This window comes from Sorex fumeus, unplaced genomic scaffold (genome assembly GCF_029834395.1).
Source record: "Sorex fumeus unplaced genomic scaffold, SorFum_2.1 ptg000007l, whole genome shotgun sequence".
Lineage (NCBI taxonomy): Eukaryota > Metazoa > Chordata > Mammalia > Eulipotyphla > Soricidae > Sorex > Sorex fumeus.
Genome location: NW_026606064.1, coordinates 48,629,628 through 48,700,978, shown reverse-complemented (window position 1 = coordinate 48,700,978; position 71,351 = coordinate 48,629,628). Strand labels below are relative to the sequence as shown.

The window sequence follows — 71,351 nt, the reverse complement described above, 5'->3', positions numbered from 1 at the left end:
CAAATCTTTTCTGCCTATTGATTTTTTGTTTTGGGGCTACACCTGATGGTGCTCAGGAGCTATTCCTGGCTTTGTGCTCAGGAGTGCCCCTGGTGATGCTCAGGGAACCAAATATGGTGCCAGGGATTCAAATGGGGGTCAGCAGCACAGGGATTCAAATGGGGGGTCAGCAGCACACAAGGCAAGTGTGCTTTCCTTTCTTACATCCTGCACTCTCTCTGTTATCTACTTGGTTGATAATATTTTAGGGGAGTGGGGCCTATGCCTGGCTGTGCTCAGGCACTATTCCTGAATCTGCATTCAGAAATGTCCCCTGGCATTGCTCAGGGGACCATATCTAGTGCTGGGGATTCAAATGGGGATCAGAAGCACACAAGGTTTATTAACCCCTGCATTATCTCCCAGACCCTGATTGACAAGTTTGTTTTTGATGAACCTATTAACTATATCTCTGTTGTTTCTTCTGTGTTATTATTTTTGCAGTGCTTGACTGGGGGACACACCTCCAGTGCTGAGGATTGGGGTGGGCATGGAGTGCTGGGAGTTGAACCTGTGGCCTGCACACATAAGGTATAAGTTCTGCCACTCAACCTACTTCCCCACCCTTAAGGGACAGTTTTTAAACTATTAATACTTACCCAGTTGGGGTCATTCTGGGAGTTCTCTTTTTAAACTTTGCAGCCCTTTCTCCCCGCTCTGTGAAGTAGAATTTTGCATGAAGGAGACGGTGGTCCGATCCCATTTGGAATTTTGAAACAACAGCGACATCGGTCAGGCAAAACCGTCGATTGAATATGATGTGGTCTATTTCGTTGTGGAATCATCCACCGGGAGACTCCCATGTCCAACGTTTAGATTCGGCCTTCTGGAACTGTGAGTTACCATGGATGGTCTTGGTCGACATGATGAACTCAGGCAGTCTCTCACCCTGTTCGTTCCATTCTAGGCTATGGGTTCTGATGTGAAGTTCTTCAACTGATCTTCTCAGTCCTATCTTGGCATTAAAATCACCCACAATGATCTTGTAGAAGGTGTGGTATTTTTTATAGAATTTCTCCAGCTCCATGTAGAACTTCTCAATTTCTCCTTCATCATAATTAGATGTTGGTGCGTAGACAACGAAGATAGAAACTGCAGGCAGTGAGCCACATCTATTCAAATGTAAACGTCCGATTTGGGTTGTTAGGCATTTAAATGAATCAATGCTCATGGCCAAGTTTGTGTTGACAAGGACACCGACGCCTCCGACACTTCTTTTATCGCATGTTCCGAGGAAAAATTCTTCTCCATTGTCGAAAACGGCATGATGAGATTGGTGCCTTCTCGTCTCGGTCAGACCAGTGATGTCGTACTTGATCTTTTGCGCTTGTACCATCAGGTCCACGATGGATGCATCTGATGCTAGCTCTTTGGCACTATTGTGGCAACATGGGAAGATGCCATTGTTGACAACATTGATGAGGAATACGATTGACTGGTTCAGTACCTCCATGATTGTGCGAGGAACGCCAAGAGAGAGATAGCCACAAAAAATCGCCTGTCTTTGAAAACTCTTGAGCTTATTCGCCAATGTGGTTTGGCGCATGCCTCAGGCAACTGCAAGCGAATGTCCGAGCTCGCAAAGCAGTGCAGAGATGCGATCAAGGAAGACCTCAAAGAGAGAAGAGCAGAAGTGCTGGTAGATACGGCAGAAGCTGGGAAAAGTATTCGTAACGCCTGCCTGTCCTTCGCCAACTACAAGACTAAGATGACTGCCCTCCGACGTCCTGATGGATCTATCACATCTTCCAGAATGGCAATGGAGAAGATTATCCATGACTTCTACACAAATCTTCGATAGCCATGTCCACTTGCCGACATACCAAATTCCATAGGATGGATATGTCGTTCCCAATGTTCTCCCTTCCGAAATCTGACACACCATTTTGTCAGTAAAGAAATGAACAGCACCCGGCCCAGACAAGGACAGACCTGAACACCTGAAGAACCTGCCATCAGTACTCATCAATACACTGGCTCGGCTCTTCACACGCTACCTGTCTGAATGCAAGGTTCTGTCCCAATGGAAAACCAGCAGGACTGTACTACTGTACAAGAAGGGAGACATCCATGACATTGGCAACTATCGCCCGATCTGCCTATTGTCTGTCATCTACAAGTTGTTCACTTGAGTCATCCTAAATAGGATTGGCAGAACACTAGATGAAGGACAACCATGCGAGCAAGCCGGGTTCTGCAAAGGATTCAGCACCATCGACCATATCCACACGATAACCAAGATCATTGAGGTTTCTCGGGAGTTCAAGATGCTGCTCTGTCTAATGTTCATTGATTTAAAGAAGGCCTTTGGTTCTGTTGAGACGGAAGCGGTCATTGAAGCCCTAGCCAATCAGGGCATTCAAGCCCAATACATCAGGATCCTCCATGAGCTGTATTACGGATTCACTACGAGGATCTCACCATTCTACAAAGAAGTAATCATTGATGTCAAGAGAGGGGTTCGGCAGGGTGATACCATTTCACCGAAACTCTTCAGTGCCACCCTCGAGAACATCATGCGACGACTGGAATGGGAAGGAATGGGAGTGAAGATAGATGGTCAGCAACTACACCACCTCCGCTTTGCTGATGACATTGTTTTAATAACACCAAACATCAGCCAAGCAGCACAAATGCTGGCTGACTTCGACCAGTGTGGAAAGGTCGGACTACAGCTGAATCTTACAAAGACAATGTTTATGAGAAATAGCCTCATTCCTGATGCCCCATTCGCTCTCAACGGAACCACCATCTCCGAATGCAACAGCTGTGTGTACCTAGGTCGAGAAGTCAACATGACAAGTGACCTGGCACCCGAGCTGTGCAGGAGGAAGAGAGCGGCTTGGAACGCCTTCAAGAACGTCGAAGAAATAGCTAAGAGGATGAAGAACCTCCGGCTCCAGGCACATCTCTTTGATTCCACTGTTCTTCCTGCATTAACATATGCCTCAGAGACCTGGACCCTACGCAAACAGGATGAGCACGCTACTCGGGTCTCCCAAAGAGGAATTGAAAGAGATATGCTTGGAATATCACGTTTCACTCAAATGAGAGAAAGAATCTGGAGTTTCGACCTCCTTCGACGATCAAGAATCAGGGATGCTGTCTCGTTTGCCAAGGTGTCAAAAATCAGATGGGCTGGTCACATGATGAGATTTAAAGATGACCGCTGGACTAGAGCTGTTACTGACTGGATTCCACGGGATGTCAAAAGATCGCGTGGCCGCCCACCTACCAGATGGTCAAACTTCTTCATCAAGATCATGAATGATCGGTTTGAGGCTCTTCGTGTTCCTAGAGTGAACAGACACCATTGGGCTACACTAGCACGTGACAGGGACAAATGGAGACGTTACTGGCGCCCGCTCGAGCAAATCGCCAATTAACGGGAAGTCAAGTGATCAATACTTACCCAGTTATTTATGATTTTGGGAAGTCTTAGATTTGGATTGGGGGAGGGTTGGTATAGAGATAGTACAGTAGATAACTCACCTGCCTTGTATGCAATTGGCTTGAATTCAAAACCCAACACTACAAGCCCTGCCAGGAGTGATCCCTGAGAACAGAGTCAGAAGTAAGTTCTGGGTGTGGCCCTCAAACAAAAAACAAATAAGTTCTGACTTTCAAATTTAATAGCTTCATTTTCTTTCAGCTTAATAAACTAAATTTTTCAGTTTTGGGCCATACCTGGTGGGACTCAAGGATTATTCCTGGCTCTGCTCAGAGATCATTCCTGGCTGTGCCAACTGTGTGAGACAAGTGTCTTAACCCCTGTACTATCACTCCAGCCTTTATTTTTAATGGAGGGTGGGGAGATATTTGGGCCCTACCCAGAGGCTCTGAGGGGTCACACCCAGCTCTGTGCTCAGAGAGACAATGTGTGTCTGGCAGTGCAAAACCTGGCAATGATGGAGGAACCATATACAGCATCAAGGATTAAACCAGGGTCAGCTGCATTTCAGGCAAGCATCTTAATTCCTGTTCTCTCCCTCCTACCCTCCATCAAGTATTCTTGTTTTGTTTTGTTTGTTTGTTTGTTTAATTAATTTTATTGAATGACTGTGGGCTACAGTTACAAAACTTTCATGTTTGAGTTTTAGTCATACAATGATCGAACACCCGTTCCTTCAGCAGTGTACATTTTCTGCCACCAATATCCCCAGTATCCCTCACCCCCATCCCACCCCTATCAAGGTGTTCTGTGTTCTTTTAATTATGATTCAGCGCGGTGAACATTTATTAATTCAAAAATATAAAAATCACAGTGAAGCAAGTGATCCAGGATTACATTAGTCATTCTCAAGCTTTTTGATTTTTCATGTTTTTCTGTTTGAATGAAATACTTTGCATTTATAAAAGTTAAATCAATTAGTCACACACCAAACTCTATTGGATCCATAATGTACTTGTCTCTGGAGCCTAATCACAGGCATCATTTGTCCCTGTAGTTGTTGTACAGAATCTATGATTGAGAACCCCTCCCCCCTTCATCTTGTCGCTAAATCTTTTCATTTTCTATAACCAAATAAATCCTAAGTTTCAAGACACAGGCCTTATGCTCTGAGATCCCTTCCAGAAACCACTATAATCACTTCCTTAATGTTTTTTTTTCCACTTCTCAAGATACAATGATGCTTGGAAAGTATCATGTTAAATGAAACAAAATGAGTCAGAAAGAGAGGGATAGACATAGAAAGATTGCATTCATCTGGGGAATGTAAAGTAACAAAATAGGAGACTAACACCCAAGAATGGCCGATTAGTACCAGGAATTTTGCTTCATGGCTTAGAGGCCATCCACACATACTAGGAGGAAAAGGGAGCTCATATAGAGAAGGGAGCACCAAATAAAGGGTGTTGGGAGGATCCTCCCAGGATGGGAGAAGCATGCTGAAAGTAGACTATAGACCAAACATGATTGCCACTCAATGCCTCTTTTGCAAACCACAGCACCCAAAAGGAGAGAGAGAACAAAAGGGAATGCCCTGACACAGAGGCGGGAAGGGATGGGCAGGTTGTGGGGGTGGGAGGGATACTGGGATCCATGGTGGTGGGAAATGGGCATGGGTGGAGGGATGGGTATTTGATCATTGTATAATTGAAACCCAAGCACAAAAAATTGTAAGTCTACAACTGTACCTCATGGTGTTTCATTAATAAAAATTTTAAAAAAATTTTAAAAAGAGAGAACAAAAGGGAATGCCCTGCCACAGAGGCAGGGTGGGATGGGGGGATGGGGGTGGGAGGGATATTATCCATGGTGGTGGAAAATGGGCACTGGTGGAGGGATGGGTATTTGATCATTGTATAATCGAAACCCAAGCACAAAAATTTGTAAATCTACAACTGTACCTCATGGTGTTTCACTAATAAAAATTCAAAAAAAATTAAAAAATAAGATACAATGATGCTGTTGTTTTGTTTTTGGGTCTCACCCAGCTGTGCTCAGGAGTAACTACTGGCTCTGCACTCAGGAATCATTCCTAGTGGTGTGTGGGGGATCAAATAGGATTCCTGGGACCAAACTCTGGTTGTCTGCATACCAGGTTAAATGCCCACCCATTCCCTGTGCTATCTCTGACCCTGTGGTGCTTACTTGAAATTTCTGTAAACACACACACACACACACACACACACGCACACACACACACACACACATACACACAGGCAGGCCAGGAATTGAACCTAGGACCTCACATATACCACTGAGCTGATCTCCAGCCCTATAATATGCTTCTATTGGGGTAGAGCCTCCAAGTAGTATTTAGCGGACCTGGTGACCACCCCTATGATTCTCAGCCAACTGGACCTTATCAATGCTAGGTCCTGGCAATGTGGTACTGTTTTTAGGCCCAGTCATGCTGGGAGGCATCAGAGCCACATTCAGTAGTGCTGGGAGGTCAGGTGGTGTCAGGGATCGAGTCCGGGTCCTTGCTCATATAAGGCATGTGCTCCTGACCCCTGAACTATCTCCCTGGCCCCCAGCTCTATGGTTTTGGATAGTATATTGTTGGTTCTCCAGAATTTGTTTCCTGGCTCTTGTGTGTTGGCTGATTCTCTCCAGCTATTTCTCTGAGGACAAAATTCTGGGGTGTATTGCAAGTGGTCTTGGAGTGGTTGTGCTGGGTGCATGAACAAACACGAACAGCAGTTTGATGCTGTTGCTAGTTCCCACCCTCCATTCTGGAACTTGGACTCTCCCTGCCACCCAGTCCTTTCCTTCTAATCCTTCCCCAGGGCCTCTATATTCAGCAAGTGATATTTCATTACAACTTCATTAATCATCAGCGTTTTAAACTTACCCCAGTTATTTAGCACCTCCTCTGAATTTCTTCCTGAATCATTCTACCTCCTAAAGCATTAATTTCCACCTAAACTATGTATATGGATTTTTGTCTATATTTAGCTCATGACTTTTTATTCCCCTTTCCTCCTCTGCCCTCATGTTCTGTTTCTTTTCACAGAAGATTGTTCCTTTGGAGAAGAAACACACACACACACACACACACACACAGTTTCTAAACTTTCCATCCAATGAGGAAAACCTTTGAATTTATATATGTATATATTTGGCCAGGGACCAAACCCAGAGCCTCATACATGCAAACCAAATACTCTACCACTGAGCTACATCCCTGATTCAGGAACATTTTTGTTTTGGTTTTGTTTTGGTTTTGTTTTCGGGTCACACCTGGCAGTGCTCAGGACTTGCTCCTGGCTCTGCAGTCAGGGATCACTACTGGAAGTGCTCAAGGGACCAGATGGAGTGCCAGGGATAGATGCTGGGTCAGCCGCATGCAAGGCAAGTGCCTTTGCCACTGTACTATCTCTCTGGATTCCCAGGCAAAAAAATTTCAAAGCCTTTTATGTACTGAGTTCTTGATATTTTCTTAAATGTTTTCTTTTTGCAGTTCTTAAATTTTTCTCTTTGAGATCAGAGGGAGTACAGGAGTTAAAGCACCTGCCTTACATGCAGTAACCCCCCCCCCCCCCACCCTACCCCACTTCCATTCCTGGCACCACATATGGTCTCCTGATCAACCCTAGCAATGACCCTTGAGCACAAAGTCAGGAGTAGCCCCTGAGCACTGCTAGGTGTAGATCAACCTTCCTTCTACCTCCATAAAAGAATTTTTATTTTCAGACTGAAGAGATGGGTCAATGGTCTGGAGCACATACTCTGCCTGCGGGCAGCCTGAGTTCAATTCCTGGCATCTCATGGTGCTCAAAAATATTAAATTTAAAGATTTTTGTTTGGGGGGCCATATCCAGTAGTGCTCAGGGTTTAAAACTTCTGGCAGGCCTCAGGGAACCATATGGAGTGCCAGGGATTGAACCCAGGTCGGCCATGTGCAAGGCAAGTGATACCCACTGTAGTAGCTCTCTAGCCCTTAAATAAAATCTTTTGTCTGATAATTGCAGGGATTGAAGCCAGGTCCTATAAATGTGACACCCCTAGCCCTATACTGAGAATCCTTTAGCTGTATCAGTTAAGGTTATGGGTTTTTTTTCTTTTTGGGTGACACCTGGCGATGCTCAGGGGTACTCCTGTCTCTGCACTCAGGAATTACTCCTGGCAGTGTTCAGGGGACCATATGGGATGCTGGGAATCAAACCCATATGGTCAGCAAAGCAAATGCCCTACCCACTGTACTATTGCTCCAGCCCAGTTATGGTTTTTTCTAAGTAACAGAAACCCTCTGGCTTGAATGAGTTTAAGCAATAAAGAGGTGGCCTGGTCTCTGCAAGTGTGACTCTTGGAGGAGGCTGGCTTCAGGGAGTGACGGTGCAGCATATCAGGAACCTTTTTTTTTTTTTTTTTTTGCTTTTTGGGTCACACCCGGCGATGCTCAGGGGTTACTCCTGGCTCATGCACTCAGGAATTGCTCCTGGCAGTGCTCAGGGACCATATGGGGTACTGGGAATCGAACCTGTGTCGGTCATGTTGGCTGTGTGCAAGGCAAACGCCCCTACTCGCTGTGCTATCGCTCCAGCCCCCATTTCAGGAACCTGAGTGTTTGCTCTCTCCTCACCATCTTCCCTTTGTCCTGGTTTGTCCAGCAAGAGAGAGAAAGCTTCTTCTGGGTTAGGCCTCAGGCAGCAGAACGCTCCTGCTCTCCTGCCTCCTTTTCCTTCCTGAAGTGTTCACCTCTTTTCCTAATCCCCACTTCCCCTGAGGCCTCACTGGCTGGAATTGGGGCCTGGACACGTTCCTAACCCAGGTGCTAGCAAGGGGAAGGGACCTCAGTGACTGGCTTAGCTGGTGGGGTCAGATGTCAGTGTAGGCAAGGACACACTAGAGGTGATACTTGAAACCCACCCGGTCCTAGTGCCCACCTGCTCACTGTACACTCTACATAGTCTGGGGTGTGGCCTGAATAAAGGGTTTAGAACAAAACTCCCCAGGAAAACATATAGCCAGGATGGAGAATGACCAGCTTACATTCCTCAGGCGTTGCCTCTAGTCCAATGGGCGTAGAGGAGTAGAAGGAAAAGCCAAACAAAATTCTGTCAAAAAGGAGGGGAACAATAATTGGGATGGGAAAAAGGAAAAAATAAAAGCATCTACCTCACTGATTCACATTCACCGAAGACCATGCTTGTCCGTTCATTTCCCCACAGATTCATTTCCTCTCTCAGAAAATATCTGGTGGGCTCTGACAATGTTTAAGAGATAAGAGATTATTCCCTTACGAATAAGGGAAAGTGGTAGGTCAGAGGAGAGGAAGCAAACCCTTGCTCTGTTAGCCAGGACCTCAGCATCAAAAAAAGGAAACACACAGATAAACATACAACCACTCCTGAGTTCTTCAAGTTTCGAAGGAGTAACCAGAGACAGGAAGAGGCATTTATAAATTCTTATAGAGTCATTTCAGATGACATTTCAGGAGACAAATAATTTTTTTCCGGGGCAGGGATACAACCAGCTGCACTCAGGGCTTACTCCTGGCTCTGTGCTTAGGGATTACTCCTGGAGGACTGTACTCGGGCTGTATACGTGATGCTGGACATCAGAATCCTGATTGCCCATATGCAAGGCAAGTGCCTTACCTGCTGAACTATCTACCTGGCCCCCACTGACGATTACTCTTCAAGCAGTCTGTGCTACATGCCACCTGCACTGATAAACCAGGTGCTACTGCATAAGTCATGGGTTTAAGGGGTTTGGAGAAAGAACAAGCCATTGGTAATGGCCTATGTGCTGAACAATTCTACCTCTCAAAGGGTTCATTTGCCTGGTGCTTCTCCCTATGCCCAAGTAAACAGGAATTTTATTTAAGGAGAAAAAAACTAGAAGGAAAGAAATTCAGTATTCTCTAAGAGAGTGGAAAGCAATTTTAGTTTTAAAAAATTTTAAGTTTTGGATAAGAAAAAAGAAAAAAAATTTTAAGTTTAACAAGTTTTAAGTTTACTAAATTTTTTTTCAGGGGGTGGGCACACACAGAAGGACTCAGGGTCTACTCAGGGGTCACCTGTGGCTATCCTCAGGGGACTCTGCAGTGCTGGGGACAGAACCCGTGTCTTCTGCATGCAAAGTACCACTTAGTTCTTCAAGTTATTTCTCCAGTTCTCTTAGAGGCTTCTCTGTTTCTGTGGTCAGGAATTGAATTTGGAAGCAGCCTAACTGCCTAGGGGTACATTCAAGTCCAGGAGTTAAAGTGAGGATGATTAGGGACAAAAATAAGTGAATACAACAAAGATGTTGACTAGTATAAGTCATCTCATGTAGTGGCTCTCAGCTGGGGCAGGGGTTGGTGGGGAGTAGTTTCCTGTCTCCTTGAACATTTGAGAATGTCTCAAGACATTCTTTCCATAGAAGTAACATGATTATACAAAGATATTTATGGTTTTTGTTTGTTTGTTTTTTGTTTTGGCAGGATCTCCCAGCAGTTCACTGCAAGGGCCCAAGGATGTGGTGAGACACGGGCCCTGCAGTGTTAGGGGTTACCTGGGTAACCCCCAGGGGCATTCAGGGGTCTCAGTGCTGCACTCTTGGGATACCATGTGATTGTGGGGATCAAACCACAGTTGTCACATGCAAGGGATGTGCTTTATTCGCTGTGCTATCTCTCCAACCCTCATATTTATGTTCCTAGCAACACACTGTTACTATACAGCAAATGAATATAATCACCAAATGGAAAAGTTGAACAGTTTTTTGTGATGGTGGGAATTGAACCCAGGACCTCACACATGCAAAGAGAATTCCTTTCCACTGCACTATAGCCCAGCCCTGAGTCATTTCTGACTGTCACAAGTGAGGCAGGAACATGTGTTACTGGCATCTAGTGAGTGGCGGCCAGAGTGCTGTTAAATCTTGGACAGTGAGCACTGAGTCCGTACAGCAAAAATCACCCATATGTTAATATCCCCATTGAGAACTCCTGATCCAGAGATCTGACTGGGTTGGGAGGATCCGGTCCCATGGGTGGCTATTGGGGCTGCAGATCCCTGCCCAGCATGGCACTGTGTTTCCAGAACAATGACTTGAATCCCAGAATCAAGCTCCTGGCTGGAGGGTGTAGCTCTCTCTCACTTTTTAAAGGGAGAATAACTCAAAACATGGGAGACTGCGGAACCATAATACAGTGTGTAGGGCACTTGCCTTGTGTGCAGAATACCCAGGTACAATCTCCAGCATCTCACATAGTCTCCTGGGCATGATTCCTGAGTGCAGAGCCAGGAGTAAGACCTGAGCACTGCCACTGAGTATGGACCAAAAAACAAAATCCAAAGCACCACCAACAAAGAACACCAACAATGTCATACTCACAGTCAGTAACATTTATATATCAAAGTTAAGGTTTCAGATTTCAGAGTATCTCCATAGACTCCCTAATTAAAACCTAATTAAAACACCCCTGCCAGCTCCAACAGATTTAATCTCCTTCTAGCTCCAACAGATTGAATCTAATCACCTATGATGGGGCAAGGTAAAAACTGATAAAATGGGACAACGCCTGTCTTCCCTGCCACAGTTCAAGCCCCCACGTGTGTTGTGGATCTCTCTAACCTCCTTCAGGGATTTCCACCCAAGGCTCTGGTGCAGCCTATTTCCTCCTTTGGGGCTTGGGGTACTCCCAGCATTGCTCAGGGGTTACTCCCCCTTCAGTGTTCAGGGTTGTTCTCCAAGGTATTTCGGGGAACATACAGTGCTGAAGGATCAAACCCTGCATGCAGAGCAGGTGCTTCAGCCTGCTGAGCTCACTCAGCCCAATTTTCTTCCAAAAGCAGAAAGCAAGTGCTAAATGGAATCACTGACATTCAGACGGGAGAGCAGAAACTCCAATGCTAGAGGAAGATGGAGGTTTCACGACCTCCCTGCCCTGGGGTCAGAGGGATGGCACCAGGGGTAAGACACTTGCCTTGCACGTAGCAGACCAGCTTTGATCCCCAGCACTGCAAATGGTCCCGAGTAGGGAGAGATGGTCTCACCATCCTAGGGTGAGCAAGGAAAGCACAGAGCTGCGCTGAGTCACTCTCTGGTTACCAAATGCCTTATCTAGTTGTACTGCTTAATATATTTGGTTTTCATTACTACAGTTTGTTTGTTTGAGGGGTGGGAGGGCAGGCACACCTGGTGGTGCTCAGGACTTATTCCTGGTTTTGTACTTAAGGACCATCTCTTGGCAACGGCAGAGGAATCAGGTGCCAGGGCAGGAAGATGGTGCCCAGCCCTTTGATTTTGCCTCCCTTCACGTGGTAGGGGCTCTGAAACTGGCTGAAATGAAGCAGAGGGAAAACCAGGAAATAAAGCCTGTTCTTCCCTCATACGCTGTAGGCCCAAGGACAGAAACAGTCCCACTAACACGAGAGCATTGTTATCTTTGACCAGTTGCTGAGCTGAAACCGTTCCTGAACCTTCAAGTGTGACAGACTCTCTGTGTTCACAGAAGAGTCATGGGAAAACATTCCTGCCCCCTCCCCATGCCCCCAGCTCCTCCAAACAGAAGAAGGAAGATTATCTCTGAAGAATTTTATTTTATTTTTTGCTTTTTGAGTCATACCTAGTGATGCACAGGCGTCACTTCTGGCTCATGCACTCAGGAATTATGGTGGTGCTTCGGGGACCATATGGGATGCTGGGAATTGAACCTGGGTAGGTCGTGTGCCGTGTGCAAGGCAAATTCCCTACCCGCTGTACTATCTCTTGAGCCCAAGAATTTTTTTTTTGGTGGGGGGGGGGAGTTTTGGGGCCACACTTGGCAGTGTTCAGAGTTTACTCCTATTTCTGCTCAGGGATCACTCCTGGCAGGACTCCAGGGACTATATTGGGTGCTAGGGGTTAAACCTGGGTTGGTCACATGCAAGGCATGTACACACTGTACTATCTCTCTGGGCTTCCCAAAAGAATTTAGAAGGGCATTGGTAGCACTGTAGCACTGTCCTCCCGTTGTTCATCGATTTGCTCGAGCAGGTACCAGTAACATCTCCATTGTGAGACTTGTTGTTACTGTTTTTGGCATATCGAATATGCCACGGGGAGCTTGCCAGATTCTGCCATGTGGGTGGGATACTCTCGGTAGCTTGCCGGGCTCTCCGAGAGTGACGGAGGAATCGAACCCGGTCGGCTGCGTGCAAGGCAAATGTCCTATCCGCTGTCCTATCGCTCCAGGGCATTGATAGAAAAATAAATGGTTTTGAGTGCAAGCTGTGCTTGTCCCACCTCATGTAGCTGAGACCTATTTCTGTCCAGTGGCAAGTGGCTTGGCAGGAGTGTGATGTGTGCTCTCCCAGCGGGAGCTAAGACCACGGCTTCTAGAGTTGGCATTGCCTGGGGATAATGTGGAATTTCCACTGAGCTTCTAACACAGGGCTCCAAGGCAGCTGCCTGCCACTCAGGGGTGCTCTTGTGAGTCACAGCCTTTCAGAATTATTTCCCCATGTCCTCCGCACCCAAGTGGTTGCCCACCTCAAGAATGACAATCGCTATCAGTACCACTGCTAAGCATTCAGTCACTGCTCAGGCAAAGATTTTTTTTGTTTACTTGTTTTGGGGTCACATCTGGCAGTGCTCGGGGCTCACTTCTGGCTCTGCGCTCAGGTGGGGAGGGGCCTGGGGGATCATATGGAGTATTGGGGATTGAGATGGGGTTTTCTTAACCCCTGTGCTCTCTCCCTTCAATCCCAAACAATGTTTTTGACTTCAGACAAGCAGGACGGGACCATCTTCTGGGCCAGGACACCAAAGTTAACAGCCCTACACCAAGCTAAGGTAGAAGTAAAAAGGTTGGTGTGTCAGGGTGTCTGACAGTGACCTCGGCAGTGTTCTAGAGATGAGCACCAAGTATGGGCACCAGTCTGTGTCCAGGAGATGAGCACCAAGTATGGGCATTTCAAGTATTCTGGGCAAATATATTTCTGGCAGTGTTTACAAACTCTTTCTTCACAAAAATGTCAGAATATTAGAGCAGCTGAGGGAGTCTTACAGGATTCTTTCCTGCTGTGGTTTTGGGTTTTTGGCCACAGCTGGCAGTGCTGGGAGTAGCCTGTGGGCTCCTCTTTGGGGTGCTGCGGCCATACAGTAGTCTGGTATTACCCATTGAGCTCTCTCTGGTCCCAGCTGAGAATTTTGAAAGTCCTGGCACTCATGGACCAATGGATTCCTTTTAGTGTTTTTTTGTTTTGAGGCCACACCCTGCAGTGCTCAGGGCTTACTCCTGTGCTCAAGGATCTTTCCTGATGGTGCTTAGAGAACTATATGTGGTGTCAGGGATTCGAAATTCCAGCTGGGTTTTGCAAGAAGTAAGGAAAGTGCCTCACCCTTGCACTATCTCTCTGATCCTTGTTCCCTATGTTTCTGAGCTTCAGTTTCCACATCTGCCTACTAGACTTTCATCAGGTTCTTGTTGGCATCTGTGGTTGAGGTATTTATTTATTTATTATTATTATTATTATTATTATTATTTAATGTAGGAGTATTGCTATTTATTTAGCCACTAGCTTAGCTGATTGAATTGGGCATGAACTCCACCTTACTATTTTTTTAAAATTTTTTTTATAATTTTATTTATTGAATCACCATGAGAGCAGTTACAAAGCTTTCGTGTTTAAGTCTCGGTCATACACTGAAACACCTGTACCTTCACCAGTGCCCATTCTCCACCACCAAAAACTCCAGTATACCCCCATCCCACACCCTCCCCTGACCTGTGGGGCAGATGATTTCCATATTACTCTCCCTATACTTTGATTACACTCAACATTTTGACACCCGACCCACCATTATTATTTGGGATTTTACCCCAACACTCAGATCTGCCAAAAAGGCAACAGTAGACAATTTGTTTTCTATTGCTGGTTATGAATAACATATGGTGTCGCGTGGCTGCAGTAGTGGCCGTGCGATTTTGGAATTCTGGAGTTTTAACAATTAAATCTGGAGGGATTTCTGCCAAAACCTGCTCGGTTCCGAGATTTGTTCCTGAGTCTCTGGGATCATGGTCATTAAGCAGCTTGATCAGGAGCCAGAAAGGCCATTCATGGGCGGCCACTCGGGGTCTCATTGGGATGGGGAGGAAAGGGCCGCATCCATCCCCATCTTGTGAGGCCCCGCATGTCTCATCACTCAGGGCCCAAACCTGACTCCCCAATGGCTTCTGAAGGATGGCGGCCACCGAGCCACCAAGAGGGAGCAGGTGGAGGGACAACACCCTTTCCCCACTGGGGCGGCCCGGCGACAGTAACCTACTGTGGGGTCCAGATGCATTTCTGCCAAAAGCCACTGGGTTCTGAGATTTGTTTCTGAGTCTCTGGGATCATGGCCGTTAAGCAGCTTGATCAGGAGCCAGAGGGGCCGTTTGTGGGTGGCAACTCGGGGTCTTGTTGGGGTGGGAAGGAAAGGGCCGGCTCCACCCCCATCCCGTGAGGCCCCACATGTCTCGTCACTGCAGGCCCAAACCAGACTATCCAATAGCCTCTGGCGGATGGTGGGCATTGAGCCACCAAGGGGGAGCAGGTGGAGGGACAGCACCCTTTCCCCCCTGGGGTGGCCCGGTGACAGTAACCTACTGCGGGGTCTGGACGCATTTCTGCCAAAAGCCGCTGGGTTTTGAGATTTGTTTCTGAGTCTCTGGGATCATGGCAGCTTGATCATGAGCCATCTAGGCCGTTTGTGGGCGGCGACTCAAGGTCTTGTTGGGACGGGGAGGAAAGGGCCAGATTCCCCCACATCCCGTGAGGCCCCGCATGTCTCGTCACTGTGGGCCCAGACCTGACTGTCGAGTGGCCTCTGGAGGATGGAGGTCACCGGGCTGCCAGGGGGAACAGGCCAAGGCACGAAACCTATTCCCACCTGGGGTGGCCCAGCACTGGTAACCTGCTGCAGGAACAGGACACATTTCTGCCATTAGCCGTTGGGTGCTAAGATTTGTTCCTGAGTCTCTGGGATCATGGCCATTAAGCAGCTTGATCAGGAGCCAGAGAGGCCATTCGTGGGCGGTGACTTGGTGTCTCCTTGGGATGGGATGGAAAGGGCCGGCTCCACCCCCATCCCGTGAGGCCCCACGTGTCACTGTGGGTCCAAACCTGACTGTCCAGTGGCCTCTGGAGGATGACGGCCACAGAGCCGCTAGGGGGAACAGGCCAAGGCACAAAACCTGTTCCCACCTGGGGTGGCCCGGCGCCGGCCAGTAACCTACTGCAGGGACCAGACGCATTTCTGCCAAAAGCCGTTGGGTTTTGAGATTTGTTTCTGAGTCTCTGGGATCATGGCCATTAAGCAGTTCGATCAGGAACCAGAGAGGCCTTGCCTCCAATTATATAGCTGAGCCGGAGGTGGTTTGTGGGTGTGTCTCCCACATACCTAACTTTTGGTCGTTTACTTTCTTGGTAAACTTTGCCCCAAGTTTTTGGGGTCTGGCCAAAGGCACCGCAGCAATTTTAGGGTATATGGAAGTCTGAAGGCACCATCAGGCTGCTGATGCACTTGCCTCACAGTTACAGATTGACCTGCTGGGGGCAGCATACCCCCCCCCGGTTGAGATATTTCTGGTTAGTCCTTCCATATACATCAAAATGCAACTCTCTCCAGAAGGGGCTCAGAGAATGAGCTGGGAAACTGTGAGGCTAGCTTCCTTCTTTCATGCTGACAGATAACTGTGAGGTTCAGGACACTGGGGACCATCAGTGTCCTTCACCTGCCATCCTTAGGAAGAGGAGGGCAGCAGTGGGGTGACCATTTTTCTCACTGTTCTCCATTCGGCCTTCTGTGGGTTCTCAGTACCCTAGACTTAACTGCTTGCTAATGCTATAGTTTAGGTTCTTGGTTCAGAGAAGCCAAGTCCTTTAAAAGTCATGTTTCTGGGCCTGGGAGAAGGCTCAGTAGGTAGAGTGGGGTTTCCTCTCCAGCACTGCATAATCCCTCAAGCACTGCCTCATCTTCCCAGTACTGTCCCCAAACGAACGAAAATATTGTCTTCTGGAATTCCTGGAAGGTGCTAGGCAGTGGACCACAACTCAAAGCTTTGCTACTGGCTCTAAACCAAAGCTGTACATTGGCTTTTTCAAACCTAAAAGTCCAGCCTGGGCCCTGGGTATGTACCACCGGGCTAAAATTAGCTTGGCCATCTGCTGAGACAGCAGCTGGGCTATTCTGAGCCCCAGCAGGCCTGCCTAGAAGTGGGTCTGGTGTGTGTGTGTGTGTGTGTGTGTGTGTGTGTGTGTGTGTGTGTTTGGGGGCGTAGGGGGTGACAGTATGGAAGAGACTCATGGCCTCACAGTCATGGCGGATGACAGGAAGTGGGAGGGATGGAGCCACACTTAGGGGGAAACATGTGTGATGGGGGCTGCAGGCTGAATAGCCTCAGAGCCTTGGGTTATGCTGCACAAGACAGTGCAACAGGTCCCATGAAGTGCAAGACTTTGATTCTTTTCTCTTCTGCTCTTGGCTTAGTTTCTTTTCAACTGACACTATAGGGTGATGGTTTTAGGTGTACAAATTCCTGAACACTTCTGAGTCCTCCATTACTAGGAACCCAGTCACATATAAACTCAGCCATTCTAGCCCTCATCCGGTCAATGGCTCCTGCCTGTTTGCTATGGCTCACTGACTGACTGGACAGTACAATCACTGGTGTGCGAATTACACCTGCTCAGGGCCATGCACTGTGTCCTGGGGCTTTCTTTCTCTGCCAGCCATCGCTGACCAGCACTCTCAGCCAGCCTACCTCCACTCTTCAATTAGGCTCAGGTTTACTGTTGGATGCTCTGAGAGTCTTTGTGATTCTGGTCCTTTTGATCTCCATGGTGCCAGTTTCACCTTGGGTATTCAGCTGCTCCAGCTGGTGAGTTGTGACAGACAAATGAGGGGGAAAGGATCAAGACCTATCATTGGTCTCGTATCTCTCTTAGTACTATCTCATTGGTCATCTTATAAACCCTGATTTATACAGGGCATATTGGATCTGATTTGTTAAGTTTCCACAAACACATTTTTACATAAGGCATAACTGGATTACAAAAACAAGGGAGAAGAAACATTATAAATACACACTTATACATATATATTTACACACACACACGTACATACTCAAGTCACTGTAAAGAAAAACAGCAGTGTGGAGGGTAAAAAAGCCCAGAGCCCAGAGAACCAGTAAGAACAAAAAAGAGGAGGGTGCCCAGAGAAATTGTAGAGCGGGTAAGGTGCTTGCCTTGCATGCAGCCGACCAGCACCCCATCTGGTCCCCCAAGTCCACCAGTAGTAAGCCCTGAGCACAATTGGATGTGGCCAAAAAAACAGAACAAAACAAAAAATGGGACCAGAGCATTGCCCTAAGTAGGGCATTTGCCTTGCACATGGCTGATCCGGGTTTAATCCCTCAGGTCTCCTGAGCATTGCCAGGAGTGATTCTTGAGTGTAGAGCTAGGAGTAACCCGTGAAGTAGCCACTGGGCGTGGCCCACCTCCTCAAAAAGGAGAGAAAAGGTCCCCCAAAAGGAGAGAAAAGGTGTGGCTACAGGGGTTGCTGTCTCTGTCGTGGAGGTTCCTATTTCTGCTGCTAATATCAGAGTTGGATTGCAGAAATGTATATATGAGCTATCTAACACGGAAGACATCTTGTGGTTGGTGTGCGAATTACATAGCATTTACAAGAACTGAAGGTAGGTAGGAGGGCTGACCGTAAGAGTGACCGCTGTCTCTGTACCACGGGTCAGTGGACTGTGCGGAGGTCCCAGGCAGTGGGTGAAGATGCTACCTTTCATCAGAACCTTTGATGGGTCTCTGGGGAAACCTTTAAGCCTTTCTCTCTCAGGGACTAAGATCTCCAACCCTGCAGAACTCAAGAATGGGAAGCACCTGGTGGCTAGGGAATGTGGCGTTGAGTATGAGGAGCTCTTGGTGCACGCCTAGGTTCCCAGACCTGTGCTTTGCTGTAGGAGAGAAAGCCGTGGAGATACAATTCAAGACAGATCAAGGATCTGGAGAGATAGTAAGCCGGGAGAGCACTAGCCTTGCATGCAGCCAACACAGATTCAATCCCTGGCATCCCATATGATCCCATGCCAGTTGTGGTCCCTGAGTGCAGAGTCAGGAGTAGTCCCTGAGCACCGCCAGGTGTGGCCCCAAAACCAAGAAATGAAATAACAGTGTAAACGTTAATTTATTTTCTTATTTTGAGAGAGAGAAAAGAGAGAGTGAGCAAGCGAGCGAGAGCGACAGAGAGAATGTTCAAGAGTGCATGTGAACTTGAAAAAGCACCTCTTTGTTTGCTTGGCTTTTTTTGGTAACATCCAGCGATGCTCAGGGCTTACTCCTGGTTCTGCACTCAGGAATTACTCCTGAGAGTACTCAGGGGACCCTATGGGATGATGGGAATTGAACCCAGGTCAGCATTGTGCAAGGCAAATACCTTACCCACTGTCCTATCACTCTGGCCTCTTATTTACTTATTCTTCATTCTGGGTCTTCCAAACAATTCTCAGGGGCCCAGGGACCCCTTCCAGTGGTACTTGGCTAACTAGTCAATGGTGCAATGCTAAGGACCAAGGTTGTGGTGCTGCTCGGGCCCTGCAGTGCTGTGGGGACCACTTCAGCTGTGCTAGAAGAGTTCAGGGGACCATGTAGTGTTGGGATCAAACCAGGATCCCACTAATGCAAAGTATGAGCTCTTGTTCCTGGTGTTATCTCCCCAGCTCCGCATTATTCCTTAAAAGAAAACAAAAAACAAAAACAAAAACCAGGGAATTGAAATGGGACTTAAGAGAAAGGAATTAACCCACTGTGGTGAATGCAACATTCCTAAGTATCTTGGTAACAAAACCAGCTCAACAGGTCAAAGCATTTCTGACGTTCAGATCTCAGTGGTGAGAAAAAAAAAAACCCAAAGGGTTGTGAGAGAGAACCTCAATACGCATTCTACTGGTTAACACATTAGATTAAATGGATGTTTCTTAAAGTGTGGGTCTGGGGCTGGAGAGATTGCACAGTTGGTAAGGCACTTAGTTGCCTTGCATGCAACCAACCTGGGGTTTGATCCCTGGCAACATGTATGTTTCCCTGAGCACTGTCAAGAATGATATGAGCCCAGAGTCAGGAGTAAGCCCTGAGCTACATTGACTATGGTCTAAAAAATAAAGGAAAAAAAGTCTGGCCCTGAGCCATTTGAACATGATCCAAACAAAACACTAGACCACTGCCCCAACCGGCTACTTCCAAGGATGCTCCAGCAGCCTCAGGAAGGCCCCCAGGGTTACAGCCAGCCTTCTCTCACGTACCGCACAGCACAGCACAGCCCAACACAACACAGCACAGCACAGCACAGCACAGCACAGGACACTGTATTGCCTGACAAGGTTGTTCTTTACTCAAAATGGATTCAGAATTGTGACTCCTTCAAAAAATCAGTGTTGATTACAGGGAACCCATTAAGCAATCATTCCAATCTAAAAATACTGTTTAATCAGGGACTGTGGGGGTACTTACCTTCCTCTGCAGATATGATATGAAGCAAGATATCCAGGGAGCTTAAGATGGTTAATGAATGGCAGGATGACTGGGAAAGTCTCAGGTCCAAGATTCAAAGGATTTTCATGGACAGTACAATCACTGGGTAGAAATGACTTAGGCAGGAGGCAGCACAGTGGCTAGGGAGCATGCTTAGCATGAGTCCAACCTGGATTCGATTCCCAGCATCACATGATCTCCAGAGCACTGCTAGAGGCCCCCAGAGCACCACTGGGGTGGTCTGGGGTATCCCCAACATGTAAGGGCCAGAGCAGCATTGCATCCTTGGGCCCTTGCCTGAACTAATGGTCCAGTTAGCTGGGCTGGTGGGGTCCCCAGACCTCTTGTACCCTGCTTAGCGGGTTCTTCATCATCTCCTCCACCCATGCACCCCTCCCCTAGAAAAAAAAATAGGACTTTATCAAGTTTGCTCACCTGGGCTCTATAATTGAAATCTAATACCTTAAATCTAATACCTTAACTTGGGTTAGTATGATTCATGTTTTTCTTTTGGTTATACCTGGTAGTGCTCACGGGACCATATGGGATGTCTGGGATCAAACCCAGGTTGGTCAAACAAAGCTGGTGCCCTGCCTGTCGTACTATTGCTCTGGCCCCATTCCTGCCAGTTCTTGAGGTGCCAGCCTGTGAACATACTTTTAGCCTACTGAGGGGCTCCCTGGTCCCTCATCTTTCAAGTTTAATTGAAGCAAGTCGAACAAGGCTGCTCAGGATACAGTGAGTTCAAACCTAGTACCTGTGTTACTATAATGATTTTAATGGAATTTAATAGAGAACCTTTTTCCTTGGTTTTGGGGACACAGCTGGCAGTGCTCAGGACTGAAACCCAGTCTTTTGCATGCAAAACATGGGCTCCAGTCAGTTGAGCTGTCTCCCCAGCCCTTTCTTTTCTTCTTTGCTATCTTTGAATGATCTGTCGTTTCCCTCATTGAAAACCCAGTGTCACGTTGGGCTTGAGATACTTGTGCTGCCATGTGTTGGCGGTGTCTACTTGTCTGGTCTGGAATTCTCATTCCCCTTCCCTAACAGGTCAAATGCAAGGACACTGTGTGGGTTTCGGGGAACATGCATAAACCTCTGAGCACCAGCCTTAAAGCCATGCAACAGGATGCTTGTGAAACATTACCCTGAGACTGAAGATGCTGACACCAGCTCAGGGGCACCATGGGGCTAATAGGTTGAAGTAATAGCAATACTATAGTAATAGGGCCACTGTCACACTGTGCTGTGGTGAGCTTTTCTGCCACTGAGATAGGGCACTCCCCTCAGGCTGCCCTGCCTGCATCAGGAACATTCTGGTGGAGGTCTAGTGGAGGTCAGATGGGAAGGGCACTAGGCAACTGAGGAAGATAATTGGTTCTTTAAAATCTATTTTGTGGGGCAGAAACCATAGTACAGCAGCTAAAGTGCTTGCTGCGCATGGAGCCATAGAATAGAAACCAAACTGCTTGCCGTGCATGTCCTGATCTGGGTTCAGTCCCCAACCTCCTAGGTACCTCCCTGAGCACCATCAGAAGTAATTCCTTAGTATCACCGGGTATGGACCAAAAACAAAACCCAAAGAAATCCATTTTGCCTACATGAACCAAGAGCCAGACTGGTCATGGAAATAAGATTAAGGAATGAGCACTTAAAAGGGAGATACACAGGGTAGGAGTGATAGTACAGTGGAAAGGTATTTGTCTTGCATGCAGCAAACCCAGCCAGGTCTGATCCCCAGCATCCCATATGGCCCCCTGAGCCCCACCAGGATTCCTGAGCAGAGCCAGGAGAGGAGTCAGCCCTGAGTACTGCCAGGTGTAGCCCAGGAACAAAAACAATTCCAAAAAAGGGAAACACAGATCAGGAAATGCCTCTCTGACCTAGTAGAGAGTAGGAAGGTGGTTTTCACCTATGGAGACTGAGAACAAAGAGAAGTCAAAGGTGAAGGGGCTAGAGTGGTTAAGTACAGAGAGTAGGGCATTTACCTTATATGCTGCCACCCAGGTTCCACCCAACATCCTATATAGTTCCCTGAGCAGCATCAGGAGTAATTCTTGAGCACAGTCAGGGGTTAACCCCTGAATATCCAGGGTGTGCTCCCCTCAGCCCCCACCAAAAAAAAGCACAGCCAAAGGGACTAAAAGCGAAGGGACCGTGGGGCGCTGAGAGGCAGAATGCAGAGCCCTGGCGACAGACTACAGAGCAGCACATACCAGCAAGGCGCAGGGTCCAGACCACAGTAACGACCTCAGACTTTACAGTGGTGGGAGACAATACAGCAGGAAAGGCACTTGCTCATGGCTGGTCTGGTTTGACTCCTAATACCACAAACAGTCCCCTGAGCCCCTCTAGGAGTGGTCCTGGAGCACAGGGCCAGAAGTAAGCTCCTTTGGTGTGGTTCCCTCAGGCCTCCAAAATAATATATTAAAAGAAAAAATTCAAGCATCCATTCAGGAACAAGCCAGTTTCCCGGTAACAATGGGACTTCACAGGCAGAGGTGTGAGCAGTCTCTCCGGGAACTTTGTGGACCGTGGCTGTGGCGATAAACCAGAATGCCCCAGTCAGAGTAAGACCACACACCAAACACACACATGAAAGGCATTTCCACTTTAATGGAGAATAACTATTAGCCCTTGGGTATATTAGCGACATAGCTTTAATTTGGAAGACAAAATTGCTTATAGGAAAAGTTGAGAATCTCAAGTGCAACTATGAATTTACTGCATATTTCGAGTTTCCACATTCAAGTGTCTCTAGAAAAGGAAAGCACTTTTGTTGAGTAGAGAAACTGTTCCTCCTTTGGATCTGTCCATCCTAACCTCTCAAAACAACAAAAACCCAAAACTCAAAACCCAAACAAACCGCAAACCAAACCAAAACCAAAACCTGAAGACTAAAAGGACGACAAAAAAATTAAAAGAAAAGGAAAAGAAAACCAAAATAGTATGAAATTAGTTTTTATTAACCTGAAAATAAAGGCTTAACATTTCTCCAAAATTAAAACTAATGGTGGAACACAAGGGAAAAAAACTGAAAACAACCGAAACCACCACTGCCCAACTTCACGTCTATTGTCAGTTGCACCTACCAGGGTCACAGCTGGCAGGAAAAAAAAAACCCCGAACCACCCCCACCCCCAAAACCCAACTTGGAGAGCTGGGCAATCATTGAACATGTGATCGTGTGACAGTGTCAAACCCCTGGAAGGAGACTTGAGTTGCTTGTCTGTCCCCTCCGCTGCCTGGCTGGAGTCTCCCCTGGGGAGAGGCCGCATGGAGGCCCAGGCGAGTCTGTGTCACACAGGCTGCGGCTCTGTTCACCACAGGGACGTCTTATAATTGAATTTCAGCTTCAGTAGATACTTCAAATTTACCTGAGCGATATCGTAGATGATGTACCTGGAGGGGGGAGCTGGTCAAGGAGCAAACAGGTGTTTCACCCAGGTATGTCCCCGGTACGGGGAGGACTCCTCAGGGAAGCCCCACACCACAAGCACCCACATGGGGAGTCAGTCTCCCGCCTCCAGCAGGCTGCAGCCACTCAGGTTACCCTGGTGACAGCAGAGTCTCACAAGCTTGCCCCAGGCCAACTGAGAAGCAGCAACTATGGTTCTGAAGGGTGAGCGGGGGCCTTGGCAGGCTGAGGCCCTGTTTTGCTCAGAGAAGTTGGGAGCACGGGCTTGGGATTCCTGTCTGTTAAGCACATGGGCCTGCTTCTGCTGGCCCCTCTGGGGCCCAGCCTGGCTAGAAAGATTAACCAAGGAGCCTGCCTGGGGCCTGCCAAGCAGGCATAAGATAGGCACTAATTGGGGGTGCTGCTGGCCAAGTCCCTGTCCACAGACAGCTGGGCCCAGCCACCTCAGATGTGTAGGGATTTCTGGGCTCTGGCGATTTGAGGGCACCCCACTTTCCCAGGTGAGTGAAGCTGTGTCAAGTTGGGAAGGGCAGCAGGGGGCCCATCCCAGCATCCCCCATATCCCCCGCCACGTGAAAGGATACTCATTATACAGAAGGCAGGTGTCGTTAACACCAGAGGAAACGCCGGAACCCAGGGGCACCTCGACCCCGTCCATGGTAATACTGGCCGAAGGATCAGGGGTTGTTTTGCCCAAACCTGCAATGCAGAAGGCAACAGAGATGAACTGTGAGAACAGCAGCCAGAATGTTCCATGCTGGTGTGGTCGTTTTGATGTGTTCATTTAAGAGGCATGGGCATCCCATAATTCTTCCTAATTAATAGAGTGGGTTGTATACAATCAAGTTCCCAGGGTCTTGGCGTTAACTAATCTTAACAAAAATAGCCAGCAACCGCCCCCTGACAACCCGGAGTCGCTACACAGAACCCCAGAGCAGGCACGCTGAGCAGGCAGCTGGAGGCCCTCAATTATTCATCGCCTGGCGCCAGCTCCTGTCCTCCAAGATGCTCCGGGACCCTGGTGCCACAACGGGTCCCTCAAGTGAAGCATGGTGACTCTCTCACAGCTGACCTTTGCAGTATTGGTCAGTCAGAGCCAAATAATTTTAACTGACTTATATAGGGGAGCTGTTCCCGGTTTGATACAAGGGTGGGGAGGGGGATGTTCACACGATGCCTGGGAATGAACCTGGGCCTCCTGCATGCAAAGCATGTGCGCCAGACTCTCTGGCTTTCCCAAACTGCCTTTTAAATACACCTCCAGGCATTGGAGTGGTAGTAGAGTGGGGAGGGTGCTTGTCTTGCATGTGGCTGACCTGGGTTCAATCCCTGGCACCACCTATGGTTCCCCAAGCACTGCTAGGTGTGACCCTCCCCCCAAAACCCAAAGATGTAAACAAAGGTAAATATGCCTCAAGCTGTTGAAGACTTAAGCAGGGAAGTTGGGATGCCTTGCGGGGGGTTGGGGGGGGGGCAGAACTGGGGCGTGCCTACCTTTGACACTGTGCTTGCCCTTGGGTAACTTGCTGATGTGCAAAGAGTGCTTCAGCTCATACCTGTTCGAGAGAGGACAGTCGGAGGGGGCCTGTAAGGAGCTGTGGCCTGCCTGCTGCCCTGGAACTTTCTGTCCAGCCTACCCACTCCCGACATCACTACACCCTGCTCTGAGGTGCTCAGCAGGAAGGATCAAGCAGGATGCAGGATTCAGGCTGGAACGATGAGTGCGCCTGAGCGGGGCAGGGAACTGGCGAAGTTTTCAACTCCATGGAAGCACTAACGGGACACTTAATGGGGCAGGAGGGCTCGGGGCCTCTGGGAAGGGCAATGTCCAGGCGGGCGGCTTTCCTGCCTTGGGACTGGGAAGGCCTTCCCAACAGGAACTGGTGGCGTGTTCAAGGCTGTCTCCCAGCCAAGGGGTGCCTCCTCCCTCCCACCCGCACCCTGCCTGTCGCCCAGCTCCACAGCCAACTCACATATTTCCAAGGGCGACTTCTCCCAGCAGGATCAAACCGACGGGGTCTCCCTGAGACGTGTGGCAGTAGTTAGCGCTCTTGGAGACCATGTCAGCGAAATAGATTCCTTTACCGAACATGTAGCCTGTCTGGAAGAGAAAGGACCAGTGAAAACCTCCTCCCAGACGCCTCAGCCATACCACGTCCAATGTCCCACTTCCGCTCCTGGGTGTGAGCATATGGCCTGAGTGCCTGCCTGGATAGGCCCTGTAGATCCTGCTGGGCTGCAGGAGGCAACAATTTCTCTGGACCCTCCTTCTCAGAACCGAGGGAGGTGGGGGGCAAACCTCACAGAGCGGCCGTGAAGATGAAATATGTCAACCAATCACATCTCAGGCTGGAGCCTGGCACAGGGATGGGTCCAACCCTTGCACAGGTTGGCTGCTGTTCTATTTTCTTCAAAAGTCGAGAGGGGAAGTCACTGGGGGGTATCTGCTGTCCCTGGGCTTCTTCCCTGCTACAAGTGTCCATGAGAGGGCTTTTGCAAGACCTGCCTCTCTCAGCAGGAGTCCTGCCGCCTGGCCGGGGTATCACTCAGGCATCAGCACATTTCTCAAGAGGGAGACAGGGATGTCCCTGGCGGTCAGCTGGGGGGGGGGGGGGGGTGGCAAGGGAGGGGCCAAGTCTAAACACAGCTTGGCCTATGGCCTGGACGCTTGGCTTTTGTTCCAGAGGCCGCATGCTTAGTGGGGCCACAGGCGCCCCCATCCCACTGGCCCAGGGAGCCATGGAGGGGGAACATGGCCCTAGGCTAGGCACCTACCACAGGGGCTTCCGGCGGGGCAATCCGCAGACCCTGCGACAGGATGCCCGCGAAGTTGGTGGTCCTGGAACCGTGCCACAGCAGCTTCCGGTTATGAAGCTGCTTGAAGGGCTTGTAGCGCTGGTTCTCACCTTCCCGCTCGATCTTGAATATCTGGGGTGAGATGTGGGACACAAGTGAGAGAGGAGCGAGGCTACCGGGGACTCTTGTCGCCCGAAAGATCTGACCAGAGGGCTGGAGAGGGCACATGGCTCAAGGTGCTTGGGTTGCAGGTGGCCGACCTGGGTTCCGTCCCCAAGCAGAGGGCGGAGGAAGCCTTGAGCACTGCTGGGTGTGACCCAGAGGGAAAATAAAAGGCAGCTCTGACTAGAAATGAGAGGTGGCGTGCTGTCCACACTGCTTCAAGCTAAAGGTCGGTGTGTACACGCGGGGGGTGAGATTAGGATGGGAGGGGTATGGCTCAGCCAGGACAGAATGTGACACCATGGGTCCCAGGAATACCCCACTCAAAACAGGGGCTCAGAGGACCATATAGGGTGCCAGGCATCAAACCTGGATCAGGTGTGTGCAAGGTGTTTAAATGCCTTACCAGGGGGGTGTTCACTCTGGCCCCGTAACACTCTAATTCTCACACCAGCTTTAGGGGTTAGGAATTGGAGCTGTGAGGTAGCACAGTGGTTAGGGAGTGTGCCGAGCATGCACCTAACCCAGGTCTGAATCCCAGCCACACTCGGTCTCCCAAGCGTTGCAGGGCACAGCCCTGGCGGCCCTAGGGCCCCCATGGTGGTCCCGGTACCTTGGTACCACAGGATGCAAGCAATAGCTCATCACTGGTGGGGCCCTGGGCCTTCTGAGCACTGGTTGGGAGCCCCTATCCCACACCAAATTTAAGGAAAAAGGCAGTTGGAAAGATAGTATAGGGATAAGTCATGTGCCTTGCATTTGCCAGCCCCAGTTCAATCTCTGGCACTGCCTATGGTCCCCCGAGCACCACCAGGAATGATCCTCGAGCACTGCTGGGTGTACCTCTCATCAAAAATAAAAAGAGCCACCCCCAAACGTAGCGTTACTAGTTTTTCCCCTCAGTAAACAAAAGAGTCACTTCCTCAGGTTATTTAAAGCCAAGCAAAAGGTTCTTTGGCCCTCTCCTGCCGCTGGCCCAGGCTGGAGGAAAGCACTGGGGGGAGGGGGAGGAGGGGGAGCACCGAGGCAGGAGAAGACTCACATCCAGGACTTCCAGGTCATAGGCATTGTGCGTGGTCGCGTGTGTGTTCTTGACGTACGCCCTGATGGTCTGGGCTTCCTCAGAGTCTTTATCCACCACCTAGAAGGCAGGTATTGGGCATTAGCGCAGCACCCTGGCCTCATGGGTGCCTGGGACAACCCTGTGGTCCAGCACAAAAAGCCTGGGCCAGGGGTCACTCTCCCGGACTGCACCACTGCCGGTGTGCCCAGAGCTTTCGGCTGAGCTGCCTCCACCCCGTCACACAGGTCACGTGATTCAACGCGAAAGCAACACAACTGTGTCCTAGCTGAGGCTAGGCTGTTCTTGTTTTCATGATCATATCTGAAGTTTAATCCAGGAATTCTGGTCTTTCTCACTGCTTCAAAATGAAAAGGGGAGCTGGAGTGGTAGCACAGAGGGGAGGGCATTTGCCTTGCATGTGGCCAACCCGGGTTTGATTCCCAGTATCTCATATGGTACCCCGAGCACTGCCAGGAGTAATTCCTGAGTGCAGAGCCAGGAGTTAAGCCCTGAACATCGCTGGGTGTGACCCAAAAAGCAAAATGAAAAGGCTTCAGGAGCTGGAGAGACAGTCTAGTGGGCAAGGTGCTGGTTTAGCATGTGGCTGGCCTGGGTCCGACCCAAGGCACCACAGATGGTCCCTGAGCACCAGGGAGCACAGTCAGAAGTGATCCCTGAGCACTGAGTGGGGGGTGTGGCACAAAACAAAACAAACCAAACCAAAGGCTTCAGATTATCAGAGAAAACCTCCATCAAAAAATAACGTCATAAAGGAGATGTGCCCGCAGTCACGCAGGTGACACTGGGTGTTCTGTACCGTCTGGGCCCCACATGTGCTCTGAGGTGACCAAGGGGCAAAGGCTCTGTGGAGCAAGTTAAGCCCTGCGCAGCAGGGAGCACTGAGGACCCTCTCCCGGCAGCAGTGAGCAGGATGCCAATGTGGCCACGGCTGGGGCTGGGCACTGGGCATATATATCCCCACCACTGAGGGGGGACGCCAGTGGCCAGCACACCTGTACTGTCATCACATGAATCCCCAAACACAGAAATGGTCTCAAAGAGGCTGGAGTGATAGCACAGTAAGTAGGGTGCTTGCTTTACCCATGGCTGACCCAGGTTCCGTTATCTCCAGCATCCCATATGGTCCTCCTGAGCACTGCTAGAACTTCCTGAGCACTAACCTAAGAGTAACCCGAATATCGCTGGGTGTGGCCCCCAAAACAAAATAATACAAACAAAAAACCCAAGATATCCCAGGTAAAGGAGAACTTTCTCTAGGAGCCCTTCCCAGCCAATCCTGCTGCCTTCCGAGGCCCTGGTGAGGAAGTCTGCCAGGCACACACACAACTGCTCCAAGAGTGGCCAGCGATCCGCCCGAACAGACTCTTCAGGAGAGCCAAAGCACGGCCAACCTTGGGGAAACCATGTTCTGAGTTGTGGGGTTCAGACCACGTAGGGCAGGGAGGGGCCCTGTCACCTTGATGTCAGTTTTAAGCTTCTCGTAGTTGATGTCAATGGGGTCCTTGTCCGTGTCATCAGAGCTGGCCCGGAGCAGGCTGTAGGCTACCTCGATGTCCAGTAGGTTGTCCAGCATTTCCACCTTGGCCTGGGGGAGGCGAGAAAAACCAGCGCTAGGAGCCCGGCCGAGGGGAATGGAGATCCAGTCCCAGAAAAGAATGTGCTCTAGAAAGGGGCACTCCAGAGGGTTGGGGCAGCCTGGCCCCTGTGCTCCACGACCAACACAGCCGAAGCTTCCTGGGATGCCAAGAAGGCATCTCCTCCTGTGGGAAAAGTGCTGGAGGGGACATGGTGACAGTGGGTAAAGTGTCCTGCACACGCAGTCTTGTCACTGGCCTCCCGCTGAGGCAGGAGGGTTGGGAGGCGTAGCACAGGTAGGGAGAAGCATCACTCTGCCCTTAGTCCGAAACCCCACCGCAAAGTAAGGGCACGGGGACAGAGACGGCCCAGGGACTAAGGTGAGGGCAGTGCACGAGGCCAACCCTGGCTGGATCTCTGGCATTGCAAATGGCCGCCCGAGCTCCGTTGCTGGAAGTGATTCCTGAGAGCCAAGGGATGAGGTAAAAAAACCCAAAACACGGGCTGAAAGGCAGCCCCTCAGGACCAGCCCCTGTTCAGTGGGGTTAGAATGGGGACGGACCGTCCCTGAAGACCGGCCGCGCAGCCCTGAGCCCCCACCACTCTTCCTTGGTGCTACCTGCACACTGTCCGCGTTGTTCAGGAGAGGCGGCTTCTTCATGCCGAAGTCATGGGGGATGAGGGTGTAGAAGCGATTGGAGAGGTCCAGGATCTGGGAGTCGCTGCTCCCCTGGGACACAGCCTGCGTGAGGGACCACAAGAACCCAGGCTGAGCCCCTGGCAGGTGGGGGCTGGTGCCCACTCAAGCCAGGAGCCGCCAAGGCTAGACCTTCTTGCTGGGGTCACAGCCCCGGGCTGGGTGGGATCCCCAGCCTTCACACCTCACAGCGCTCTGGGACTGCCCATAGGACATGTCATGTGTACAGAGAGCAATACTAATTCGGGACGTGGGGACCCCTCAGCCCTGGGCGAAGGGTCATGGAAACATCTGGGGGTGGTAGTAGGTGGGCTTGTGGGTTTAGATATAAAACACGCCCAGGCTTTTCAGGTTTGAAAATCTGTCCCAAGGAGGAGGGGAAGGAACCCAGTGATCTAAGATCCGGCTTGCCCCTTACACTTGCAACCTCCCACTTACAGCAGAGAATTCCTCCAGTTGGAGGCCCAGGGAGCTGGCGAGAGAAACATTGAGTGGGCAGCAGGGCCACAGGGCTCAGATGCAGCCCAGCCATGGCATGGAGGAGTGTGAGGGGGCAGGGTGGCCCAGCCACTGTGTGAGGGGGCGGGGTACCGCAGGCCTGAACTCACAGCAGCTGGGTAAGCTGCAGCCTGCTCTGTGCAGGGGCAGCTCTTCCAGCCCCCACCCCCCACCCCCCACGGGAGGCAGCACTGAGGCAGGGGACCTCCGGCTGAGCAGAACCCAGTGGGGCCCAGGTGGGCAGGCCCTCTTTCCAGGGCAGGCCTACATGAGCTTGGGGGTTCTTCTGTGTGTTCCCTAGCAAATCTGTCCCCACCACCACAATACAAGGGGAACTCTCTTTGGGCTCTGGGAAGAGGTTGAAGAGATTGACGACAAGCAAAGGTAACACTCAGCTCCTATTCGATAACTTCCCTGTAACACAGAACAAGCCTTGCTCGGTTCTGAAGGACACACTTGGGGGAGGATAACCCGTCTTCACTCTGCAGCAACCAGGCTGGTTTACCAGGGCTGTGCCCACCTCAGCCTCCCCTGCCCCACTCACCTGCTGGATCTCACTGAGGATGGAGTACGCAGCCTGGATCTGCCTTTTGCTCAGCTTCCCCAAGGGCATCTTCTGAAGGTCAATCTGAGGAGACAGGGCAGGTTTTTGCTTTCGGGGCGCCATGCGGCAGCCGGGGGCCAAAGGGCAGGATCTCTCTCAAACCTCAACTCCTAAGAGCTTCAAGATTCATTACCACAACTGCTCACATCACCTTGGGAACCAATACCTGGAAGTCGACAGGTTATGGAGAGAAAAGGGCGAGAGGGAGGTGTAGGCAGATGGCCTGGGCACCAGTTACTGGCTAAAGAGGCCTTCACCTTCAGCCTAACTGCCCCTCTGGAAAACGGGGTTCCTTCTTCAAAAGACCCTGACCCCTGCGATCAATCCAGCCTGGGATGCTGCCGAGGTGCTGAACCACCACTGGACCAGCTGATCCCATATTCCAGATTCCAGGCCCAGTGTCCAGTGATCCAGTGAGATACTGAGTGAGGCATAGGCAGAACAGCCAAGAAGGAAGCAGCGACTCCTAACACTCACCCAAATGGGCTACGTGGCCTCTCTTAGTGGGAGCAACTTTTTGGGTGGCTAAAACAGTAAGTGGGGGACGGCTGTAATAATGAGCCTACAGCTGTGCCCCTATTCCCAGGCTCTCAACACTAGAACACCCTCCATGTGAGGGGATCCCTGAGTCGCAGGGAGAGTCAAACAGCTTAGACGGGGGTCTGGTAAGAGAGCAGCTATGTAACTGATCTCGAGCCAAGGAAACCCACCAGAGTGAAGAACTTTGCCCAGACTTCAAGAAAGCGCCCTGAGGACCTTGGGGTTGATCCCTGGCACCACAGGGTACCCAGAGCAAAGCCTGGTGCAGCTCTGAGCACTGGTGGGGGTGTTTCCCAAACAACAAGCCAAGTAGAAAGTGGCTGTGGGAACCACCGGGATGGTCTGATCAGGGAAGCTGATGCAGACAGGACCAGGGAAACCCAGATCCCCTCGAAGCCACCATGGATGGGTTGCAAGTGACTTGAGGCTGCTCTCTAGCAAGACACGAGACATCAGATTGGTCTCGGTCCTGTGCCCAAGGATGACAGGGCTCTAGAGGAAGAGGCTGCCACTCAGGCATGTCCCCTGCTGGGAGCCTCTAAAAGGACATGAAGGGGGGCACACAGGAAGGGAGGCAGCTTTCTGGTAAAGGGTGGGGTGGGAATGACCGAGGCCCACCCAGTTCTCTCCCTTCTCACTACTTGTTCTCAGGACCCTGTGACTAGGGAAGGAAGTGGCAGCAAGGTATTTGTCAGCTGGAGCACCTGTCAGCAGGTGCACCTAGAGCACCTGCTACACACCCTCCCTCCCTTACCCTGCAGCAAGGACAGGGCTCGCCTGTCCAACACCCAGCTGCCTCCCACCCATGGTGGGCACAATTTTACCAGTTGCACTGAAGCTCTCCGTGGTTCTTTTGCTGGAAGAACCAAGCCCTGTCTGGCTCACCTGATGGGACAATAAATAACCATGTACATAGGTTACCAAGGCCACAGGAGGGGAGCCTGGAGCCTAGGGCCAGCACCCAGCCACAGGAATCAGAGGCTGGGAGAGACCAGCAGCCCAGCATGGCCTCAGCCTGAAGTGCAGGTCACCAGAACCCCACCATGCCCTGGGAAAAGCGAGCCCTGGCTCATGCAATGACCTCGTACTCCACCATGGCCTTCTTCATGCTCTCTATGTCAAAGATCATCTGAATGAGCTTCTGCACTGGCTCGGGCAGCTTCGACTTGGTACCAGTATTCACGGTTAGCTTCTTCACCGCCTCCTCATCCTTTGGGGGGAAAAGAAGGTCGTTATGAGGAGCAAGTGAAGCACCTGAGCCAAGAGGTGGTGGCTTGTGAAGGGTTCAGCTGCAGACAGTGTGGACACAGGATGGGGCTGAGTGTCAAAATGATTTGTGCTGGGGCTGGAGCGATAGCACAGCATGTAGGCAATTGCCTTGCACATGGTTGACCCGGGTTCGATTCCCAACATCCCATATGGTCCCCTGAGCACCGCCAGGAGTAATTCTTGAGTGCAGAGCCAGGAGGAACCCTTGTGCATCGCCGGGTGGAACCCAAAAAGCAAGCAAGCAAACACACAAACAAAAACCAAAATGATTTATGCGGTGGCTATAAGAGGTTGCGTGTCAGCACCTCAAGTGCACCCCAAGAAGGAATCTGGGTGGCTGCCGTTTTCTTCTCCAGGTGCCGTGGCGCCATCCAGCTCCAAGAACGAGCCCTCCCACCCTGGTTGGCTGACATATCCTGCCAGGCAAGCCTGCCCAGTGCCCACTCAAGTCCAATCTGGATGTGCTGGGCAGCGTGGAAGGCAGGCCTTGGCCCCTGGGGCCGCTTTCTCTGGCACTGGCTCAGCCCAGGGCTGGCGCAAAGCTGTGCGTATGTACTGCCTTCTCTCTGGTCCCAAGGCTCAGCCAACCAGCCTCATCACCTTTCAAGTGCTGCTTACTGAAAAGCACCACTACCCCGCAACACGCAGAACCCTGAGACCATCCTGCTCTGAAATTTTCATAACTCTGCTCAGATTAATTTTATGTTTTTGCTTTTGGCCATACTTAGCAGTGTTCAGGGCATACTCCTGGTTAGGGCTCAGGGAACCATATGGGGTACCAGGGATCGAACCTGGGTTCGACACATGCAAGGCAAGTGCCTTACCTGCTGAATTCTTGCTCGGCCCCCTCAGTTTGGATTTGAGCCCCACCTATGGACAGACATCCCAGTCGATCCAGCAGCATCCAACGATGGACCGAACATCGGATCGTAAGGATTTCTATTTGTTTTAGGAGCAAGAAACTGGCACAGAGCTCGGACCCCTGCCCATGTGTGTGGCTTCTCCAAGCTGCCAGCTCTCAAGGGCTGAAACATGGAATGAGAAATTTGGCCCTTCGGGGGCCAAAAATTAAGCCTCTGGAGTGACAGCAAGTAGGGCATTTGCCTTGCACGTGGCTGACCCAGGTTTGATCCCTGGCATCCCATACAGCCCCAGAGTCTTCCAGGGGTGATTATTTGAGCACCACTGGGTATACTCCTCACCCCCCCCTAACAAAACAAAAGCCTCCAGCTGGAATGTATCAATCACCCTTGTGATTAGGAGAGCATCTTTAAAACTGGAGTCTTTCTCCCACACCCTGCTGTGCTCAGGGCTTACTCTGGGCTCACTCTTGGTGGGGCTCGACATACAGGGTGCCAGGGATGGAATCCGGGTCAACCACATGTAAGGCAAGCACCCTACCCATCAGCTCCAAGATTTTATGAGATGTTTGTCTCTAACTGTGACTCCTTTCTTTTACTGGGACTCTCCTACCTCTGTATGGGAACCACTCCTCGCCCCCCTCCCACCCTTCCCTCCCCTCAACACACACACACACACACACTACATATATATATATATATATATATATATATATATATATATATATATATCTCTCCAAGGTTGGGATAGAACTTGGGGCCAAAAAAAGCTGAGATCTTAAAAACATAAACGGCCAGCAACAATTAAACCAGGAAAAAAAGAAATAGTTTAGGGTTTTCTAGACACAGAGGCCAACATGAATAAAAACAGAATAGGAAACTGTCAACTGTCATCACCTTGCTCTATACTTTGAGTATAGATCGACCTCTTATTTCAAATTTCTTGCTTTACCCATTCTATTTTGATGTGCTGATTAACTGTTCTCAAATGTCTCTGTCAATTTAAAACAACTTGTGTTAGGAATGAGAACAGGGCAATGTTATATTGAGTAACAGGCCAGCATGTATGCTCACTCAGGGCTGCCCAAGTGACCCTCAATTTTTAAGTCTGTGTTTGTGGCCTTCTCCTTGAGTGACCCCTGCTGGACAGAGGCCAAAGGTGGCAATCCAACTAGTATCAGACACCTCTGGAGACATCTATATTCTCTTGTGAATGTGTTACCCTTTCTCTCTACTTATAATTTCTTTAGTTGAAAAACCAAACAAGACAGGGCTGAAGAGACAGTACAGCAGGAAGGGCACTTGCCTTGTAGGCAGCCAACCCAGGTTTGATCCTGGTACCATGTACAGTCCCCCTCTGCCAGAGTGAGTCTTCAGTGTAGAGCCAGGAGTTAGCACTAAACATCCCCGGATGTGGCCCCAAAGCAAAAACAAAACAAAACCAAAAAACACACAAACCCCCCCCAAAATGATCATGTGGGGAGAACTGGCCAGGGAGGGCCAAGTTCCCATTTCCCCTCTGGAAGCTGTGTGCCAGCAATTCTTTTAAAATTTGGTATCACTTTGCCAGGAAAGCTTTCTGATCCTGGTTTCTAAATTTTTATTTTTGGGTAGGTGTTAGGAAAAACACTTAAAAAAAAAGATATTAAAAGTACAGAGAAAAGGTAACATAATCCCTGGTGATGCTCAGGGATTACTCCTGGCTCTGCGCTAAAGAGTCTGTCTGGGCAGTGCTTGGGGACCACTTACAGGATACTTGGGATTGAACCTGGGTGAGCCATGTGCAAGGCAAGCACCTCACCTGCTGTCCTCTTTCCAGCCCATCCTGTTTTATTTTTTTAAGCAAATGTTTGGATTTCACCGGGGCACCCCAGATGGAGCAGGTGCAGTCTCCTCATCTACTCCAAATGGAATCCTGGTGACTAAGAGCTTCCACAAGCAAGGCCCAGGTATGCAGGTTCCAGGACTGAATCTCCAGACTGCATGGCGGCAGAAGGCAGAGGACCCGGGCTGTCCCTCTCCGGGCACAATTTATGTCTGGGGACCATCTTAGCGCACCAAGAGCCCTGGCCCAGAGACTCCCAATTGAATCCCAAAATGGACTAGTACCATACAGAGATGTCTCTAGAACCCAACTATTTACAATTTAGAAATTTACATTTATAATTGTGGCTGTGCAAGCTCTCATGATACTCAAAATGAGCTTATCTAGTGTCTGCCCCTGGCAGGTAGGCCTGAATGGTGGTGGGTGGGAAATTTCGAGTAAAACATAATGCCTTAGAGAGAGAGTATTGGGGAAATTATCTGCAATAGAGGCAGGGTGGAGACTGGGATGCTGGGGGGGGGGGGGGATACTGGGGATATTGGTGTTGGAAAATGTGCATTGGTGGAGAGATGGGTGTTCTATCATTGTATGGCTGAATCTCAAAAATAAAAGCTTTGTAACACTCTCACGGTGAAACAAGCAAGAGAAAAATGCAATGTGGAATTCCTGTCCAATTCAATCAGCTTAATCAACGGCTGAACAAATAGCAGTACTCCTACATTATTAAAAAAATGTGTTTAGATAGGTACAGCTGGTAGGTTGTTTGCCTTGCACATGGTCAACTCAGGCACCCCATATGGTCCCCTGAGCTGGGCCAGGTGTGATCCCTTAGTGCAGAACCAGGGGTAAGCCCTAAAGCACTGCCAGGTGTGCCCCAACACCAACACCCTCCCCCCCCCCCCCCCCCCCCCCCACACACACCAAAAACAGAATGAATGAGCTGCCCCTCCTCTTACCTGACCATAGTCAATCTCCAGAGGGTAGAACTTTTTGGGATACTTTTTGAAGTCTTTGGAATGCCAGCTGTTCCCAGTTTTCTCTTCATATATATTTATAAAATGTTCAAGGGCATCCTTCTTGGATGACATCTCCTCCAGTTTGTTGCTGCCAATCACGGTGCCCACACGGCCCCAGGACCTGAATATCCAGTACCTGTGGAGCAGAGGGCAGCAGCGGGTATCAGTACCACTGTTCACCTGAGTGAGCAACTCAGAAAAGCTGCAACGAACAGAGAACAACAGGGGACCACGCCACCACCAGGGACCCTCCTACTCAGGCCTTCTATTCAAGCAAAAGTTCTAAGTTTTAAAAGGAATTAAAGCCCTTTCAAATCGTGTTGCAAAGAGGAGCCTGAGCGAGAGCACAGCGGGTAAGACATTCGCCTTGCACACAGCAGATAGAATTCTATCCCTGGCACCTGGAATATGGTCCCCCAATCCAACCAGGAGTGATCCCTGAGTGCAGAGCCAGGAGTAAGCCCTGAGCACCGCTGCATGTGACCCAAAGCCAAAAACAAACAAAATGCCAAAGAACAGGATTTGACTGCCAAGTTTAAGGAGCACTTGGGGAGGTGGGGGGAGGGAGGGGGGATCGGGGGTGTTTGGCATTGCAGGCTCTGACCTCTATACAGTCATATACCAAGCGTTATCTGGGAGTCAGTGCTCAAGGTGACCCATCACAGATCTATTCTAAAAATAACCAAGTGCTTTGGGCCCAGACCAGAGGCCAAAATGCAACAAGACACACTGTGGTTGAGGGACAGGACAAGTCACCTGCAGCCCCATCATGTCCATCCCTACCAATCAAGGGCAATGAGTCACACGTGCTGTGCTTGCCATTAATTTTTCTTTTTTTTGTAGGAGTACTGCTATTTATTCAGCCACTGATTAGCTGATTGAATTGTGCATGAACTCCACCTTACTTTTTTTTTCTTTTTCCATTTTTTATAATTTTATTTGTTGAATCACCGTGAGAGCAGTTACAAAGCTTTTGGGTCTAAGTCTCAGTCATACAATGAAACACCCGTACCTTCACCAGTGCCCATTCTCCACCACCAAAAATCCCAGTATACCCCCATCCCACACCCTCCCCCTGCCTGTGGGGCAGATGATTTCTACATTACTCTCTCTCTACTTTGATCACATTCACTATTTCGACACCAGACCCACCATTATTTAAGATTTTACCCCAACACTCAGATCTGCTGAAAAGGCAACAACAGACAATTTGTGTTCTATTGCTGGTTATGAATAACATATGATGTCGTGTGGCTGCAGTAGGGCCATGTGGTTTTGAAGTTCTGAAATTTTAACACTTAAATCTGGAGGGATTTCTGCCAAAAGTCACTGGGTTTAGAGATCTGCTCCTGAGTCTCTGGGATCATGGCCGTTGAGCAGCTTGATGAGGAGCCAAAGAGGCCATTCGTGGGCGATGACTTGGGGGTCTCATTGGGGTGGGGAAGACAGGCCCGGCTCCACCTCCCCCCCCCCCATCGCGTGAGACCCAACAAGTTTCGTCACTGCGGGCCCAAGCCTGACTGCCCAATGGCCTCTGGAGGATGACAGCCACCAAGTCGCCAAGAGGGAGCAGGCGGAGGGACAGCACCCATTCCCCCCTGGGGTGGCCCGGCGACAGTAACCTACTGCGGGGTCCGGACACATTTCTGACAAAAGCCGCTGGGTTTCAAGATCTGTTTCTGAGTCTCTGGGATCAAGCCATTAATTTTTCTTGGACATACCTGAACTTGCACATAGCTGTATCAGGAAACTGGACACAGAATTCAAGCACACTTTAAAGCTAAAACCAGGATAGTCAATGGGAGACTGGGGCTTTCTTAGTTTTGCCAGCTGCTGCCTAGTGTGTAAAATTGTTCTCTGGGGGGGCTGGAGCGATAGCACAGCGAGTAAGGCGTTTGCCTTGCACGCAGCCAACATGGCCAACACAGGTTCGATTCCCAGCATCCCATATGGTCCCCTGAGCACTGCCAGGAGCAATTCCTGAGTGCATGAGCCAGGAGTAACCCCTGAGCATCACCGGGTGTGACCCAAAAAGGAAAAAAAAAATTGTTCTCTGGGTCAGGCAAGAGTGTAGGGGGTAAAGGCCTTAGTTCTGTATGCGGGTGATCCTGGGCACTGTGTATGGTATTCTGTCCTGAGCACTGCCAGGTGTGGCTCAAAACCCAAAACCTAGGGTCCAGATAAACAGTACAGCGGGGAGGGCATCTGCCTTGCTTGTGGCTCATCTGGCTTCGATCCCTAGACTCCCATATGATCCCCTAAGCACTGCCAGGAATTATTCCTAATTACAGAGATATGCCAGACACAATAACAACCAAGTCTCCAATGGAGACGTTACTGGGCCCGCTCGAGCAAATCGACGATCAACGGGAGGGCCTTTACCTTTACCTTTTACAGAGCTGGGAGTAATTCCTGAGCATAATCTGGGTGGCCCAGGTATGTGCACATGTGCGCGTCTGCGTGTATCTGTGTGTTCTCTGCTGGGTTTTTGATGTTAGTGATGCAAGACAGTCACCCACTCATCCGTTCTCCTAAAAATATGTTCGGACCTTAAGTGTCCACACTGGAAACTGGGAAAAGGGCTGGATCTCAGGATGGCCGTCTCACCCACGTAACATCATGGGTTGCATCTCTGGTACCATAATAAAACAAAATCCACCAAGCATTGGATCTCAGTTGCCCGAAAGATAGGTAGACCCACAATCGCACCAGAACCCTGTGAAGGGGTTGGGCCACTTTGGTCTCAGTGTGCAGACTAGGACAGACTGGGGCCGACTGGGGTATGCTACCACCCCCGCAAAACCCCTCTTCTGCCAGTGCAACAGCACACACTTTGGGGAAAAACGCTTTGCAAGCAAGAAGCCAGTTTCTGTCTTCCCAATCCCAACCAAGAGCAGGACATAAAACTCCATGACAAAGCATTTCTTCAGAAAGGTTAGGTGGCCTCCAGGGTGGCTTCTGATACCCACTAGGGTGGCCAATGCTGGAGGAACCTCACTGGTCGTATATGGAGCCCGTGCTGCCGCCCAGGTGTGGACTCTCGCTTCTAGGGGCTCCCGGTACAAAGGAGATTTGCCTGACTATCAGTAAAACCTGTTATTCCCCCTGGGTCGTCCCTGTTTTTGCAAAGAGGTTTAACGCATGAAATAATTTTCACTCTGGGGTGTCAGTAGAAGCGGTGGCATCCTTCCTGCCCTCCTTCTGGCCTCCCTAGGCAGGTGATCTTGGTGACTGCTGGCCAGTTAGTACCACCTCTCACTCCCCACACCCCCCGCATTCAGAGGCTGATCGCACAGCACTAACAACAGGTCCCTCCTCTTGTGGGGCACTGCGCTCCCAGCACGTACCTGTTCTCCTTGTCGTCCTCCAGGAGCTGCAGCTTGTAGTAGGAGTTGGTGCCTTTGACGATATCCACCAGGCCCAGGGTGGCACTGAACACTTTGCCATTCTTCTCCAGCACATGCGCCGAGTGCTCCAGACCTGCCACAGACGGGCCAGCGGGCTCAGGGAGGGCTCAGCAGGCGGGCCCCACAAGATGCCTTGGCTCTCAGGATTGGAGGAGGGGGGCAAAGGTGCCCCCTGCCCCCAGCCTCACAGTGCCGCTTACCAGAATCTGGATCCACTGCGGCCCCACCCTTCAGAGTCAACTTCATTCTTTTCTCAGACTTGTTGACTCCTGGGAAAGAGAAGCGTTAAAGGTGAGATTCGGGGGGTGGGGGAAGGAGGGCAGACCAAGTTGGCGGTCCGCAGGTACCTCCCCAGCACCCCACAGGCCCTGCCAAATGCTCCCAGAAAACGAATCTGAGAAAACTGAACTGTCCCCAAATACCCTGGTCCCCCATCGTGGTGCTCAGAGTAGACTCCTGCTGCTGTGCTCAGGGATCATACCCGGTGCTACTTGGAGGTAGGACGCCAGGGATGCAACCTAATCCTCTTTGCAAAAACATAGACACTTGAACCAGGGGAAATAAAAGGTTTCAGATTGTCAGGCAAATCTCCTTTGGACCGGGAGCCCCTAGAAGCGAGAGTCCACACCTGGGAGGCAGCATGGGCCCCGTGCACAAACAATGAAGTGCCAGCAGCACTGGCCACATGCACGTCCTCCCCACATACATCTCTCTGGCCCCTTGCCTGGCGCCTGAGTGCGAGGAGGGGCAGCTGCGGCCTCACCTTCCTCCTTGATGGAGCCCTTGCTCTTCTTGGACTGTGCAGTCCCTGACTTTCCTTTCGGGGCAGGGACTTCGATGGGCTCTGCCTTCACCTCAGCCCCCCAAGGGGACAAGATGTGGGCAGAGAGCAACTCCTGAAGGCTCTTGGTGGAGGCCGAGACATCCTGGAGGAAATCCTCAGACACCACCCGGATGTTGGCCTCCCTCACCTCCTCCATCTTCTTGCTCATCTTGTCCACTTCCTCTGCATGGGAGGAAACACAGAAAAGGTCAACGGCGCAGTCAGACCTGCACTCAGGGGATTCCAAGTACCCTCCCCGACCCACAAGACCTTCTTTCCCTCCCATGCAATATTCCCCTGCATCTAAAGTAGGGCACCATTTGCCTTCTCCCAACCCTCCCAGACAGGACCAGGACTCCCTGGGCGAACCAGTCCTGAATAGGAAAAAGTATTTCTGAGCGCTTGAGAAAGTAGCAACAGCTGCGAACATAGGAACTGTCATGCAAACAGCTTGTTTGTTCCCAACAGGCACCGAAGCAGTGCGCTTTTGGGAGAGAAGCTACCAGGGCCTTCCAGGGCAGGGCATGCAGCCGACGGTTTCAGTAGTGGCCTGCAGCGGTGACTGGGGACACGAGACAGGTATGACACGTCCACAAGCACTGCTTCCTTCCTGCTGACCCTGAGCCCTGATGCTGTCTGCACCATATTGCACTTGGCCACACAGAGCCCCGGGGCACTCACAAGACAGATCACCCCTGCCCCCACCCCACGCTCCCCCTGAGCTCAGAGTGGAGCTGGAACTCACTCTTTGTGCTGATACAGAGGGAGGCCTTGTTGGCGGTGCCCGTCACCTTGCCCCCCAGTTTCTCAATGGTGGCCTTCACGTCCTCCTTGTTCTGGGACAGTTTTCCGAGTGTCAGAATCTTCATATTGTTCAAGGGCTTATCTGGGGTAGGACAGCAGACAAATAGACTCATATTCCCAGAAGAGGGGAGCAGGGTACAGGGTGGGGGCTGGGCAATGAGGCAAAGCACCAAACCCTCAGGGACAGGCCAGGCCACAGAGCCCTGGACCTCAGCCCCCTGCTTGGGGCATCTGCCCGGGCACTAGTCTATGGATACCAATGAGTTATTGGGAAGGTGGAGACCAGCCAGTAAATAGACCCTGAGGGTCTGCCTGTTTCTTCCACAGGAAGGACAGGAGTGGAGGGGAGAGGGGTTGGGCACCTGGGCACAGGGGACTAAGGCAACAGGGGCTGTGTGTGTGAACCCATCTCTACCCCCCCCCCCCCCCACCTCATCGTAAAAACAAATTGCAGCTCGTTTTTGGGTGGTTCTTTTTTTTTTGTATGTCCCATCTGGCAGTGCTCAGGGGACCCTACTTAGTGCCGGTCAGCTGTGTGCAAAAGCAAGTGCCTAACCCCTGGACATTCTCTCCAACCCCAGCTGCAACTCTTAAGCTGTATTTATTACTTACATCTACGCCCAACACTCAGATGGGAGTGTAGGTGCAGGGACAGGCTTTGACAGGAGTGCCACCCTGGGTAGCACCCTCACCCCAAACTTGACTGGTTCAAGTAGACACCCAAAGGTCTGGCCAGCAGAACCACAGGAAGTTGACCGAAGAGTAGCTGCAGCTTTAGGGCCCCACAAGTGACCCCAGGCCAGAAGGCACTGGGATGGACAGAAAGCTTGTATGTGTTGCCCCAGGAATGGGGCCCAGCAGGGCATATCCAGAAAGAGCTGGGCAAGGTGAAGCCCATGGGGACACTGAGGGCCTAGTTGGCTGCTGGCCGAGGCCCCCTCAGAGGCCTGGGATGCTGCTAACAGTCCCCCGCCTGCCTTCCGGCCCCCATCCATGTGCTCTTGGACCACAGCGGACTCAGGATGCTGCCCAGGAGGCCGGGAAGGGATCAGGGTGAGGCTGAGGCGGCCCAGCTTGTAAAGACACAGGGGCCTCGGGGTGACTGCAGGAGGGCGCGCGCCCCTCTGGGAACGCACCCTTGCTTTTGCCTGAGCTGCACTGCAGTGTTCTTCCTGACCACTCTGTCCTGCAGTGGGGGCTTAGCTGGCGTCACGGCAGACGCAGGATGTCAGATGGAGACTAGGCAGGGAAATGAGTGCTGGGGTTGGAAGGTTGGTCCCAGGAAGGCTGCCCGCAGGCCTTTCTCAGGGCAGAACCTGGGGGTGGCCAGCGGCCAGCTCTGCAGATCAGGGCTCTGCCCTCCCCAGCCCTACCTTGTGGAGTTGAGTTCACAGGCTCTACTGGGGCCGGGGCCGGGGCTGCGGCCTCGCAGAGTGGGGGTGCTGCTGCCACGGCAGGAGTGGGGGCTTCGGGGGGAAAGATCCGATCCTGCCTCTTGATCTTCAGTTTCTTGAGATGGGCAATTTCTCGGAATTCCTGAAGAACATGTTTATTAGAGATGAGAAACCAGCCTCGCTGGAAATTTGCGGTTTTTGCACCCCACAGCCAAGACCAATGTTGAGAGGACTCGGCACTTCTCTAGCCCCCATGCCTCATGCTGAGTTTGCTCCCCTCAAGCCAGGAACAGTCTCCCCTGAGATCAGAAAGGAGACGGGGGCACAGCTCCTTTTTGGGTGGTTTTGAAGGGGATTTTAGGGGGCCTGGGAACACTCAAATTTTTTTTTAGGGCTGGAACGATAGTACAGCAGGTAGGATGCTTGTCTTGCATGCAGCTGATCTGGTTTGACCCCCAGCATGGGATAGGGTTCCCCGAGCACCACCAGCAGTGATCCCCATGACCAGAGCCAGAATTAACCCCTGAGCACTGCTGGGTATGGTCCAAAAACAAAACCAAAAACTTTTCATATGAAGTCACAGAATTTCTGAGCTCATCCCCTCAACCCCCTTTGGAATGTTCTACTTCAAGATAGTGGAGGCAAACTATACTCACAGGTTTCCAACATAAGCTGAGCAACACAGTACCCCCTTACACTAAAAGGGAAAACAGGTCTGCCCTTGAGAAAAGCTTGGGTCTTCATCTTAAGAGTGAACTCTTAAGTTGGAACTGTATTAAGACTAATACAGGGGAAACGTGGCATGGTGAGGGGACAGATGTCTAACAAGTCTGGGAGGACTGCTCAGCAGCAGTGTCTGCTAACCGAGCCAATACCCAGAGACTCGGGAGCTGCCTCAGCAAGAAAATATGACAGACCTATTGGGGTATTCGGAGACCCCCAGGTCCAGGAGATGAAGAGAGAGTGCAGTGGGTTGCCTTTTCACACCCACCGTGCATGCAGCTGACCCAGGTACCACACCCAGCACTACATATGCTTCTCTGAGCACTCCAAGAGTGACAGCTGAAAGCAGAGCCATAAGAAAGCCCTGAGCACCGCTGGGTGTGGCCCCCAGACAAAAGGACAGGACCCCCAGGTCTATAGTTCCCTAATGCTGGGAGTGCTGGGGCCAGGGCCCAGGGCAGGGCCATTTAACATGGGGCATAGGAAATAAGTAGAAATGGCTGCTGGAGCTGGATCAAGGCCAGGAGGTGACGGTGACTCCATAGGCCCAACCCCTGGGGTCTGCATGGTCGCCAAGTGGGGCAGGCAACTCCCTACGAGCACTAAGTACTCAATCTGGAGAGCAGAATGCTCTCAAGTACTCACAGGTGCAATGCACTTGGCAGACAGACTTTGAGACTACGAACTAGCTCACGTTAAGTCCTCATATGCTCTCAGAGAAAGAGGGATTCAAAGAGCCTGAGAGGGCCTCTTGTGTTTGCACAGCCCCAAAAAAACCCAGAGAAAATATTTCAGTAGTACTGGTGGCAGGTGAGGGTAATGCCGAGGTCACGTTTGTTTTGCAGCAATTATTCAAAGTGTGTGCAAGGTCCAGGGAGCAGGTTGGAGACTGCAAACAGATGGTCAGGGAGCCAGCAGCCAGTCAGCGGGGGCCGCTGGGAACTGAGGGCTCACCAGGCACTCCTGCAACCCACCCCCAGGTGCAAGGCCAGTCCAGCAGCCCCCTGACCCCCCCCCCCCCCCCAAGGCACAGCTCCTCTCTGGCATGGCTCCAAGTGAGGGCCCCAGCCCAAGGTGCTGTCATCACGCTGCGCACTGAAATCGCAGCCTCACTTATGAAGGATTGACCACAGTCCAATACACTTAAAACTCTAGACCCGACGCCGCCGCTCTCCCCCAAAACTGAGGCCCAGACTTAAACATCCGTCAGAAGTGGCGATCCATTTGCTTACCGTCATGTCCCCTGAGCTTGGCCTGGGGCCGAAGGACACAGACGAGACAATCAATCCCAGAAGGGAGGACCACGTTTTTCTACCAACAGAACCCAGGATCTCCCCTCATCCCCCTTTACCTCCGGAGTCACCCAGTCCTTCCGGCTGGGTGTCTGCGTCTTGACCGGACACTTGGTCCAGGCAGTGATGTTGCCGGTGCAATAATAGGCATCGCTCTTGATGACCAGCTGGCCTGAGCACTCTTTGCAGGGTAGGAGCGCCCCAAAAACCATGCCGTCTGCCACGCGGTCCAGGAGCTGCAGGCGGCCAAGAAACACATCAGGGGAGGAGCTACTCCCCTGGGACAGGAATCGAGAGGGATAGAAGGCTCTGTCGCTCCCCCAGCCCTGGGCACCCAGTGGACAGCGGGAGGTGGAGAACTTTCTGCCTTGAGCTCCTCCTTGTCCTGACTCCTCCCACCTCATGCTGCCGAAAGACAGGGAGAGTCGAGAGCATCTAGGGCCAGTGCCCAGCAGAAGCGTCCACTTAGCCAGGAGCTGGCCGGAAAGAGGGTTGAGAAGATGCAGGCCACCCCCACCCCGAGCCCTGGGGAGCCTGGGCAGGGGGCAACAGAAGGAGCCCCAAGGCCAAGTCATGCATGTGGCACCCACACAGACCATTTCAGTGATCACCAGAATCCTCTGTCCAGGGTTAATACAGCTGTGAGTCTCCCCATCTCTCACAGCCCCACAAAAACCAGTGGGGAGCACCTCCCCCCATAAGCCAGAAAACAGGAGCCCCCCTCCCCCGCCTCGCTCACTCACTGCACTCTCTGCTGCGTCTCCGGCGCGCACGAGCTGATCGTTGCAGTTGAGCAGTTCCCTCAGTTCACTGTTGGAACACACCCGCTTCAGCTCATCCTTGATGTTCCAGATCAGGTCACTCTGGGCCTGGGGACAAGAGCCAGCAATGAACCAAGACACCCTGAGACACACTCTCCCCTCTTTACCGAGAGACGCCCAGTCAGAGAACGTCCCACTGGGGTCTTCTTGTGTAGGGATCCACCCACCCATTCTTGCCAGAGAGCGAAAAGGCCAAGCCAAAGCCCATCTCATCACTTTCTGCCATGTGCTACTCCTGTGGATTCAGGGAAGGTGGCAGCTCAGGCACCGAGGACCCTGGGATTAGTCTCCCGGAAATGACAAGTGCCTAATGGTGGCCCCTGGCAACCGGCCTCGCTTCTAACTGCTGGTCCTGGATGCGTCTGCAGTCCTGGACGTGTCTTCAGTTGTGAAAAAACAGGATGAGGTGCTGGCCGGCCCCCACCCAACTGAAAGCCTGCACGGCACACCTCCGGAAGAGACCCCAGCTCCCCAGAAAATGCAACTCAGAATCTATGATGCGGCCAGGGACGGAGCTCACAGTGGTGTTCACTTCCCAGCACCCCACAGCAAACTCAAAGCTGCCTTTCATGCACTGCCACCTACTCCAAGGCGCGAGAGCGGGTCTTATCGTTTACCCTCCACAACTTGCTGGAAATGCCTCCGCCTACCCGGTCTCCAGGGCGGCAGGTTAAGCTGTGCAGGCCTCAGTCAATCTCAGACCCCGCATCGACAAATCAGGACAGGAAATGCAGACACCCCTTGGCCCCTGTGCCCAGCTGCTCTCAGTTACAGAAGGGGAGGATACAATTGTACAACACGTGACACCCCCTTCCGATAGCATCCCAGATGCAGGGACACAGGCAACACCAACACTGACTACTTCCCCACCGGAACCGGGGGCAGAAGCAGGGCGGAACAGCCAGGGTGAGGAGCAGAGAGCAGAATCACACCCACAGTCCCGGGCAGACAGCACCCAACCTCAAATGCCTAGCACAAAATAGCACTAGGGCCACCCCACACCAGACCTGCTGCATGAAAGACATTTTTTTGTTTCTTGTTTTGGGGTGACATGCTCAGGGAACACTTCTGGCAGGGCTCAGGTGATGGGGACTGAACCCCGGCCACAGGCAAGGCAAGTACCTTATCTGCCCTGGCCCTATATGTATCTACCACAACACCAGGGCCGGGCTCTGCAGCAGAGCACTGACTTGCAATACACACATGCTGGCTTTCAGCCAACCCCCAGCAATGCTCAGCGGACCAGACCATATGCAGTGCTGGGCATCCACCTTTGCTGCAAGCAAACTGCCTTGACCTCAGAACCATCTCTCTGGCCCAAATTTGTGCTTCTCATCGAGCAACTGGAATCAGATCAGAAACTGCATCCAATTTTACACCCCAGAGCCCGACTACTCACACAGAGCGAAGCAGGTAGTTCTTGGAAATCATGCTCCCGGGAAGAGACAGGTTGTTTTCTTGAGTTCCCCCCACACCCTGTGTTCACTGATCCATGACTTTCATGTGGCTTGAATGCACATGTAACAGACATAGGGACCCAATGATGTCCTCTGGTCAGTGTCCATTGAATTCACTGCTAGTTTCCTCCTCTCAGGCCTCTTCCTTTTTCTTTTTTTTTTTGTTTTTGGATGACACCCTGCAGGGTGCAGGGTGTAGCACAGATTCACTATGCTGAAGGATCAAATGTGGGTTGGTGATGTGCATGGCAAGTGCCCTACCTGCTGTGCTATCTCCCCAGGCCCAGCCTCTTCCCTTTCTTAAGGAACTCTTCTTCCTGACAAGGGGAAACTGACAGAACAGATCCAGGAGAGTTCGACGGCCAGGGTCAACTCCCCAGCACAAGGCCAGCAATGCCCCAAGACCCTGTGAGTGACCAAATCAAACAAACAAAAAAGAGCACAGCCAGGTGTGGGCTCCAAACCAAGTAATAAAGAGCAGCAACTCCCTCCCTGTGGCTGCACTGGGCGGATGGACTGGGGGGTGAGGGGGGCTGCTGAGAATAAGGGTTTTGGGTCTTGGGGGTAGGGGGGTGGGGAGCGTTCTCCCAACTGACACCTTAATTCAGTGTGGATTTTTTCAAAGAAGAATTCCTTGGCAAGAGAAACAAATGAGGGTAAAGCCCAAATCTGCAACAGCCACCAACCTGGGAATTCCTAGGTCTTGGAGAGCAAGGACCCCCACCCAGCTTGCTTCCAGAGACAGCACAGGAGGAAAAGGAGACCCAGCTCCGGGCTTACCTTAAGGGCCTTTTCCAGCTTCCTGTCCTTGTCTTTTTCCTTCTTCGATTTCTTCTTGGCCACCTCCTCTAGCCCATCCACCTCATCGCCTTTTCTCTTTCTGCGCCACGGGATATAAGAGAAAACCCAGGGATGGCTGTGACATGCCTCCCAGTGCTCACTGGATTCTGGCCAACCAGCCCTGCATCACCCTCGGAGGCAGCTCCTGAGCGACCCAAGGGCTTATGGGAGCTCACCGTCTAAACCAGTTTCCTCCTGCAGCTAACTACTAGCCCGCTACCAAGGAGGGGCCCAGGGGCTGCAGGGCCTCAGAACCCAGGGGAGGCTGGACACCTGTGGATCTTTGGGAGCAAGTGAGATGACCTGGAGGTTCCAGCAGCTCTGCTCAGGGCAGCGATTGGACAAAGATAAAGCTTAGGTACAAAGTCTGTTCTCAGATGCGTCTGCAGTGCTCTGCCATTTAAAGCCCCTACGAGGAGCGGGAGAGAAAGTACAGAGGCTAAGGCGCTTGTCTGAGCCTGGTTAAATCGCCGGCAATTTATGGTCCCCCATAAATGGTCCCCCAGCATGGCTAGAGAATCATTTCTGAGCACAGATCCAGCAATATGCCTGAGCCCAGCTGGCTGTGGCCCCAGTCCTGTGCCCAACCCCCCAAAATGAAGCCCCAACAAATGACAGCCGCGCCTGTCTGCCCCAGCCTGGCCAGCAAATATGCTGTAATGTGGGCAACCCCTGCATTCCCCCTCATGATGGAAAACAGGAAAACACACTCATCTCCCTAGCAGGATCCCAGGGAGTGTTCGAGAATGGTCCCATGGGCTGTGGAGGCAGCTGGGACTTTAGTCTTTAGTGTGATCTCCGGCTCCCCACTCACCCTTCACCCTTTACTGCCGGGAGCTGCTGCTTCAGGGTCTCCTTGTCCTCTGGCTTGAGGAGGTTGAACCCCTTGAGCTGGCTCGCACTGTACTCGGGCCGGAACCCCAGCATCTCCCTCTTGTTCACAAAGCAGTTTGGGTGGTACCAGCGGTCGATCATGCCCAGTTGCGGCTTCTCTGGGTCCACCATTTTCTTGGACAGGCGCACCTCACCCTGCAGGAAGACACCGAGCAGGAACCGAGAGTGAGCAAGCAAACGCGAGAAAGATACATGACAGCCCAACCCCTAGCGGACATGATCAGCCGGGGTATCCATCCGCCAGTGGGGGGGTGCCCAACCCCCATCCCACACCAAGGGCGACGGAGTCTCAGCTCTTCATGCCACCCTCAATCCTCAGGACTCCATGCACGTCAGGGTGAGCCTAACAACCCCCCACCTATGCATCTGAGTGGGAGAAGTGCTACCATTTCTGGAGACCCTCTGTTGGGGAGCAGGCACAGCACCTCTGAAATAGCAAGTGCCAGTGTGGAGAGGAGCCCACAACATGCCAGGACGCCAACCTGTGGGCTCAGCAGCCAAAGCAGGCCTGAGCTAAGCAGGGCAGTTTGCACAATCCTGGGTTCGTATGTGTTCTTGTGCACACGAGTTTGCATGTGTGCTCGTGTGTATGTGTGTGTGTATGTTTGTACGCACGTGTGGGGAACACTACAATGACAGGGGTGGTCTTCACCCACAAGAAGAACCCCTAACTCGTCAGACTAGAATTTGACCTGCCATCCTGTCCAGCTCTCCCATTCCCAGAAGCCTGACATTCCGAAGAGCTTCCTACCCAAGAGTTCTGGGCCCAGGAACCTCAGACCCTCAGACTGAGGGACAGTAGCGACCCCATGGAACGGAAAAGCCCATTTCAGGCCCAGCCTCCGGAATGAAACTCTGGCTCCCGGTACTCGGTGGCGGACTCAACCTCACAATTTCATTTTCTTTCCTTCTGAAGTATCTGTGGGTTCACATGTTTCTGGCATAATCCCCCGAGGAGGTAAAAACCTTCCATGGGTCCTTCCATGAGTCGGCTGGAATATTTGTATAAGGCTGGGGAAGGGAGCCACAGTGTGGGGGCGGGGGGGGGGGTCCATAGGCTGACCAGTCTACCCATCCGGGTCAAGCTCAGTTTCCTGCTCAAAACTCCAAGGAGGGAGCCCTCTCCTGGCTGGAACATTTGCACGAGGCTGGGGCAGGTGACGAGGCTGCTGTCTGCCTGTGTCCATGGCTTTGTGAAATGCTTTGCAGCCACTCCCAAGTGTCCTATGAGATGCAGCCACAGACTTAAGCCTGGCCTGTGAGTCACCAGGGTCAGAACTATCTGAAAACCCTGCTGCCTCCTGCCCCCAGCAAGGTATTAGTGGCCTTTTAGTCACCAATGGCGCGCGCACTCCACCCCCTCCTCCCCCGCTGGGATTAAATCAAGGTCCACCACCAAGTCACGTCCTGGGAGCGGCTACACCACTCAATGCCCGACACGCTCACCTTTTCAATCTTCTCCATGCAGCCCTTGCACGTGCTTCTGCTCGACTTGGCGTACTCGGCTGCAAAGTCCCCCAGCATCTTCTCAGCTTTGCCACCAGCTCCACCTGGGCCTTTGCCTAAGGAGCCAAGCACAGACACCTCAGCAACTGGGGCATGGAGGCGCTGCTCTGGATTCTACCACCAAGATGCCCTGGCCTTGGGAATGTCAAGTGTCATCCACCGCCCCCCCGCAACCTACACCCACTTTCTTACCCCTGCAATGGGCCAGCACAGCTGCTATTCTGGCATTTAAGATAAAGAACTGAGGACCCAATAAGAGGCCATTGGGCCAGCCACATATATAGCCAATTCTGGCCACCTTCTAATTCCCAGGATACTTTTACTCATTGAAGCACTGAATTAAAAGCAGCATCTCAAAATAGAAACAGATGAGTGCATAAGTAAAAACAAAACAAGTGGTAAACATGTCACTTCAAATTAAAGGTCGAGGGGCTGGAGAGACAGGACAGTGGGGAGGGTGCCTGCCTTGCACATGATTGACCCCGTTTGATCCCTGGCATCTCATATGGTCCCCCAAGCACCGTTCGCCTGGGGTAATTCCTGAGCACAGAGCCAGGAGTAACCACTAAGCATTGCTGCATATGATCCAAAAACAAACAAATGGGAGGGGAAAGGTTGAGCCATTCAATAAAGGTCCTGGGAGTAAATAGTCAGGCATGCGGGACAATGCCAAGTTCTCTTCTTATAGGAAAATCTGAGCCTACAGGTCTGGGACCGTCTCACGACTAGGAGCAAGGTCAGACTGTCTTCTCTCCTCAATTCTGTTCTGGAAGTTCTAGAAAGTGCATTAAGGCAACAAAAAAGACACAAAAGATATAGTTAGAAAAGAACAAAAGCCTTCTTAACTTATAGATGGCAAAGTTGTACAAGCATGATACCTTAAAGAAAATACAAAAAAGCTACTATCTGATTTTGCCATTAAGAGATTTTTAGCAAATTTGCAAACAAGGTCAATACATAAAATGTATATACTAGCAATACATATTAAAAAAAAGCATGCTACTATCTGAATAGCACTGAAACAGATAAAATATGTAAGATATATATTCAACAAGATAAACAACCCCTTCCCCTGAAAACTTTAAGCTTCTCCTGAAATTAATGACCTAAAGATCCACTACAGGCTGCTGCTTTGAGGCCACTCCTGGCTATGCTGGGGAGCTTCGTGATGCTGACAGTCAACCCTTGCCTCACATACGCAGAGACAAGTGCTGGGGCTGGAAGACAGCATAGCGGGTAGCATCTGCCTTGCAAGGAGCCAACCTGTGTTTGATTCCCATATCAAACCATGGTCCCCCGAGCACTGCCAGGAATAACCCCTGTACATCGTTGGGTATGACCCAAAAAGAAAAAAAAAAAAAAGAAAGAAAGACAAGTGTTCTAACCACTGAGCCGCATCTCTGGCCCCTGGTAGGGGTCCCTGGTAAGGAGCTTTTCAGGAAGAAATACCAAGATGTGCTTTAAAGAAGGTACTAGATCACCAGACCTGAAGTAGCATCACAGCCCCGAGTAGGGTGGACTCCCTTGGAAAAGGAGAAGGCCCAAGAAGAAAAAGACCACTGAGAGTTCAAAGCTCTTCCTGGTGGCCACATCCTAGTAACAAAACCCCTGAGTGGAAAAAGCCAATGTACAATTACCTCTGCAAAGGACAAGTGGTGCATTCCTGACCTGGAGCCTGCTAGCTGGCTAGACTAGTACGATTCCTTCCTCTTACTCTCCCTCTCCCCCTTCAGCCTGCCTGCCCTCCCTCCCTAGCTGACAAGTTTCGATGTGTGCTTTTGGCTACACCCTGCTTGAATGGAGTATTTCTCTCTCTCCTTTTCTCCCCTCACACTTTTCTAAATTAAAACTATTTTATTTCCCTATGTTATATCCTCCTGAAAAAAAATTTTTTTCCCTGCAAGGGAAGGTCACACTCCTGCAAAACTGGAGCAGATTCTCCTTTTGCTTCAAAGAGCAAGTCTTTGCCTCAGACTGAGCCCACGTTCCCCACATCAGGGACCACGGTCTTGGGGAAAATCCCTACCAGCAGACGTCAGGCACAGCCGACAGCTGGGTCTATGCGGACCTGAGCGGCGCTGACACTCCCAGACATTTTCTGGGGTGAAGAACATGGGTCCAGCAGGAAGCAGTGGACTCTCTTTTTTCCAGGGTCCCCACGGGCAGCACCATGGTTAAAAGTCTAGCCTTAAGGCAAGACTGGCTGGATTTCCAGCTCATTTGCTACCAGTTCATGGAACATGGAGGAGGCAGTGGAAGATAGTGGGGCGGCTCCAAAGAAAATTAACATGAGTTGCCACACGACCTGGCACTTTCATTGCCAGGTACCTGCTTAAAGAGAAAGGAAAACTGTGCCTGGAGTTAAGAGTTGCCCGACAGAGCAACATTCTTCACAAACATCCAAAGCTGAAACAACCCAAACGCCCATCAGTGGATGGCACATAGATCAACAAAACATGGGCTATACATGCGAGGAATCTTGTTTAGCCCTTTCCGAAGGAAAAAGACCATGACAGACCATGAATACATCCCGAAGACCTTAGGCTAAGTGAAGTAAAAGTCGGACAAAGACTGAGTAAAAATCCAGGACAGAGTAGAGGTTCTGGGCTGGGAAAAGAAATGGGGAGGGTTGACTATGGGCCAGAGAACCAGCTCAATGGGCTGAGCATGCACAAGGTCCCACAGAGTCCGGAAGAGCCCCCAAGGATCACTGGGTGTGGCCCCCAAATCAAACAAAGACAATATGGGAGCACCTCAACTTATGACTTAATGGAACAATCAAACCCTAAAATTGATCACCTCCCATTATCCTGAACATAAAAATTTTTTATTATACCTGAACATGAAATTTTTTAATATACTTGTCCTCGTATAAACCTGACACACTCCAGACACTTTCCTGGCAAAGTTACTGTTTTCTTCTTATTCACAATTCTGAGCTGTTTCTCTGATCTGTTTCCAGCACAGGCAAAAATAGCTCCTGGGAGGGCAGATGCCCCATTGACAGCACAGAGTCGCGAGAATAGGTTAAACTGGGTCAGGGAAGAAAGGCAGAGAAAGACAAAAGCAGGCTTGGGAGATGTTCAAAAATGACAGAAACATATTAAAAATGGAAAGGTTGGGCTGGAGCAATAGTACAGTGGGGGAGGTGCTTATCTTGTATATAGCCAACCTGGGTTTGATCCCTAGGTCATTCCATATGGTCCCCCTGGGTACTGCCAGGAATAATTCCTAAACACACAGCCAGGAGTAATCCCTGAGCAGCACTGGGTGTGGCCCCAAAACAAAAACAAAAAAACTAAAAGGCACCGAACTGGAGAGATTGCTCAAAAAGCTGGAGCACTGTTTGGCATGATGGGAAACTGGGTTTAATTCCTGGCATCATCTGACAACCTGAGCACTGAGCCAGGAGTATACCGAGCACGGTGGTATGGTCCAAAGACCCACCCCCAAATAAAACAACACAGAAAATTATCCAAGAAGCTTGTGTATGACAATAAAACAAAACAACCAACTCAAGGGTCCGTGAGATGCTACAGTGGTTGAGGTACCTGCCTTGCATGTGACTCACTAGGTTCGTTTCCTGGAACTGTGTAGTGCCCCAGGCACCAGAAGTGATCCCTGAGCACATAGCCAGCCCAGAGCATAGTCACGTGCAATCCCAAAACACAACAACAATACCACAATGAAAAAAAGCTATAGGGGCTGGAGATAATATAGCAGGCAGGGCACTTGCCTTACACGGAGATAACCACGATCCCCGGAATCCTATATGGTTCCCTGTGCACCAGCAGGAGTAATTCCTGAGCAGAGAGCTGGGAGCAACCTCTGAGCATAGTTGGTATGGGCCCCCTCTCAAACAAAACAAACAAACAAACAAAAAAACCCTAAAGTCTATGTGAACAGGCAAAAGATACAGAATAGCAAGTCGGCAAGCTGAAGAAACTGCAAGATTGCTATAAGGTCCCTGGAGTAACCCCCAAACTGCTTGTGGCCCTACAACAAACAAGGCATCTAGAGTCACAGTATCAAGGCACTGGAAACAGCAAAAGACTAATGGATAAACATAAACAGAATCAAGAGCCTTGGAGTAAGCCCAGACACAAGTCAACTGATCCTTGACAAAGGAGCAAACAGTACATGCAGAAAACAAGAACCTTTTCACAAACAATGCTGTAACAACTGGAAACAAAACATTTTTATCTAGCACAGACTTGAAAGTTTCTTCACAGAAACTAGGCTCAAAAATCAACCATGGGTGCTGGAGACTCACAATGGGGGTTAAGGCACGTGGCTTGTCCACAGTTAAACCCAATTTGAATCCTAACACCACACTCGGTCCCTGAGTCCTGCCAGGAGTGATCCCAGACCAGAGGCAGGAGTAAGCCCTGTGCATGGCCAGGAATGCCCTCTCCCATAAAGAGGCTCAATGATAAATTTAGATGAAATTGAAAACTCTTAGAGGAGATAGCACAGGAGAATACGGAGATGAATCTGGATACTCAGCTAGCTTCAGACACAACACTGAGATACAAGTCACCAAAGACACAATGGCTAATTTGAGTATCACTGAAACAAAAAACTTCTAGGGATTCCCCGGGACAGCTCACTTGGTGGGGTGTCTGCCCCACAGGCTGAAAGCTGTGAGTCTGGGGGGTGGAGGACAGTACAGGGTTCAAACACATGCCTTGAAGGCAGCTGGGGTCAACTAGACTTGTTTGGCACCTCCAGCACATATCAAATCAGCAGTAATGAGGGGGCCTAATGTAAAACTTCTGTGGCCAAGGATCCAGCTCTGTGGTAAATAAACACAGGCATCACATGTCTTGAATCCCTGGGCTCAATCCCCGACACCAAAACCACCAGCACAAACAAAATATCTAAAACTTCTGCTCTATGAAAGATAGTCTGAGGAGAATGAGAAAGACTGGACGAAGCAAATTGTGAGCTAGGAGAATCTGTTTGCACAAGGTACCTCTTAGAAAGGACTGGTATTCCAAGCATGCAAAAGATTCCTGAAACCTGGGGCCCGGAGGTGGTCCTGTGGGTGTGACCTCAAGCCTGAGCCCCGCACCACCCCACATTGTAGACCTGAGATTCCAGGGCCACAAGTGTGCGACCTTCAGTCCACTGCATCAGTGAAATGATTTTTAGGGGGAGGCTTAGGGGATTTGGGGTGATAAACTCGGTGCTGCTCTGGGCTAACTCCTGGCAGGGCTTGAACCCAGTCAGCTGTGTGTAAGGCAAGCACCTCCTACTCTCTGTACTCTCTCTCCAGCCTGAAAGAATTCTTAAAACGCATGGGGGAGCCACAGAAATAATACCACAGATAGGGCACTTGCCTTGCACGAGGCTGAACCCAAGTTCAATCCCTGCTTCTCCATATGGACCCCCAAGTCCGCGAGGAGTGAGCCCTGAGCACTGCTGCATGTGGCCCAATGACCAAAATCAAATCAAATCAAATCTAAATGGAGACTCTGATGGGAAAACATGGATGGTGGCCGAGCCTGTGTCCCTGTGGACAGGAACTCAGTATACTTTCTGCACACCTAGAGCTAAAACACACGTGGCACCATCACACGCCTCCAGCCTCTGGGCGAATGAAGACCCAGCAACTGGCCCTCTGCCAACGAATCAGTACCTTGAGCTCTGTGTTCTCTACGTGCACGTGTGTGGAGGGGTGGCCCACTACTCTCAGAACCTCCCAGCCCCGCACACACCTGTCACGCCTCCAGCCTCCGCTGTCTTCTTGATTTTCTGCTGGTCGTCCCAGCGTAGCTCCAAGAACCCGTCTACCTCGACGTCAGGCTGCTGGATGGAGTGGCCAACCTTCCAGAAGCAGGGGAAGTGGTACCAGTGCGGCACCTTTCCATCGAACATGGGTGACTGGCGGGAGAGAAACGTGTAGTTAAGCCTCAGACTTGGGCACACAACGCGCCCGTTTCCTATTGTGCAGAGACCAGCCTCGCCTTTGCCCGCTGATGCCTGGGGAAGAGCTGGGGGTGGAGGGCATGAGAGCACCCCCGGTCTGATCTTTCCTGGTGACGCAGAAAAGTGCTCACTGCTGTGGCAGAGCCTGTCCTCTCGGAGGAACGGGGACTTGTGGGACCTTTCCTCCAGCTCTGCCAGAAGCTGGCTGCCCAGTGGCTCATGGGGCCTTTAAGGTTGCAACATGAAGGGGCAAGTCCCAGATAATGAGCCAGGAGAGAAAATGGGTCAGAAAAGTGCCCAAGCACCCCAACAGTGGCTCCAAGCGCCCCAACAGTGGTCCGAAGTGCCCAGCAGCCAGACAGATGTGAATAGAAGAAATCACCTTCCAGAGAATGAAGAACAGCTCAGAGGCCACACAGACCAGAGGGCAGGTCATAGAACTCCCTGGCCCCCAGGAAGGGGCTCTCTCAGGGGTGGGAAATGCAGCCCTCCCCACCAAGCATCTTTCTGACAGCATTCTTTCCTGACACATTGTACATGGACAGGTGCTGGCATTGGGCTTAGGTTCTGTGTCGCCTGACTGGGCAGAGTGAGACCTACGACAGTGCAGATTCAGTCCCTGGCGCCCTCAAACTATCTCTGGCAGAAACCGGCAGCCCCTTCGTCACGGATCACTGAGGGGAGCAATGTCACACAGACGGCAAGTGACTCAGCCCCAACTGGAACCGTGCACCCGGGCTCTTGCCACTCTACTGCCCAGCAGGAAGCACAACTTAAAAAAAAAATACTGGTGGTTGCCAAGAGGGCCCCAAACATCTGCTCTAGTCCAAACACCAGGCAGACGGAATGAAAATAGCCTAACGGTGCAGAAAATACACAGGACACAGAACTCACAGATGGAGTTTGAGGGGGGTCCTGCCCACAACCCCACTCCTACACAAAAACGGTTACACCTCCAGACAGCCTTGAGACCAGAGCTCACGGAGGTCACTGTTTCTGGGTGAGGAAGCACCCCACTCCCCGAGTGGGAGAGCACGCCTGCAGCTCTCACAGCAGAGTGAACTGGCCTGGCTGCTCTAGTGGCAAAGGCCTCAGTCTTTTGGGGGGCACCTTCCCTGCTGTCCTATGAGAATTCCTCCACCCAGCCTGGATGGAGGAATTCTCATGGGGAAAGAGCCGCCTTCTGAATCCAATAACAGAAGATGCTCCTGGTACCCCCATCGCATGCCAGAAGCACCCCCGAGCCCACTCGTGCTCCGGCTCACCCCTTTGACCAGGCAGCCCCCACAACCTGAGCAGCTGGCGTCTCATGCAGGCTGGGGGGCGCCAGCATCCTCTGGTCTTCAGGTCCAAGGCGGCCCGTGGAGCAGCAACCCCCGCTAGGCTGGGGGGGGGGGGGAATTTCTGCCTCACTCCTTTGGGGTCCCCTATACTTACACCACGAGTCTTATGATCTGATGCAGGGTCAAGCTCCAGTGAGCTGTGACTCAAGGACAGGCACAGCACTGACCCTGGGGGCATCCCCAAAGAGCTGAAAATCCAGCAGTAGAGTGTGTGTGTGTGTTCAGTGGCAGGAAGGGCCTCAGAAGTCTCAGGTACCCCACAGCGGCCAGCAGCATAGCGCGTGTGCGTGCGTGCGTGTGTATGTTCAGCAAACACTCAACTGAAGCAACAACCAGGTGTGTGAGGGCCTCAAGCCATTTTCTCCAGGCTTGCAACGACCCCCTCCAAAGACCAAGGCCAACCAGTAAGTGAGGCAGCCCGACTAGGGCTCAGCCCCTCCTCTCCCCAGTCAAAAGGCTGCCCCAGGCACTCCCGCTAAAGAATCAGGTAAGAGTCCCAGGACAATCCTCCTATACAACTGTAAATGACGGTATTTAAGTCTAAGAATGAGAAGAAAGGATTCTTTCTTCTTTGGAGCTACACCGGGTGGTGCTCAGAGATCACTCCCCCAGTGCAAAGGCTGGGGGAGGGGGCATTGGATGAACCTGGGTTGGTGAAGTCACAGAATCCCTCAAACTCTCCAAGTACAGGATTCTTTCTGACTGCCCCCCCCCCCCACCTCCCAGCACAGCCCACAGGACCAACTAGACATACTAAAGAAAAACTCACCTTCGATCACTAGAACAAGAAAACAACTTTTTCTTTTTTTGCTTTTTGGGTCACACCCAACGATGTTCAGGGGTTACTCCTGGCTCTGCACTCAGGAATTACTCCTGGCAGCGGTGCTGGGGAACCATATGGGATGCCGGGATCGAACCCAGGTCAGCCACGTGCAAGGCAAATGCCCTACCCATGTACTATCGCTCCGGGCCCCAAGCACACTTCCTTCACTACCAAGAAAGCCCAACTAGGTAGGGGCCAGCAGGTCAGGCTTTTATTGGTTCTGATATCGTCACTCAGTCACTCGGTAGGGTAAACCCGTGCTACCCTTAACACCTTCTCCCCCACTTTCACCACCTGCATCTAAGCTTTCCATCCCTCCCCAACAAAACAGGAACATCTGGCTACTGGCAAAATCAGCAATGTAAAATTTTAATATGTAAAACCAAGTAAGCAGATGCATAAAGGAAGCGGATTACATTAAATACTGGAAAAAGCACTATGGTTATTAAGCTAGGAATGACCCATGAGCGTTAAATAAAGCAGTCAATAGCAAGATCTATAGGCAGTTCATAGCCCCCTATAAATACTGCTGGAAATAGCAATGACAATAACAGAATTTTCAAGAAATCCCCAATAGCTGAAGGAAGAATGAAAATAACTATTATTGGGGGCCAGAGTAATACCGTAGCAGGGCACCTGCCTCTTGCATGCAGGCGACCAGGGTTTGATTCCCTGGCACTGAGCTGAGCTCAAGAGTCTCCAGAGTTTAGGAGTGATCCCTGAGGTGTGGTCCAATAAACCAAAAAAGAAAAGGAAAAAAATTATTGGTGACAGACACCAATGAGATACCGTTAGCAGGCCTTCGATTCACCCCCCCCCCCCACCCCCAAAATAGGTCACAATTTTCATACAGATCACTAAAGGTGAGATCGGATTTTTTCCGGCTTGCCTGGGAGCCACACCCGGAAGATACTCAGGTGGTGCAGAGGGACCAAATAGGATGCCAGGGATCAAACCTGGGTCAACAGCGTGCAAGGCAGAGGCCCTACCTGCTGTACTATAGCTCCCTCCCCAGGGCTTTATCTTTTTTGGGTCACACCTGGGATGCTCTGGGGACTATATATGGTTTGCGGCGATGGAATCCTTGGTTGGCACTTGGAAGGCAAGAGCCTTGACTTAACCGCTGTACTATCTCTCCAGCCCGAGATGGAACATTTTATTGTCAGTTAAACCCCAAACCTCGAGTTGGAGCTGCCATTTACCGAACCAGGGTTCAGAGCCCCGCACTCGGGGCCTTGGGGTGGGTGAGTGCAGAGAAGGGCGTTTACACTGACCAAACAGGATTTGATCCCTGGCACCGTAAACGGTCCCCCAGGGCCGCGCGGAGTGATTCCTGAACACTGCTGTGGGTGACCCCGAAACCAAAAAGATAACTTAAAAGATCGTCCTGCACTAGGAGGGGGCTGCTGCCCCTCACCCCACCCCGGTCTGTCCAGATCAGGCCACCCACACATCCAGGGTAAAGTTCAAAGTGGAGATTTGCCGATCTGTCTGGCCCATCTTGCTGCAGGAAGCCTGGGCACTCCTGGAGGCTCACTCGGCTCTGCCGGGACTCCCAGCCCTGCTCCGCAACCTCACCAGACCCCCAACATCCTGGAAGCCGGAAGCTCCCTGCTGGAGCCTCTCTGCACTCCGCTACAGAGCCTGGAAATGACCAGGTTTCTCCCAGAAGGCAGAGCCTCCGCTCCCGTCTCTACCAGACTACGGAAAAAGACTGAACCAAGGCAAAACCCTAAACTCAACTTTGCAGCTGGTGTCCACACTCCTCCACCCTAGTACTGAGACTGCTGGGGAGGCTCGTGGGTCACGCCAGGAGCATCTGACTGCCTGGCCACAACATGGGAAAACCAAATTAGTCTAACGAAGAGCGCTGAGCCCGAAGAACCAACTGCAGCTGGCGGGGAGGGGGGATGTGCGATCTGGGGCCTGGGAGAAGCAGGAACCGCCAGCCAGGGCAGGGGCACTCCCACACACACCCCCTCTTGCCATCTCCGCCGCCTCGGTCCATGGGAAGGCGACCCCTCACCCCACCCCGGTCTGTTCAGAAGCCCAGACGGGGAGCCCCCTCAAGGCCCCCGTAAGTCACAGAGCTGTAAATGCATCAGAATATGCCGGGGAGGACGGCCCCAAGGGAATGCACGGAACAGATATGGCACCCATCTGCCCAGTTTTGCATGATTAAAATAACGAGGGTGAGCGGGTGTTGAAATGATAGCAAAAAGTTAGCCGCTGCCCGCCCTGCCCCCGGCCCTCCGCCAGCCGCCCTCCACCGAGGCTTGTGATCTTTCCCGGACGCGCTTCCAAGACCACGCACTCATTTCCGCCCGCTTCGGGGGAGGGGCGAGAAAGAAACAACCTTCCCCGCCCCCCCCCAACCCCCCACGGCCAGAGCCGCGGCTCGGAAAGCGGCTCCCGATCTCACAAAGCACACGGCCTCGCCCGCTTGCAGATTGTATTTCCCGGGCTTTTCCTGCAAGATCGGCAAGACCTTCCGGGAAGGGGCACGAGACCGCTGACGGCGGGCCGCGACTCGGGGCCCCGCTCCGCTTAGGCCCGGACACGCGGAGCCGCGGGCGCGCACAAAGTGGCCGGCGCGCCCGCACCTGCACCATGATGGCCATCCGGAGCGAGTCCTTGGGGATGCTCTCGCCGCATTTCTTGCAAGAGGCGCGCCCGCTCTTGGCATACTCGACCCGGTACAGCTTGTCCGCCATCGTCCTCCTCGTGCCGCTGCTTGCTACAGCTCTGGGAGCCCGACCCCGTGACCTGGAAACGCGCTGCCGGCCCCTCTTCGCCGAGGGCCCCGGGCCGCCGTCACGCACGCCGCGCCGACCCCGCTCCCCGATAGATTGCTGATGTCTGGCCGCGGGAACGCCCCCGGCGCGCGCGCTCCTGGGGCGGGGCCGCGGCGCGTGCGCCCTCTGGCGGCTGGGGGCGGGGCGGGGCGGGGCGTCGCTGGCGCCTGCGGCTGCGCAAGTAAAGTCGTGGCTGCAGGCCACTGAATCGGGCCACCCACCTGGAGCTGATAGCATTATGCCCACTCCCCCGCCTCCTTTTATTTGATTATTTTATTTATTTTTACGCTTGGCGCCTAACACAAGTGGAATTAATTTTTTTAAATTTAAACTTTATTTAAACGGCATGATTTACAAAGTTCATAATACAGCTGTTTTGGGTATTCGGTATTCTAATATTAGTTCCACCACCCATGGGCCCGTACTTTCACCTATGTCTCTAGCTCCACACCCACACAACCTCCCAAGCCTGCTCCCTTAGCACGCACGAATTAATTTACTCTATATTGCCTGTTACAACATGTGTGAATTTTACATTAAGTTTTGTTTTTGTGGAATTTTTTTTGGGGGGGGGGTCCTGCAAAGCAGATGGGGAGGGGAGCTATGCCAGAATTCCTGACCAGTCCATCTGGGCAGCAAGTCAGTGAGAGGACTTGGGCATTCCTCTCACCATTTGAAATTACAATAGGTACCAGTCCTAAAACACTACGTTTTGTTATTTCGTGTAGAACAATGTTATTATGTCACTATTTTTAAAAAACCTTCTGCGTTTTTATCTTCATTGAAGTTATGAAATGTGTCATACTCAGTTCTATTATAGAGAACAAGAATTACAATCAGGATTAGCAAAACTCACCAAGAAAAAGTGTTACTCACAGAGAAGAAAGCTAGTAGCCTAAAAGATAGGGATTTCAGTTGACTAGACAAGTGGGTTGTGAGACATACAGAACTCCCCAAGTTACTCCCCATGGAGCTGGAGCGATAGCACAGCAGGTAGGGCGTTTGCCTTGCACGCAGCCAACATGGCCGACCGGAGTTCCATTCCTCTGCCCCTCCCGGAGAGCCCGGCAAGCTACCGAGAGTATCTCGCCCGCACGGCAGAGCCTGGCAAACTCCCCGTGTTGTATTCGATATGCCAAACACAGTGACAACAAAGTCTCCAAAGGAGACGTTACTGGGCCCGCTCGAGCAAATCGATGAACAACGGGAGGACAGTGATGATGACTGAGTTGTTTAACTTTGAGGTTGAGGTTCCTGCACATGGGTGGTAGAACTGGCGTTAGAATAGTGAATAATGGGGCTGGAGTGATAGCCCAGCGGGTAGGGCGTTTGCCTTGCACGCGACCGACCAGGGATCGATTCCCAGCATCCCATATGGTCCCCTGAGCACCGCCAGGAGTAAGTCCTGAATGCATGAGCTAGGAGTAACCTCTGTGCATCACCAGGTGTGACCCACAAACAAACAAACAAAAATAATACTGAATACCCAAAATAGCTGTATTATGAACTTTGTAAGGGCTGGAGCGATAGCACAGCGGTAGGGCGTTTGCCTTGAACGCAGCCAACATGGCCGACCCGAGTTCGATTCCTCTGCCCCTCTCGGAGAGCCCGGCAAGCTCCCGAGAGTATCTCGCTCTGCATGGCAGAGCCTGGCAAGCTCCCCTTGACGTATTCCATATGCCAGACACAGTAACAACAAAGTCTCCAATGGAGATGTTACTGGGCCCACTCGAGCAAATTGATGAACAACGGGAGGGCCTTTACTTTACTTTACTTTTATGAACTTTGTAAGTCATGCTGTTTAAATAAAGTTAAATTTTTTTTAGTTGTAAGTCAAATCAGTGGAACACACGACAGAATTTCTTTTAGAGTAACTGAATCAAAATGCATGCTCATTCCATCTCTGGGTTGATAACTATGACACATGGTTGGAGATAACAGAAGTCCTAGTTCTCAGTTTGTACAGAATCATAAAACAATCCAAGTAGCCAAAACCACACTTAGAAGAAATTGGGAGGTATTGCATTACCTGATTTAAAACTATGCTATACAATTATAATAATAAAAATAGCATGTAATTAGAATAAGGATAGACTCTGGCCAACGGGTTAGATTCTAGGACCCAAAGGCAAATCCCCAGATATATGGTCAACTAATTTTTGAAAAAAAGTGGATACATGAAAAGAAGTAAAGATAACTTCTTCAACAAATGTTTTTGGGAAAACTGGATAACCATATGCAAAAAAAAAAAAATGGAGCTATATCCATATCTCACACCTTAACAAAGAAGTCAATTCAATGTGGATCAAAGACCTTAAGATTATACCAGAATCTATGAAATACATTAAAGGAAACATAGGCAGAATGCTACAAAACTTGAACTTTAAAAGTATTTTCTATGATATAATTCCATTGGCAAAACCAAAAATAAATGAAACTACAACAAATTTAAAAAGTTTCTGCACCTGAATGCCCAAGAACAGATGACTGGTTAAAGAAACTTTGGTACATCTACACAATGGAGTACTATGTAGCTGTTAGAAAAGATGAAGTCATGAAATATACATACAAGTGGTATAACATGGAAAGTATCATGCTAAGTGAAATGAGTCAGAAAGAGAGGGATAGACATAGAAAGATTGCATTCATCTGGGGGATATAAAGTAACAAAATATGAGATTAATACCCAAGAATAGCTGAGATCAGCACCAGGAGGATTACTCCATAGCTTAGAGGCCAGCCGGGCATTCTAGGGGAAAGGGCAGCTCAGATAGAGAAGGGAGCACCAAATAAAGGGTGTTTGGAGGATCCTCCCAGGAGGGGAGATGCATGTTGAAAGTAGACTATGGACTGAACATGTTTGCCACTCAGTGCCTCTTTTGCAGACCACAACACCCAAAAGGAGAGGGAGAACACAAGGGATTGCCCTGCCACAGAGGCAGGGTGGGATGGGGGGAATAGGGGTGGGAGGGATATTATCCATGGTGGTGGAAAAGGGGCACTGGTGGAGGGATGGATATTTGATCATTGTATAATTGAAACCCAAGCACAAAAAATTGTAAATCTACAACTGTACCTCATGGTGTTTCACTAATAACAATAAAAAAAAAAGTTTCTGCATGCAAAAGAACTACAGGCTAAAACTAAAAGGTACAGTACCAATGGGAGAAAATATTTGCGCTCAACATATCGAATAAGGGTTACTATTCAAGATACACAAAGCACTCACAAAGATCAACAACAAAAATATAAAAACCCTATTAAAAAAGAAATATGGGGAGAGGAAATAAACAGACACTTCTCCGAAGAAAACAGACAGATATCCAGTTGGTATATGAAACACTTTTTCATCATCACTTCTCAGGGAAATCTGAATCAAGACAATAACGAGATATCATCTCACATCAGTGAGAATGGCACATATCAAAGGGACTGGAAACAATCTGTGTTGGCAGGGATATGGTGAAAAAGGAACTCTCATCCACTGCTGGTGGAAATGTTGTGTGCTTCAACCCGTATGGAAAATGGCATGGAATTTTCTCCAAAAAGTAAGAATACATTTTCTGTATGTCCTAGCAATTTTATTTCTCGGCAGCTAGCCCCAAGACACAAAAACATTCAGTTGAAAGAACACATACACACCATTGTGCATTGTAGCACTTAGTAAAATAGCCAGGATATGAAATCAACCTAGGTGTTCAATGGCAGATGAGTGGATAACAAAGGTGTGTTATATAGCCACAATGCATTACTTTGTAGCCAGAAGAAATGATCTAATTTGCTGCAACTTGGATGGAACTGGAGGATATCATGTTAAGTGAAGTAACTCAGAAGGACGATGATAAAAAAAAAAACTGTTTGTTCTCACCAAAAGTGGAAATTGGGCTAGGGAACTAGGGCTAATCTTGTAGAACAAAAAAGGAAGCATCAAAAGAAGAAATACAAATAGCCAAAAGACACATTTAAAAAAGCTCTACTTCGCTAATCATCAGGAACATGAAAATCAAAACAACAGTGAGATATCATCTTTTTTATGTTTTTTAATGTATTTTATGTATTTTTTTTATGTGTGCCACAGAGACTGGCACACATTCAAAAGAGCAAGAGCATCCAGTGCTGGTGTGGATGCGAGGAGAAAGGGACTCTCCTTCACTGTTAGTGGGAATGCCAACAGGTCCAGACTTTCTGGAGAACAATATGGGTATTCCGCAAAAAGCTAGAAATTGAGCTTCCATGCCACGCCACAATACCACTTCTGGGAATATACCCTGGGAGGAACCAAAAACACACTGCAGAAATGCCATCTGCTCTTCTATGTTTATCACAGCACTATTCACAATAGCCAGAATCTGGAAACAACTCAGGTGCCTGAGAACCGACAGCTGTTAAAGGAACTATAGTAAGTCTATACAATAGAATACTATGCAGCAGTTAGGAAAAATGAAGTCATGAAATTTGCTTATAAATGGACATGGAGAGTATCATGCAGAGCAGGAGGATGGAGTCAGAGGAGAAGGACAGACATAGAATGATTGTACTCACTTGTGGAATATTAAAAAAAAATGCAGAAACTTAGGGTCTAATGTTCTCACATGCTAACAACTGGCAGCAGCTGGAAGTTGGTATTTAATTGTTACTATCTTTTGGTTTTGGGTCATGCGGGCTTACTTAGGCACTGAGCTCAGAAATCACTTCTGGGAGAAGGACCTGGGAGAGCTATATGAGCTGCAGGAGATTGAATCCATTTTGGCCCCAATTGCTACTATTTCCTAACCCTTTGCAACTTTCTTGTGGTAGTTATCTCTTGTTGCATAACCAGCCACTCAAAATCACACAAAACCATAAAAAAAGAACAAACTTCACTTCAGATGTTTGCCTATTGCATTCCTGGGTTCAGTTGGGCGGTTTTCACACAGCCTCAAGAGGCTGAAGGCAGAAGTGGTGGGGCTGGAGAGAGCTGCATACTTACTGGCGGCTGTGGCTGCCTCTGGTACTTTGCTCCTAACAGCTGATGCCTCTGTGCCCGCCACCAAGTGCCCTGGGCTCCCAGAGAGCCTGGCCTTGGGCTCTTTCATTTCCTCCGAGGACTAAGTTAGCTCCTCTGAGCTCTGTTCACGCTTCCAATTACAGTCTTTCCCCAGTGCTACTCTGATTTCCAGGTAAGAAAATGGAGACCTGGAGAGATGGGTCAACATGCTGAAGGTCACACTCCTTAACCTCTGGGTGAATTCAGCTCTGCTTTTCCCCCTCGTTCCCTGCTTCCTGTGAACCGACCACCTCCCCACCTCCTCCTGTCTCTGCTGATGAATGAAGGCTCCCTGGCCCTTCCTCAGACCACAGTAGCTATGTCCAGAGCCGGCCTCCAGCCTAGGCTTAGAGTACTCCTTCCTTGACTGAAGCAATTAACATGGAATTTCTTTTTTCTCAGTGTAGCTGAACCCCTGTGTTTAGTTTAGTTGCTCCTCAGAAAAAAAAATGGTTATTAAATTAAGAAAATGAGATAATAACCTGCCCACACGGCAGAGTCTGGCAAACTCCCCGTGGCGTACCCAATATGCCAAATACCAGTAACAATGATGGGTCTCATTCTTCTAACCCTGAAAGAGCCTTGAATGTGGCACTTTTTAGAATTTCAGGGCTAGGATGAAGGAGACGTTACTGGGGCCTGCTCGAGGCAATCGACGAACAACAGGATAATTGTGATCGTGATTAAATTAAGAAACTTTTTTTTTCTTTTTGCTTTTTGGGTCACACCCAGTGATGCTCAGGGGTTACTCCTGGCTCTGCACCCAGGAATTATTCCTGACGGTGCTGGGGGACCATATGGGATGCTGGGGATCAAACCTGAGTTGGCTGCGTGCAAGGCAAATGCCCTACCCATTGTATTATTGCTCCAGCCCAAGAAACTTTTTTTTTTAAGTTTCCATAATCCTCTGCATTTTGTGGGTGCTGAAAGTTGCTGTCTGTCCACCTTAGGGTAATCCTGCTTCCTGATAGTGTTGCAAGGAGCAGGAGCAAGATAATATGGCCCCAAGGGTTGTTTTTTGGGAGTTCCAGAACTGACTAAGGAACTCTGGAATTCAAATATTGTTGTCAGTAAGAGGTGTGTCAAGAAAAGGAGAGAGACTAGGCTCAAGTTCATTGCAGTTTTGCATTGGTAAAACAAAACAAAACAAAACAAAATAAAACAAAAACAAACAGGGCCAGGAGATTGTGCAAAAGACTGAGCTCAGACTTCACATGTGGGAGACCTGTGTTTGGAGCCAGCACCACATGGTTTCTTGAGCATTATTCAGAGGGACCCCAGCACTGTGCCAGGAGTACCCTTGAGCACTGCTGGGTATGCCCTCCCCCAAAGCAAAACAAAACCAAAAACCCCATGAGAAGAAAAACAAATAATAACAGTCATAAAAAGCAAAAACCTTTCTTCCTATTTCCACATCCAGAGGTTGTTATTCATCAGGATTCTTTAGTTCTGGCAAGAAAAATGGGAGCCAGAGATGGGTGGATTGATTAGAGCATGTGCTGCAGGTGGATCATGATCAAAGCATGTGTCCCAACCCTCTGAGCCACCTCCCACCCACACAAATATAACTGCAACCCTAAGGCATGGGAGAGGTGGGGGTGACTTCACTGGTCCCTGAGCACTGTCCAGACACTCTAGGTTTTGTACTTCTGGCTCTCTGCATTGCCAGTGCTCTGGTCATCAACTCAGTGGTGTATTTAGGCTCCATCTCTGTTAGTTCTGCCTCCCCACCCCATGTCTGGTGGTGTTTATTTGTTTTATTCAGAGGCACATCCGGTGAAACTCAGGGCTTACTCCTGGCTCTACAATTAGGAATCACTCCTGGCGATGCTCAGGGGATCATATGGGATGCTGGGGGTTGAACCTGGGTTAGTTGCGTGCAAGGCAAGCACCTGATTCACTATACTATTGCACCAGCCCCCATGTCTGGTGATTTTGTTTGGGGAAGCAGGGTGCAGATGATGCTCTAGTGTTTGGAGGTGCCAGTGGATGATCTTTTGAAATAGGAATTTCTCTTATTTATTTATTTACTTATTTATTTGCTATTTGGGTCACACGTGGCCATGCACAGGGCTTACTCCTGGCTCTGCACTCAGGAATTACTCCTGGCAGTGCTGGGGGATCATATGGGATACTGGGAATTGGACCCGGGTTAGCCACGTGCAAGGCAAATGCCCTACCCACTGTGCTATTGCTCCAGTCCCTCTCTCTTTTTATTAATTGAATTATTAATAACTCAATATTAATAAAATAAAATTTTGGCATTTTAAAAAAAGTATTATAGGGGCTGTAGTGATAGCACAGCGGGTAGGGTGTTTGCCTTGCATGCAGCTGACCCGGGTTCGATTCCCAGCATCCCATATGGTCCCCTGAACACTGCTAGGAGTAATTCCTGAGTGCGTGAGCCAGGAATGAGCCAGGAATAACCCCTGTGCATTGCCGGGTGTGACCCAAAAAGCAAAAAAAAAAAAAAAGTATTATAAACAGAACTTCAGTTTATAGAGTTAATTATTTATTAATAATTAATAAGACTAAAATTTTAATATAGGGCTGGAGAAATGACTTAAAGCACCTTAGCACATGCTTAGTATGTGGGAGGACCAGGTTTGAGCCCTAGCAGCAAATGGACCCCTCCAAACACCCCCGGAGTTATCCTCAGGACCAAGGCAGGACCAACCCCTAAGCACTACAAGCTGTAGCCCCAAGACAGACGATGACAACAACAACAACAACAACAACAACAAAAATAACTATATAGCTTTGAGTAAATAATGTAGGAAAGGGCTAGAAAATTTCTTGTGTTATTTTTGGGGGGGGGTCGGGGGTAGGGGCTGAGAGCTCCTTCCCAGTGCTATTCAGAACTTCCAAGAGTCCCACCAGCAACTCTTGGCTAACTGGGCTGACAGTTCAGTGCTGCTGGGGTCTGAGAGGCTGGGGATACCTGGGCCACCCTGTCAATGTTGGGGCCCTGCAGGGCTGCACCCAGAGATGCTTGGGGGTGCCCTGTGGTGTCTCAAATCTCATCCCAGTTCTTTGCATGCTAGGCCTGTGCCCTAAGCGCTGTACTATCTCCTGAGTCCTATACTTGGCTTTCCAGTAGATTTTCACCTCTGACTTTGTTTCCCCTGTTTACATTTAACATCTAAATGCTCTTCACCATACATTAGTTTGTCCAGTATGTTGGAAATATGACACTAGAGAAAAGTGTTCCTGCACAAAGAAGAAAGGAAATCAGGATGAGGGGCCTGCAGTGGGTGGCTGCAGCGGGGTCTGTGGTGGCAGGCAGGGCAGGGCTGTTTCCATGGCTACCGCAGCACATTGCCTCTGCCTGCCTTTGCTTGTTTTCTTTCTGCAAGAACCGCACTATCAGCAGCCTTGTGCACTGCCACCCCCACTCCACCCCCAGCACCATTATATAAACCACTCACAGCTTCCAGATGACCAAAATAAAATCACATTGTTTCTAGTCTGGGGAGGCCAAGACTCCTCAGAAATCCCCACACCCTGGCCAGGGCCCACTGGGTCTTGTTTCCCCATCCGATGGTGCTGGGGACGGAACACAGGTGTCTCAGCTCACGACACATATCTGGCCCAGGTTGTCGCGTTGAGTCTTGGCTGCGTTCTTGGCTTTGTGGCTTCAGGTGGTTCTCCCCTTACTTCTCCAGTGACTTCTTCTTTGTCGTGTGTTCAACAAGGAGTCTGTAGAATACTATGGGAGACTAGGCTTTGAACTGGAGGAGCAAACCGGAGGAGGTACAGGATGCCTGTTGGTTCAGAGTAGGGCCAGGTGTTAGGGAGGCAGACAGCAAAAGGTATGTGTGAGGTCTCAAAAGCAAGAAGGATGAGCAATGTTTACAGAGGCCCAGCAGTGTGGCTCTAAGCCAGGTGCCAATCCTAAATTTGCTGCAATTAGGAAGAGCCTAGATCAGTACTGGGTGACCTCTGAGCGAATTATATAATAATAATCATTATATAATCATTATAGTGCGTAACGTGAAAATCATGCCTGCCAGCTCTAGAATAGTTTAGAGTCACCAGGACAGCTCGGGAAAGTGGCCAAATGTGGTCAGGACCTCAGACCCCAGGTATTTATGAGGAGAGTGGGAGGGAATAGGAAAGGAGGGTTACATGAAGAGGAGAAGTAAAGACTGTTGGCTGCCCCTGTGGAGTTCCCACATGCGAGCTTGTAGTGTGAGACCGAGAAAAGAACCTCATATGTTCTATCACAGGCTGCACTTCAGCAAAACAAGCAATAGGCCTAAGTTTTTGTTTCCCCCTAAAAAGATTCATTCCCTGAGACTGTCCTTGGCTGAAGCTGGAAATCCCCTAGATGCCTCTAGCCAGTCCTGTGATAAGTAGGATATCTCTGGGCACAGCAGGTGGGCATGACCAATTATCTCACAGACTTGTGACTGCTTCTTGTGATGGCTTCATCCGAATTCTTGGGAAAACTGCCAACATTGCTTATGTAATGTTCCTGGGAACTTGGGTCAGGGTCCTTGTCAAGACTCCACTGCGTTGGATGAGACTTGGACCCTAGCTCGAGCTAGCAATAAAGAGTACCTTGCATTTGCATCCTCTCGAGTCTGGCCTAGTCAATGTCCGAGCGAAACTCCCTTCCGGGACATAACTTCTTGTTTTTCTTAAATACTTTGCCCCAACTGAGTGCTAACTTTGCGGACTTGCCTCCTTTTCCTTCGAAAAATTAATGCTTGGGGTTGGAGTGAGTACAGCAGTTAGGGTGTTTGCCTTACACATGACTGACTCAGGTTTGATCTCGGGCATCCCATAGGGTCCCCCAAGCAGCGCCAGGAGTAATTCCTGAGTACAAAGCCAGGAGTAACCCCTGAGTATCACTAGGTATGATCCAAAAAGACCACAGACAAAAAAAGGAAATTAATACTTGCTTTAATTAATTTCATGCTCACCACGAAATCCTTCTTGAGAGACATAAGAATCTGGCAGCAGGAGCTGTGTGTGCCGGTGGCGCAGTGCCTTTGTGCCTTTCACAGAAGTGGCTGTGAGATTCAGAGCACACCTGAGACAGGCAGCTTCTGGGGCCAGAACGATACTACAGCAGGTAACGTGGGTTTGATCCGGAACAACTGGCATCCCATATGGTCTCCCGAGCACCACCAGAAGCAA

General features: G+C 50.4%; 1 protein-coding gene across 1 annotated transcript; it reads right to left on the bottom strand.

Moving 5' to 3' along the window:
* Positions 1 to 22,928: 22,928 nt before the first annotated feature.
* Positions 22,929 to 61,254, bottom strand: PARP1 (poly(ADP-ribose) polymerase 1). The gene is made up of 23 exons (XM_056134382.1): positions 60,989 to 61,254; positions 56,009 to 56,174; positions 50,229 to 50,344; positions 48,703 to 48,917; positions 47,829 to 47,928; positions 45,514 to 45,639; positions 44,830 to 45,006; positions 42,735 to 42,897; positions 41,303 to 41,443; positions 40,498 to 40,740; positions 39,935 to 40,003; positions 39,675 to 39,807; positions 36,268 to 36,463; positions 32,439 to 32,567; positions 30,758 to 30,841; positions 29,638 to 29,760; positions 28,900 to 29,028; positions 27,402 to 27,500; positions 26,177 to 26,329; positions 25,375 to 25,502; positions 24,896 to 24,957; positions 23,986 to 24,100; positions 22,929 to 23,385 (listed from the first exon to the last, which is right to left on the bottom strand). The coding sequence occupies exons 1-23, from the start codon at positions 61,097 to 61,099 to the stop codon at positions 23,304 to 23,306; spliced, it is 3,060 nt and encodes a 1,019-aa protein (XP_055990357.1). The 5' UTR covers positions 61,100 to 61,254; the 3' UTR covers positions 22,929 to 23,303.
* Positions 61,255 to 71,351: the final 10,097 nt, after the last annotated feature.

Coding starts and splice junctions, on each gene's coding strand:
- PARP1 (XM_056134382.1), bottom strand. CDS start 61,099: ATGGCGGACAAGCTGTACCGGGTCGAGTATGCCAAGAGCGGGCGCGCC. Junction 26,330..27,401: donor ATGACCTGGAAGTCCTGGAT/GTGAGTCTTCTC, acceptor ATCTCACCCCAG/ATATTCAAGATCGAGCGGGA. Junction 23,386..23,985: donor ACCTGCCTTCTGTATAATGA/GTATCCTTTCAC, acceptor TCCCCCCTCCAG/GTACATCATCTACGATATCG.